This window comes from Dipodomys merriami, unplaced genomic scaffold (genome assembly GCF_024711535.1).
Source record: "Dipodomys merriami isolate MVZ:Mamm:240054 unplaced genomic scaffold, mDipMer1.0.p SCAF_1520, whole genome shotgun sequence".
Taxonomy (NCBI): domain Eukaryota; kingdom Metazoa; phylum Chordata; class Mammalia; order Rodentia; family Heteromyidae; genus Dipodomys; species Dipodomys merriami.
In genome coordinates this window covers 1-71,227 of record NW_027202850.1, presented here as the reverse complement: position 1 = coordinate 71,227, position 71,227 = coordinate 1, and the positions used below count along the sequence as shown (strand labels likewise).

At 42.4% G+C, this 71,227-nt stretch overlaps 1 protein-coding gene across 1 annotated transcript; it reads right to left on the bottom strand.

Annotated features, from left to right (window-relative positions):
• Positions 1-41,141: 41,141 nt before the first annotated feature.
• LOC138827228 (anaphase-promoting complex subunit 4-like) lies at positions 41,142-69,900 on the bottom strand. The gene is given in 25 exon segments (XM_070022722.1): positions 41,142-41,299; positions 41,302-41,368; positions 42,179-42,302; positions 43,752-43,927; positions 44,369-44,441; positions 46,845-46,949; positions 47,031-47,069; positions 47,155-47,216; positions 48,042-48,139; positions 52,044-52,137; positions 54,062-54,118; positions 54,377-54,460; positions 56,164-56,210; positions 57,974-58,029; positions 58,414-58,438; positions 59,968-60,101; positions 62,288-62,389; positions 63,498-63,562; positions 64,321-64,407; positions 66,179-66,262; positions 67,795-67,926; positions 68,568-68,652; positions 69,519-69,563; positions 69,662-69,689; positions 69,804-69,900. Coding segments are annotated over 25 exon segments (2,124 nt in total).
• Between the last annotated feature and the right edge of the window lie 1,327 nt (positions 69,901-71,227).

Sequence of the window (71,227 nt, the reverse complement as noted above, 5' to 3'; positions counted from 1 at the left end):
GTGAGGGTGAGGGTGAGGGTGAGCTTTAGGGTTAGGGTGAGGGTTAGATTTATTGTTAGAATTAGGGTTAGGGGGAGAGTTAGGGTGAAGGTTAGGGTTAGGTTTAGTTTTAGGGTTAGGGTTTTTGTTAGCATTAGGGTTAGAGTTATGGTGAGGGTGAGGGTGAGTTTGAGGTTTAGGTTGAGGGTGAGGGTAAGGTTTAGGTTTAGAATTAGGGTTAGGGAGATAGTGTGAGGGTTAGGGTTAGGTTTTGTGTTAGGGTTAGGGTTAGGGTGAGGGTTAGGTTGAGGTTTAGGGTTAGGGTTAGGGTTAAGTTTAGGATTAGGGTTATGGTGAGGGTGAGTGTGAGGGTTAGGGTTAGGGTTAGGCTTAGACTTAGAGTTAGGCTGTGGGTGAGAGTGGGGATGAGGATTATGTTTTGGGTGATGGTTAGTGTTAGTGTTAGGTTTAGGGTTATGATTAAGTTTAGGGTTAGGATTAGGGTTAGGGTGAGGCCTAGGTTGAGGGTGAGGGTTAGTGTTAGGGATAGGCTCAGGCTTTAGGGTTACGCTGATGGTGAGGTTGAGGGTCAGGGTTAGTGTTAGGGTGATGCTTAGGATTATGGTCAGGGTGAAGGTTAGGATGAGTGTTATGGTTAGGGTGAGGGATTTGGGTGAGGGTGATGGTAAGGGTAAAGCTGAGGGTTAGGCTGAGAGTGAGGATTAAGGTAAGGTCTAGGGTTAGGGTGAGGGTTAGGGTTAGGGTGAGGGTGAGGTTAAGATTGATGATTAATTTTAGGGTTAGTGTGAGGTTTAGAGTGAGGATGAGGGTTAGGGTTAGGGTGAGGGTAGGTTGAGGGTGAGGGTTAGGGTTAGGCTTAGGGTGAGGTTTAATGTTAGGGTGATGGTTAGGGTTAGTGTGAGTTTTAGTGTTAGGGTTAGGGTTAGTGTTAGGGTGAGGGTAAGAGTTAGTTTGAGGGTTAGGTTTAGGGTGAGGGTTATGGTTAGAATAAGGGTTAGGGTTAGGGTTATGGTTATTGTTAGGTCAGGGTTAGTGTTACATTTACGGTGAGGGTGAGAGTTAGGGCTTGGGTCAGGGTGTGGTTTATGTTTAGGGTTAGGGTTAGAGTTAGGTTTAGGGTGAGGGTTAAGTTTAGAGTTAGAGTTAGCGTTAGTGATAGTGTTAGGGTTAGGGTGAGTGTCAGTGTGAGGGTTAGGGTTATGCTTAAGCTTAGGGTTAGGCTTAGGCTTAGACTGAGCGTGAGTGTGAGGGTTAGGGTTAGGGTTAGGGTGAGGTTTAGGTTTATGGTTACGGTGAGGATTGGGTTAGGGTTAGTGACAGTGTTAGGGGTAGGGTTAAGGTGAGGGTGACAGTAAGGGTAAAGGTGAGGGTGTGGGTTAGGATCAGGTTTAGATTGAAGGTGAGTGTGAGGGTTATGGTTAGGGGCAGGGTTAGGCTTAGGGTTAGGGTGAGAGTTAGGGTTAGGTTTAGGGCTGGTGTTGGTGCTAGGGGTAGGGTTAGGGTGAGGGTTAGGGTGAAGATGAAGATTACGGTTAGGATTAGGATTAGGATTAAGTTGAGGGTGAGTGTGAGGGTTCGTGTTAGGGTTAGGGTTAGGGTGAGCTTGAGGGTTAGGGTTAGGGTTAGGGTGAGGTTTAGGGTTAGGGTCAGTGTTAGTGTTAGGGTTAGGGTGAGGGTTAGGGTAAGGGTTAGTGTTAGGGTTAGGGTGAGTGTTAGGATGAGGGTGAGGGTTAGTGTTAGGGTTAGGATTATGATTAGGGGTAATGTTAGGGTGAGTGCTTGGGTTAGGCTTAGGGTTAGGATTAGGCTTAGCATTAAGCTGAGGGTGAGGGTGAGGGTTAGGTTTAGGGTTCAGGTTAGGGTTAGCATTTGGGTGACAGTGTTCGGGTTAAGTTTAGGGTTAGGGTGATGGTTTTGAATTAGGTTTTCGGTTAAGAATTAGGGGGAGTGTTAGGATGAGGATTAGGTTTAGGATTAGGGTTAGGGCGATGGCTAGGTTGAGGATGAGGATTAGGGTTATTTTTAGGGAGAGGTTAAGGGTTAGGGTTAGGGTTAGGGTGAGGGTTAGGATGAGGGTTAGGGTTATGGTGAGGGAGAGGGTTAAGGTTAGGGTGAGAGTTAGGTTGAGGATGAGGGTTAGGGTGAGGGTGAGGGTTAGGATTAGGGTTATGGTTAGGATTATTGTTAGTGTTATGTTTCTGGTTACCTTGGCAGTGATGGTGAGGCTGAGGGTGAGGGTTAGGGATAGGATTAGGGTTAGGTTTAGGTTTCGAGTTAGGATTAGTGTTATTGTTAGGGTTAGGGTTAGAGTTCCGGTGAAGGTGAGGGTGAGGGTAAACATGAGGGTTAGGGTTTGGGTTAGGGTGAGATTTAGTGTCAGGGTTAGGATTAGGGTTAGGGTGAGGGTGAGTATGAGGGTTAGGGTTATGATTAGGGTTTGGCTTAGGTTTAGGCTGAGGGCGAGGGTGAGTGTGAGGGTTGGTGTTAGTTTGAGGTTTAGGGTTAGGATTACAGTGAGTGTCAGGGTTAGCATTAGTTTGAGGGTTACAATTAGGTTTAGGATTAGGGTGAGGTTTAAGGTTAGGGTTAGGGTTTGGGTTAGAATGAGGTTTAGGGTTACAATTAGGGTTAGGGTGAGGGCTAGGGTGAGGGTGAGGTTTAGTGTTAGGGTTAGGATGAGGTTTAGGTTTAGGGGGAGGGTTAGGGGAGGGTTAAGTTTCGGGTTACATTGAGGGTGTGGGTTAGGTTTGAGGTGAGGGTTATGTTGAGTACTAAAGTGAGGGTGAGGGTTAGGATTAGGGTTAGGGTGAGGGTTAGGTTGAGGTTTAGGTTTAGGTTTAGGGTTAGGGTTAGGAATACGGTTGGGCTGAGGGTGATGTTGGGGATGAGGATTAGGTTTAGAGTGATGCTTCCGTTAATGGTTAGGTTGAGAGTTAGGATGAGGGTTAGGGTTAGGCTTAGGCTTAGGGTTAGGCTGAGGCTGAAGTCGAGGGTGAGGGTTAGGGTTAGGGTGATGGTTAGGGTTACGGTTAGTGTGAGGGTTAGGATGAGGGTTAGCTTTGGGGTGAGGGTTAGGATGAGGGTGACAGAGTAAAGGTGAGGGTTAGGCTGAGGGTGAGGGTTATTGTAATTGTGAGGGTTCTGCTTAGGGTTAGGGTGAGGGTGAGGGTTAGATTGAGGATTAGTGTTAGGGTTAGTGTGAGGTTTAGGGTGAGGATGAGAGTTAGGATTAGGGTGAGGCCTAGGGTGAGGGTGAGGTTTAGGGTTAGGGTTAGGGTGAGGTTTAGGTTTAGGGTGATTGTTAGCGTTAGTATGAGTGTTAGTGTTAAGGTTAGTGTAAGTGTTAGGGTGAGGGTAAGTGTTAGGGTAAAGTTTAGGTTTAGGGTGAGGTTTAGGATTAGGGTTAGGGTTAGGTTTAGGGTGAGGGTGAGGTTTAGGGTTAGAGTTAGGGTTGGGGTGAGGCTGAGGTTTAAGGTTAGGGTTAGGGTTAGTGTTAGGGTTAGAGTTAGGGTGAGGTTTAGTGTGGGTGTGAGGGTTAGTGTTAGGGTTAGTATTAGGGTTAGGGTTAAAGTGAGGATGAGTGTGAGGGTTAGGGTTAAGGTTAGGGTTAGGTTTAGAATTAGGGTGAGTGTGAGGGTGAGGGTTAGGGTTAGGGTGAGTGTTGGGTTTAGGGTTAGAATGAGGGTTAGGCTTAGGCTTAGGGTTTGGGTATGGGCTAGGTTGAGGGTGAGGGTTAGGCTTAGGGTTAGTGTGAGGGGTATGGTGAGGGTTAGGGTTAGTGTTAGGGTTAGGGTTGGGGATAGGGTGAGTTTTAGTGTGGGGTTGAGGGTTAGTGTTAGTTTGGATTAGGGTTAGGGTTAAGGTGAGGGTGAGTGTGAGGGTTAGGGTTAGGGTTAAGGTTAGGTTTAGAGTTAGGGTGAGGGTGAGGGTTAAGGTTAGGGTGAGTGTTGGGGTTAGGGTTAGAGTGAGGGTTAGGGTGAGTGTTAGGCTTAGGCTTATGGTTTGGGTATGGGCTAGGTTGAGGGTGAGGGTTAGGGTTTGGGTGAGGGGTAGGTTAAGTGGTAGGGTTAGTGTTAGGGTTAGGGTTGGGGTTAGGGTTAGGCTTAATGTTAGGTGGATGGGGAAGGTGTGGGTGAGGGTTAGGGTTAGGGTGAGGGTGAGGTTTAGGGTTAGAGTTAGCGTTAGGGTAAGGGTTAGTGTGAGGGTTAGGGTTAGCGTTAGTGTTACTGTTAGGGTTAGGATGAGGGTGAGTGTGAGGGTCAAGGTTAGTCTTAGACTGAGGCGGAGGCTTAGGCAGAGCGTGAGGGTGAGGGTGAGGGTTAGGGTTAGGGTTTTAGGGTTAGGGTGAGTGTTAGGATGAGGTTTAGGGTTAGCATTAGGGTTAGGGTGAGGGCTAGATTTAGGGTGAGGGTTAGGGTTAGCGTTAGGGTGAGATTTAGGGTTAGGGTTAGGGTAAAGGTTAAGTTGATGCTGAGGGTAAGGATTAGGTTTAGAGTTACAGTGAGGGTCAGGGTTTGGGTTAGGTTTAGGGTTAGTGTTATAGTTAAGGTTAGGATTAGAATTACAATAAGGTGAGGGTGAGCGTGAGGGTTAGGATCAGAGTTAGGGTGAGGTTTAGGGTTAGGATTATTGTTAGGGTGAGGGTGAGGATTAGGTTTAGAGTTATGGTTAAGGGGAGGGTTAGGTTGAGGTTTAGGTTTAGGGTTAATGTTAGGCTTAGGCTTAGGGTTAGGATGAAGCTGAGGGTGATGTGAGGGTTAGGGTTAGGGTGATGGTTGGGTTTGCCTTTACGGTGAGGGTTAGGATGAGGATTTAGGTTATGGTGAGGATTAGGGTGAGGGTGACTGTAAGGGTAAAGGTGAAGGTTAGGGTGAGGGTGAGGGTTACGGTAAGGGTGAGGGTTAGGGTTAGGGTGAGGGTGAGGGTTAGATTCAGTATTAGTGTTAGGGTTAGTGTGAGGTTCAGGGTGGGAATCAGGGTTAGGGTTAGGTTGAGGGCTACGTTGAGGGTGAGAGTTAGTGTTAGGGTGAGGTTTAGGGTTAGGGTGATGGTTAGGGTTAGTGTTATGGTTAGGGTTAGTGTTAGGGTGAGGGTAAGTGTTAGGGTGAGGGTTAGGTTTAGGGTGAAGGTTATGGTTAGGATGAGGGTTAGGGATAGGTTTAGGTTTATTGTTAGGGTTAAGGTTAGGGTTATGTTGAGGGTGAGTGTGAAGGTGAGGGTTATATTAGGGTTAGGGTTAGGGTTATTGTTAGTGTTATGGTTAGGGTTAAGTTTACAGTGAGAGTGAGGCTGAGGGTGAGGATTAAGGTTAGGGTTAGGGTGAGGTTTAGGATTAGGGTTAGGGTTAGGGTTATGGTGAGGGTTTGGTTTAGGGTTAGGGTTAGGCTGATGGTGAGGGTGAGGGTAGGGGTTAAGGTTAGTGTGAGGTTTAAGTTTAGGGTTAGGTTAGGGTTAGGGTGAGGGTGAGGTTTAGGGTTAGATTTAGGGTTAGGGTGATGGTTAGGGTGAGGGTTAGTGTTAGGGTTAGGGTGAGGGTTAGGATGAGGGTGAGGGTTAGGGTTTGGGTTAGGATTAGGATTAGGGTTAGGGTTAGTATGAGGGTGAGTGATTGTGTTAGGCTTAGGGTTAGGTTTAGTCTAATGGTTAAGCTGAGGGTGAGGTTAAGGTTGAGGTTTAGGGATAGGGTTTGGGTTAGGGTTAGCGTTAGGGTGAGAGTTAGGGTTTGTGTTTAGTTTAGGGTTGGATGAGGTTTAGGGTTCGGGTTACAGTGAGGTTGAGGGTTAGGGTTAGGTTGAGGGTTAGGGTTAGGATTAGGGTTAGGGTGAGGGTTAGGGTTAGGGTTAGGGTGAGTGTTAGAATGAGGATTAGGGTTAGGATTAGGTTTAGGGTGAGGGCTAGGGTGAGGGTGAGGGCTAGGGTGAGGGTGAGGGTTAGGGTTATTGTTAGGGTGAGGTTTAGGTTTAGAGTTAGGGTTAGGGTGGGGGTTAGAATGAGGTTTAGGGTTATGGTGAGGGTGAGGTTTAGGGTTAGGGTGAGGGTTAGTGTGAGGATGAGGGTTAGGGTGAGTGTGAGGTTTATGGTGAGGTTTAGGGTTAGGGTTAGAGTGAGGAATAGGGTTAGGATTAGGGTTAGGGTGAAGGCTAGGGTGAGGGTGAGGGTTAGGGTTATTGTTAGAGTAAGGGTTAGGATGAAGGTTAGGGTTATGGTGAGGTTAGGATTAGGGTTAGAGTGAGGGTTAGGGTTAGGATTATGGTTAGGGTGAGAGTGATTGTTAGGATTAGTGTTAGGGTTAGGATTATTGTTAGTGTTATGGTTCTGGTGACTTTTGCAGTGATGGTGAGGCTGAGGGTGATGGTTATGGATAGGATTAGGGTTAGGTTTAGGTTTCGAGTTAGGATTAGTGTTATTGTTATGGTTAGGGTTAGAGTTACGGTGAGGGTGAGGGTGAGGGTAAGGGTGAGGGTTAGTGTTAGGGTTAGTGTGAGATTTAGGGTCAGGTTTAGGATTAGGATTAGGGTGAGTGTGAGGTTTAGGGTTAGAGTTAGGGTTAGGGGGAGTGTTAGTGTGAAGGTTAGGGTTAGGGTTAGTGTTATGGTTAGGGTTAGGGTGAGGATGAGTGTGAGGGTCAGGGTTAGTCTTAGGCTGAGGCGGAGGCTTAGGCGGAGCGTGAGGCTGAGGGTGAGTGCTTGTGTTAGGGTTTTAGCGTTAGGGTGAGTGTTAGGATGATGTATAGAATTAGGGTTAGGGGGAGGGCTAGAGTTAGCGTGAGTGTTAGGGTTAGCGTTAGGGTGATGTTTAGGGTTAGGGTTAGGGTTATGTTGAGAATGAGGGTTAGGGTTAGGGTTAGGGTTAGGGTTAAGGTGAGGCTGACGGTTAGGATTAGGATTAGGGTGAGGGTTTGTGTTAGGGTTAGAGTTACGGTGAGGTTTAGGGTTTGGGTTAGGTTTAGGGTTAGTGTTATAGTTAAGGTTAGGGTTAGAGTTACAGTAAGGGTGAGGGTGAGGGTGAGTGTTAGGATCAGGGTTAGGGTGAGGTTTAGTTTTAGGATTATGGTTAGGGTGAGAGTGAGGTTTAGGGTTAGAGTTAGGGTTAGGGGGAGGGTTAGGTTGAGTTTTAGGGTTAGGGTTAGTGTTAGGGTTAGGGTGAGGGGTAGGTTGAGGTTTAATGTTAGGGTTAGGATTAGGTTTATGATTAGGTTGACGGTAGGGTGAGTCTGAGGGTTAGGGTTAGGGTTTGGCTTAGGCTTACGGTTAGGCTGAGGGTATGGGTGAGGATGAGGATTAGGTTTAGAATGATGGTTAGGGTTATGGTAGTTTAAGGGTTATGATGAGTGTTAGGGTTAGGATTAGGGTTAGAGTTAGGGCTAGGGTGAGGGTTATGGTTAGGGTTAGGCTTAGGCTTAGGGTTAGGCTGAGGCTGAGGGTAAAGGTGAGGGTTAGGCTGAGGGTGAGGGTTATGGTAAGGTGAGGGTTAGGTTTAGGGTGAGGTTGAGGGTTAGATTCAGGATTAGTGTTATGGTTAGTGTGAGGTTAAGGGTGAGGATGAGGGTTAGGGTTAGGTTGAGGGATAGGTTGAGGGTGAGAGTTAGGGTTAGGGTGAGGTTTAGGGTTAGGGTGATGGTTAGGGTTAGTGTAAGGGTTAGTGTAATGGTTAGGGTTAGTGTTACGGTGAGGGTAAGTATTAGAGTGAGGGTTAGGGTTAGGGTGAAGGCTATGGTTAGGATGAGGGTTAGTGTTAGGGTTAGGGTTATTGTTAGGGTTAGGGTTAGGGTTATGTTGAGGGTGAGGGTGAGGGTGAGGGTTAGGATGAGTTTTAGGTTTCAGGTTAGGGTTAGAGTTAGGGTTAGGGTGAGGGTGAGTTTTAGGGTTAGAGTTAGGGTTAGTGTTAGTGTTCCGGTTAGGGTGAGGGTAAGTGTGGGGGTTAGGGTTAGGTTTAGGTTTAGTGTTAGGGTTAGGGTTAGGGTTAGGGTTAGGGTGAGGGTTAGGCTTAGGCTTAGGCTTAGGCTTAGGCTTAGGCTTAGGGTTATGTTTAGGGTTATTGTTAGTGTTATGGTTAGTGTTACATTTGCGGTGAGGGTGAGGCACAGGGTGAAGTTTATGGTTATTGTTAGGGTTAGGGTTAGGGTTACTATTATTGTTAGGGTTAGGGTTATAGTTACGGGCATGGTGAGAGTGAGGGTGAGGATGAGGATTAGGGTGAGTTTTACGGTGAGGTTTAGGGTTAGGGTTAGGGTTAGTGTTAGGGTGCTGTTGAGGTTTAGGGTTACACTTCGGGTTAGGGGGATGGTAAGGGTGAGGGTGAGGGTTAGGTTTAGTGTTAGCATTAGGGTAAGGGTGAGGGTTAGGTTGAGGTTTAGGGATAGGGTTAGGGTTAGGATTAGGGTTAGGGTGAGAATGAGGGTGAGGTTTAGTGTTAGGGTTAGCCTTAGGCTGAGGGTTAGGCTGAGGTTGAGGGTGGGGGTGAGGGTTAGGGTTAGTGTGATCGTTAGGGTTAGGGTTAGTGTTATTGTTAGGGTTAGGGTTGGAGTTACATTGAGGCTGAGGGTGGGGATGAGGGTTAGGATTAGGGTCAGGGTGAGGTTTAGGGTTAGGTTTAGAGATAGGGTTAGGGTAAGGGTGAGGTTTAGGGTTAGCGTTAGGGTTAGTGTTAGGGACAGGCTTAGGGTTAGGCTGAGGGTGAGGGTGGGGTTGAGGATTAGGGTTAGGGTTAGGGTTCGGGTTAGGGTTAGAGTTAGGGTTAGGGTAAGGGTTAGGGTTAGGATTAGGATTAAGGTTAAGGAGAGGGTGGGTGTGAGGGTTAGAGTTAGGGTTAATGTTAGGATTAGGGTTAGGGTATGTGCTAGCATGAGGGTTAGGGTTAGGGTTAGGGTTAGGGTGAAGTTTAGCGTTAATTTTAGTGTCTGAGTTAGGGTTAGGGTGAGGGTTTGGGTTAGGGTTAGAGTTAGGGTGAGGGTGAGGTTTAGGGTTAGGTTTAGGGTTAGGGTTATTTTTAGGGTTAGGGTTAGGGTTAAAGTTAAGCTAAGAGTGAGGTTGAGGGTGATGTTGAGGGTTAGGGTTAGGGTTAGGATGAGATTTAGAGTTATGGTTAGGGTTAGGGTTAGGGTCAGGGTGAGGTTTAGGGTTAGAGGTAGGGTTAGGGTTAGGGTTAGTGTGAGTGTTAGGGTTAGGGTTACTGTTACAGTTAGGGTTATGGTGAGGGCTAGTGTGAGGGTGAGGGTTAAGGTTAGGGTTAGGCTATGGCTTTGGGTTTAGCTGAGGGTCAGGGTGAGGGTGAGGGTTAGGGTGAGGATGAGGGTGAGATTTAGGGTTAGAGTTAGTGTTAGGGTGAGAGTTAGTGTTAGGGTTAGGGTGAGGGTTATGGTTATGGTAAGGGTGAGGCTTAGGGTTAGGGTGAGGGTTAGGGTTCGGATGAGGGTTAGGGTGAGGGTGAGGGTTAGGATTAGGGTTAGGGTTCGGATTTTTGTAAGTGTTATTGTTCTGGCTACCTTTGCAGCGAGGGTGAGGCTGAGGGTGAGGGTTAGGGATAGGATTATTGTTAGGGTTTGGTTTAGGGTTAGGATTAGTGTTATTGTTAGGTTTATGGTTAGAGTTACGGTGAGGGTGAGGGTGAGGGTAAGGGTGAGGGTTAGGGTTAGGGTTAGGGTGAGGTTTAGGGTCAGGGTTAGGATTTGGGTTAGGGTGAGTATGAGGTTTAGGGTTAGAGTTAGGGTTAGGGGGAGGGTTAGTGTGAGGGTTAGTGTTAGTGTTAGGGTTAGGGTGAGGGTTAGGATGAGGGTAAGGGTTAGGTTTAGGGTTAGGATTAGGATTAGGGTTAGTGTTAGGGTGAGTGCTTGTGTTAGGCTTAGGGTTAGGGTTAGGCTTAGCATTAAGCTGAGGATGAGGGTGAGGGTTAGGGTAAGTGTTCCGCTTAGGGTTAGCGTTTGGGTGAGAATTATGGTTCGGGTTAAGTTTAGCGTTAGGGTGAGGTTAAGGGTTAGGGTTACAGTGAAGTTGAGGGGTAGGGTTAGGTTGAAGGTTTGGGTTACTATTAGGGTTAGGGTGAGGGTTAGGATTAGGGTTAGGGTGAGATTTAGGATGAGGATTAGGTTTAGGGTGGTGGTTAGGGTGAGGGCTAGGTTGAGGGTGAGGATTTGGGTTAGTGTTAGGGTGAGGTTTAGGGTTAGGGTGAGGGTTAGGATGAGGGTTAGGGTTACGATGAGGGTTAGGGTTAGGGTTAGAGTGACGGTTAGGTTTAGGATTAGGGTTAGGGTGAGGGTGATTGTTAGGATTAGGTTTAGGGTTAGGATTATTGTTAGTGATATGGGCATGGTTACATTTGCAGTGAGGGTGAGGCTGAGGGTGAGGATTACGAATAGCATTAGGGTTAGGGTTAGGTTTAGGGTTAGGATTAGTGTTATTGTTAGGTTTAGGGTTAGTGTTACCGTGAGGGTGAGGGTTATGGTTAGGGTAAGGGTTAGGAATAGGGTTAGGGTGAGGGCTAGGGTGAGGGTGAGGGTTAGGGTTAGTGTTAGGGTGAGGTTTAAGTTTAGGGTTTGGGTGAGGTTTAGGGTTATGGTGAGGGTGAGGGTGAGGGTAAGGGTGAGGGTGAGGGTTAGGGTTAGGATTAGGGTTAGGGTGAGGGTGAGTGTTAGGATGAGGATTAGGGTTAGGATTAGGGTTAGAGTGAGGGCTAGGGTGAGGGTGAGGGTTAGAATTAGTGGTAGGGTGAGGTTTAGTGCTAGGGTTAGGGTGAGGGTTAGGGTTATGGTGAGGGTGAGGGTGAGGGTAAGGGTGAGGGTTAGGGTTAGGGTGAGATTTAGGGTCAAGGTTAGGATTTGGATTAGGGTGAGTGTGAGGTTTAGGGTTAGAATTATGTTTAGGGAGAGGGTTAGGTTGTGGGTTAGGGTTAGGGTTAGTGTTAGGGTTAGGGTTAGGTTGAGGGTTAGGTTGAGGTTTAGGGTTAGGGTTAGGGTTAGTGGTAGGATTAGGGTTAGGGTGAGGGTGAGTGTGAGGGTTAGGGTTAGGGTTTGGGTTAGGCTTAGTGTTAGGCTGAGGGTGAGGTTGAGGTAAGGGTTATGGTTAGGGTGCGGGTCCGGGTAGGTTTAGGGTGAGGGTTAGAATTAGGTTTAGGGTTAGCGTGAGGGTTAGTGTTAGGGTGAGGGTGAGGTTTCAGATGAGGTTTAGGGTTACTATTAGGGTTAGGGTGAGGGCTAAGGTGAGGGTGAGGGTTACTGTTAGGATTAGGGTCAGGTTTAGGGTTAGGGTTAGGGGTAGGTTTAGGGTCAGGGTTAGCGTTTGGGTTATGGTGAAGGTGTGGGTTAGTTTTGAGGTGATGGTTAGGGTGAGGACTAAAGTGACGGTGAGGGTTAGGGTTAAGGTTAGGGTTAGGGTGAGGGTTAGGTTGAGGCTTAGGTTTAAGGTTAGTGTTATGGTTAGGATTAGGGTTAGGCTGAGGGTGAATGTGAGGGTTAGGGTTAGGGTTAGACTTAGGGTTAGGGCTACGCTGAAGGTGAGGGTGGGGATGAGGATTAGGTTTAGAATCATGGTTCTGGTTCTGGTTAGGTTGAGGGTTAGGATGAGAGTTAGAGTTAGGATTAGGGTTAGGGTGAGGGCTACGGTGAGTGTGAGGTTTAGGGTTAGGTTTAGGCTTAGGCTTAGGGTTAGGGTGAGGCTAAAAGTGAGGGTGAGGGTTAGGGTTAGGGTGATGTTTAGGGTTACGGTTAGGGTGAGGGTTAGGATGAGGTTTAGGTTTAGGGTTAGGGTTAGGGTTAGGGTGACGTTAGGTTTAGGGTGATGTTTAGCGTTAGTGTGAGGGTTAGTGTTAGTATTAGTGTTACTGTTAGGTTGAGGGTAAGTGTTAGGGTAAGGTTTAGGTTTAGGGTGAGGATTAGTATTAGGGTTAGGGTTAGGGTCAGCATGAGGTTTAGGGTTAGTGTTAGTGTTAGGGTGAGGTTTTGGGTTAGGTTTAGGGTTAGGTTTAGTGTTAGGGTTAGGGTTACGGTGAGGTTTAGTAGGGGGTGAGGGTTAGTGTTAGGTTTAGGATGAGGGTTAGGGTTAGTGTGAGGGTTAGGGTGAGGGTGAGAGTAAGGGAAAAGTTGAGGGTTAGGCTGAGAGTGAGGATTACGGTAAGGGTGAGTGTTAGCGTTAGGGTGAGGGTTAAGGTTAGGTTTAGGGTGAGGGTGTGGTTTAGATTGAGGATTACTTTTAGTGTTAGTGTGAGGTTTAGGATCAGGGTGAAGGTGGGGGTTAGGATTAGATTTAGGTTTAGGGTTATTCTTAGGGTAGGGTTATTTTTAGTGTTATGGTTAGCGTTAATTTTGTGGTGAGGGTGAGGCTTAGGGTGAGGGTTAGAGTTAGGGTTAGGGTTAGTGTTATTTTTAGTGTTAGGGCTAGTATTACGGTGAGGTTGAGGGTGAGGATGAAGTTTAGTGTTAGGGTGAGTTTTAGGGTTAGGGTTAGGGTAAGGGTGAGGGTGAGGTTTAGGGTTAGAGTTAGGGTTAGGGATAGGGTTAGGTTGAGGGTTAGGGTTAGGGTTAGGGTTAGGGTGAGGATTAGATTGAGGATTAGGGTTAGGGTTAGGGTTAATGTGAGGTTTAGGGTGAGGATGAGGGTTAGGGTTAGGGTGAGGGTGAGGTTAGGACTTAGGGTTAGGGTGAGGGCTAGTTTGAGGGTTAGGGTTAGAGTTAGGTTTAGGATTAGGATTAGGTTTAGAATTAGGGTGAGGTTTAGGGTTAGTGTGAGGGTTAGTGTTAGGGTTAGTGTTAGTGTTAGTGTGAGGGTAAGTGTTAGGTTGATGTTTAGGGTTAGGGTGAGGGTTATGGTTAGGGTGAGGGTTAGGGTTAGGGTCATGATTATTGTTAGGTTTATTGTTAGGGTTACGGTTACATTGAGGGTGAGGGTGAGGGTTAGGGTTCGTGTTAGAGTGAGGTTGGTTTAGTGTTAGTGTTAGTGTTAGAGTTAGGGTTAGGGTGAGCGTGAGGTTTAGGTGTAGAATTAGGGTTAGGGTGAGCGTTAGGGTTAGGGTGGGGGTGACGGTAAGGGTAAAGATGAGAGTTAGGCTGAGGGTGAGCGTTACAGTAAAGATGAGGGTTAGGGTTAGGGTGAGGGTTAGGTTTAGGGTTAGGGTGAGGGTGAGGGTTAGATTGAGGATTAGTGTTAGAGTTAGTGAGAGGTTTAGGGTTAGGATGAGGCTTAGGGTTAGGGTGAGTGATAGGGCGAGGTTGAGGTTTAGGGTTAGTGTTAGGGTGAGGTTTAGGGTAAGGGTGATTTTTAGGGTTAGTGTGAGCGGTAGTGTTAGCATTAGGGTTAGTGTTAGGGTGAGGCTAAATATTAGGGTTAGGGTTAGGGTTAGGGTGAGGGTTATGGTTAGGGTGAGTGTTAGGGTTAGGGTTAGGGTTATTGTTAGTGTTAGGGTTATACGGTTACGGTGAGGGTGAGGGTGTGGTTTAGTGTTAGGTTTAGGATGAGGTTTAGCTTCCCGGTTAGTGTTAGAGTTAGGGTGAGGGTGAGGGTGAGTTTTAGGGTTAGAGTTAGGGTTAGTGTTAGAGTTAGGGATAGGGAGAGGGTTAGGGTTAGGATTAGGCTTAAGCTAAGGCTTAGGCCGAGCATGAGGGGGAGGTTTAGGGTTCAGGTTAGGGTGAGGTTTAGGGTTAGGGTTAGCGTGAGTGTTAGGGTGAGGTTTAGGGTTAGGATTAGGTTTAGGGTGAGGGTTAGGGTGAGGGTGCGGGTGAGGGTTAGTGTTAGGACAGGGTTAGGTTTAGGATTTGAGTTAGGGTAAGGGTGAGTGTGAGGGTTAGGGTTATGGTGAGGGTTAGGGTTAGGGTTAGGGTTAAGTTAGGATTAGGCTGAGGGTGAGGATTAGGGTTATGGTTATGTTTAGGATTAAGGTTATTGTTAGTGTTTTGGTTAGGGTTAAGTTTGCAGTGAGGGTGAGGCTGCGGGACAGGGTTATGGTTAGGGTTAGGGTTAGGGTGAGGGTGAGGGAGAAGGTTAGGTTGAGGTTTAGGGATAGATTTACATTTAGGAATAGGGTTAGTGTAAGGGTGAGTGTGAGGGTTAGGTTGAGGGTTAGGCTGAGGCTTAGGTTTAGGCTGAGGGTCACGGTTGGGGTGAGGATTAGGGTTAGGGTGTTGGTTAGGGTTAGGGGTAGGGTTATTGTTAGGGTCAGGGTTAGGGTGAGGGTTAGGATGAGGGTTAGGTTTAGGGTTAAGATTAGGTTTAGTATGAGGGCTAGGGTGAGGATGAGGGTTAGCGTTAGTGTTTGGGTGAGGTTTACTTTTAGCATTAGGGTTAGGATGAGGGTTAGAGTTATGGTGAGCATGAGGGTTAGGGTTAAGGTGAGGTTTAGGGTTACATTTAGGTTTAGGGGGAGGGTTAGGTCGAGGGTTAGGGTTAGTGTTAGGGTTAAGGTTAGGGTGAGGGTTAGCTTGGGGTTTAGGGTTAGGTTTAGGATTAAGATTAGGGTGAGGGTGAGTGTGAGGGTTAGGGTTAGGTTTAAGGTTAGGATTAGGGTTAGGCTGAGGGTGTGGGTGGGGGTGAGGATTAGGGTGAGCTTGATGGTTAGGTTTAGGGTGAGGGTTAGGATGAGGGTTAGGTTTAGGATTAGGGTTAGGGACAGTGCTAGGGTGAGGGTGAGTTTGTGTGTTAGGGTTAGGTTTAGTGTTAGGCTTTGGGTTAGGCTGAGGGTGAGGTTGAGGGTGAGGGTTAAGGTTAGGTGTAGGGTTAGGATGAGGGTTAGCGTTAGGATTAGGTTTAGGGTAAAGTCTAGGGTGAGGGTGAGGTTTAGGGTTAGCATTAGGGTGAAGTTTAGGGTTAGCGTTAGGGTTAGGGTTAGGGTGAGTGTGAGGTTTAGGGTTAGAGTTAGGGTTAGGGTGAGGCTGAGGGTGAGGTTTTGGGTTAGGGTTAGTGTTAGGTTTAGGCTTGGGTGAGGGTGAGGGTTAGGCTGAGGGTCAGGTTTAGGTTTAGGATTAGGATTAGGGTTAGGGTTAGGGTGAGTATGAGGGTTAGGGTTAGGGTTAGGCTGAGTGTTTAAGTGAGGGTGAGAATTAGGGTTAGGGTGTGGGTTGGGGTTAGGATTATGGGGAGGGTTAGGATGAGGGTTAGTGTTGGGATTAGGGTTACGGTGAGGGCTATGGTGAGGGTGAGGTTTAGGCTTAGGGTTAGGGTGCGGTTTAGAGTTAGGGTTAAGTTTAGGGTTAGGGTGAGGGTGAGGTTTACGGTTAGAGTTAGGGTTAAGTTGAGGCTGTGGGTGAGGGTTAGGGTTAGGGTTAGAATTAGGATTAGGTTACGGGTTAGAGTGAATGTCAGTGTTAGGGTTAGGGTTCGGGTTTGTCTTAGGGTTACACTGACGGTGAGGGTGAGGGTGAGGTTTAGGGTTAGCATTAGGGATAGGGTGAGGGTGAATGTGTTTGTTAGGGTTAGGTTTAGCCTTAGACTTAGGGTTAGGCTGATGGTGAGGTTGAGGGTGAGGGTTAGGGTTAGTGTGAGGGTTAGGTTAAGGGTTACAGGGAGGGATAGGATGAGGATTAGGGTTAGGTTGAGGTTTAGGGTTAAGATTAGGGTTAGGGTGAGGGTGAGGGTTAGGGTTAGGTAAGGGTTACTGTGAGGGTGAGGGTTAGGGTTAGGTTGATGGTTAGGGTTAGGATTTGTGTTAGGCTGAAGGCTAGGATGAGGTTGAGGGTTGGGGTAAGGGTTTGGCTTAGGCTAAGGGTTAAGCTGAGAGTGAGTTTGAGGGTGAGGGTTAGGGTTAGTGTTAGTGTGAGTTTTAGGGTTAGGGTTAGGGTTAGGGTTAGGGTTAGGGTTAGGGTTAGGTTTAGGATTAGGGTTAGGGTGAGGGTGAGTGTGAGGCTTAGGGTTAGGGTTAGGGTTAGGCTTAGAGTTAGGGTGAGTGTTAGCATTAGGGTTTGGGATATGTTGCAGATGAGGCTGAGGATTAGGTTTAGGTTTAGGTTTAGATTTAGGGTTATGATTAGGGTTAGGGTTAGTGTTAGGGTTAGGGTTAGGTTTAGGGTTATGGTGAGGGTTAGGTTTAGGTTTAGGGTTAAGATGAGGGTGACTGTGTGGGTGAGGATTAGAATTAGTGTTAGGGTTAGGCTTAGGGTTAGGGTTATTGATAGTGTTATGATTAGGGTAAAGTTTGCTGTGAGGGTGAGGCTGAGGGTGAGGGTTAGGGTTGGGGTTAGGGTTAGGGTTATTGTTAGGGTTAGAGCTAGAATTACGGTGAGGTTGAGGGTGAGGGTGAAGGTTAGTGTTAGGGTGAGTTTTAGGGTTAGGGTTAGGGTTAGGGTGAGGGTTAGGGTTAGGGTTAGGTTTAGGGTGAGTTTAGGGTTAGGGTTAGTTTGAAGGTTCGTGTTGGGGTTAGGTTAGTGTTAGGGTGAGGGTAAGTGTTAGGGTCAGGTTTTGGGTTAGGGTGAGGTTTATGGTTAGGTTGAGGTTAGGATTAGGTTTAGGATTATTGTTAGGGTTAGGTTTAGGGTTAAGGTTACGGTGAGGGTGAGGGTGAGGGTTAGGTATAGGGTTAGGGTTATGGTGAGGTTTAGCGTTTGCGTTAGGGTTAGAGTTAGGTTTTGGGTGAGGGTGACGTTTAGGGTTAGAGTTAGGGTTAGGTTGAGGGTTAGGTTAGGGTTATGTTTAGGGTTAGTGTTAGGGTTAGGGTTAGGGTGAGAGTAGTACGGTTAGGGTTAGGGTTAGGTTTAGGATTAGGGTTAGGGTGAGGGTGAGTGTGTGTGTTAGGGTTAGGTTTAGGGTTAGGCTTAGAGTTAGGCTGTGGGTGAGGTTTTACGTGAGGGTTAGGGTTAGGGTTAGGGTTAGGGAAAGGTTTAGGGGGAGGGGTAGGATGAGTGTTAGGTTTCGGATTAAGGTTAGGGTGAGAGCTAGGCTAAGGGTGAGTTTTAGGGTTAGGTTTAGGGTGAGGGTTAGGGTTTGGGTGAGGGTGAGAGTTAGGGTTCAGGTTAAGTTTAGTGTTAGGTTGAAGGTTAGGGTAAGGGTTATGTTGAGGGTGAGGGTTAGGTTTAGGTTGAGGGTTAGGGTTAAGTTTAGGGTTAGGCTGATGGTGAGGGTGATATTTAGGGTTAGTGTTAGGGTGAGGATTAGGATGAGGGTTAGGATTAGGTTTAGGGTTAGGGTGAGGGCTAGGGTGAGGTTGAGGTTTAGGGTTAGGGTTAGGGGTAGGATTAGGGTTAGGGTTAGGGTTATGGTGAGTGCGAGGGTTAGGGTTAGGGTTAGGATTAGGATTAGGGTTAGGGTTAGGGTGATGGACAGGGTTAGGGTGAGGTTTAGGGATAGTGTGAAGGTTAGGATGAGGGTTAGGTTTAGGATTAGGGTAAGCGAGAGGGCTCTCCTGAGGGTTAGGGTAAGGGTTAGGCTTAGGCTTAGGGTTAGGCTCAGCATGAGGTTGAGGGTGAGGGTTAGGGTTAGGGTGATTGTTAGGTTTATGGTTAGGGTGGGGGTTAGGATGAGGTTTATGGTTAGGGTGAGGATGATGGTAAGGGTAAAGTTGAGATTTAGGCTGAGGGTGAGGGTTAAGATAAAGGTGAGGGTTAGGGTTAGGTTTAGGGTAAGTGTTAGGGTTAGACTGAGGGCTAGATTGAGGATTAGGGTTAGGGTTAGGGTTAGTGTGAGGTTTAGGGTGAGGATGAGGGTTAGGGTTAGGGTGAGGGTGGGGGTAGGTCTTAGGTTTAAGGTGAGGGCTAGGGTGAGGTTTAGGGTTAGAGTTAGGGTTATTATTAGGGTTAGGTTTAGGATTAGGGTGAGGGTTAGGGTTAGTGTGAGGGTTAGTGTTAGGGTTAGGGTTAGTGTTTGAGGGAGAGTAAGTGTTAGGGTGAGGGTTAGGGTTAGGGTAAGAGTTATGGTTAGGCTGAGGTGAGGGTTAGGTTTAGAGTTATGGTTATTGTTAGGTTTAGGGTTAGTTTTACGGTTACAGTGAGGTTGAGGTTGAGGGTTAGGGTTAGGGTGAGGGTGAGGTTTAGGGGTAGAATTAGGGTTAGGTGAGGGTTAGGGTGAGGGTTAGGGTTACGGTGAGGGTTAGGGTGGGGGTGACGGTAAGGGTAAAGATGAGGGTTAGGCTGAGGTTGAGCGTTACGATAAAGATGAAGGTGAGCGTTAGGTTTAGTGTTAGGGTGAGGATGAGGATTAGATTGAGGATTAGTGTTAGGGTTAGTGTGAGGTTTAGGGTGAGGATGATAGGGTTAGGGTGAGTGCTAGGGTGATTTTGAGGGTTAGGGTTAGTGTTAGGGTGAGGTTTAGGCTTAGACTGATTGTTAGGGTAAGTGTGAGCGGTAGTTTTAGCGTTAGGGTTAGTGTTAGAGTGAGGGTAAATATTAGGGTGAGGGTTAGGGTTAGGGTGAGGGTTATGGTTAGGGTGAGGGTTAGGGTTATGGTTAGGGTTAGGGTTAGGGTTAGGGTTAGAGTTATGGTGAGGTTGAGGGTGCGGGTTAGGGTTAGGGTTAGGGTTAGGTTAGGGTTAGGGTTATTGTTAGGGTTAGGGTTAGAATTATGGTGAGGGTGAGGGTGTGGGTGAGGGTTAGGTTTAGGGTTAGGGTGGGGTTTAGGGTTAGGGTTAGGGTGAAGATGAGGGTGAGGTTTAGGGTTAGATATAGTGTTAGGGGGAGGGTTAGGGTGACGGTTAGTTTTAGGGTTATTGTTAGGGTTAGGGTGAGGCTGAGGGTTAGGGTGAGGGTTATGGTTAGGGTGAGGGTTAGGGTTACGGTTAGGGTTAGGGTTAGGGTTAGGGTTAGAGTTACTGTGAGGGTGAGGGTGCGGGTGAGTGTGCGGGTTAGGGTTAGGTTTAGGGTTAGACTTAGGTTTAGGCTTAGGATTAGGCTGAGGGTGAGGGTGGGGATGAGGGTTAGGGATAGGGTGAGGTTTTGGGTTAGGGTTATAGGGAGGGTTAGGATGAGGGTTAGGGTTAGGATTAGAGTTAGGGTGAGAGCTAGGGTGAGGGTGAGTTTTAGGGTTAGGGTGATGTTTAGGGTTCGGGTTTGGGTTAGCGTTAGCGTTACTGTGAGGGTGAGGGTGCGGGTGAGTGTGAGGGTGAGGGTGAGGCTTAGGATTAGTGTTAGGGTTAGTGTTAGGGTGAGAGTTAGGGTTCAGGTTAAGTTTAGGGTTAGGGTGAGGGTTAGCGTTAGGCTTAAGTTGAGCGTGAGGGTTAGGGTTAAGTTGAGGGTAAGGGTTAGGCTTAGGGTTAGGGTGAGTTTTTGAGTTAGAGTTAGGGTGAGGGTTAGGATGAGGATTAGGTTGATTTTTAGGGTTAGTGAGAGCGGTAGTGTTAGCGTTATGGTTAGTGTAAGCGTGAGGGTAAATATTACGGTGAGGGTTAGGGTTACGGTGAGGGTTAGGGTTAGGGTTAGGGTTATTGTTATGGTTAGGGTTATATGGTTACGGTGAGGGTGAGGGTGTGGGTTAGGTTTAGGGTTAGGATGAGGTTTAGGTTTCGGGTTCGTGTTAGAGTTAGGGTTAGGGTAAGGGTGAGGTTTAGGGTTAGAGTTAGGGTTAGTGTTAGGGTTCGGGATAGGGTGAGGGTTAGGGTTAGGCTTAGGCTTAGGCCGAGCATGAGGGGGAGGGTTAGGGTTCGGGTTAGGCTGAGGTTTAGGGTTAGGGTTAGGGTTAGGGTTAGGGTTTGTGTTAGGTTTAGGGTTAGGGTTAGGGTTACGGTGAGGGTTAGGGTTAGGTTTAGGGTTTGTGATAGGGTTAGGGTTAGGGTTACGGTGAGGGTTAGGGTTGGGTTAGGCTTATGGTTAGGGTGAGGGTTAGGGTTATGTTTTGGGTTAGGGTGAGGGTGAGGCTGAGTATTAGGTTTAGGTTTAGGGTTTGGTTTAGGGATAGGGTTTGTGTTTGGGTTAGGGTTACGTTTAGGGTTAGGGTGAGGGTTAGGGTTTTTTTAGGGTTAGGGTTAGGGTTCCGGAGAAGGTTAGGTTTAGGGTTAGGGTTAGGGTTAAGTTAGGGTTAGGCTGAGGGTGAGGGTGGGGGTGAGGATTAGGTTTATGGTTAGGGTTAGGGTTAGGGTTAGGGTGAGGGTGAGTTGAGGGTTAGGTTGAGGGTTAGGCTGAGGCTTAGGGTTAGGCTGAGGGTGAAGTTGGGGTTGAGTATTAGGGTTAGAGTGATGGTTACGGTTAGGGTTAGGGTTATTGTTAGGGTTAGGGTTAGAGTTATGGTGAGCCTGAGGGTATGGGTGAGGGTTAGGGTTAGAGTTAGGGTGGGGTTTAGGGTTAGGGTTAGGGTGAGGGTGAGGGTGAGGTTTAGGGTTAGATATAGGTTTAGGAGAGGGTTAGGTTGAGGGTTAGGTTTAGGGTTATTGTTAGGGTTAGGGTGAGCGTGAGGATTAGGGTTAGGCTTAGGGTTAGGGATAGAGTAAGGTTTAGGGTTTGGCTTCGGGTTAGAGTTACTGTGAGGGTGAGGGTGTGGGTGAGAGTGAGGGTTAGATTGAGGATTAGTTTTAGGGTTAGAGTGAGGTTTATTTTGAGTATGAGGGTGAGGGCTAAGGTGAGGGTGAGGGTTAGGGATAGTGTTAGGTTGAGGTTTAGGGTTAAGGTGGTGGTTAGGGTTAGTGTGAGGGTTACTGTTAGGATTAGGGTTAGTTTTAGTGTGAGGTTAAGGGCTAGAGTTAGCGTTAGGGTGAGGGTGAGGTTTAGGTTTATAGTTAGGTTTGGGGGAGGGTTAGGGTGAGGGTTAGGGTTAGTGTTAGTTTTAGGGTTAGGGTTAGAGTGAGTTTGAGTGTCAGGGTTAGGGTTAGGGTTAGGCTTAGGCTTAGGGTTAGGCTGAGGGTGAGGGTGAGGGTTAGGGTTAGGGTGAGGTTTAAGTTTAGGATTAGGGTGAGGGATAGAATGAGGTTTAGGGTTAGTATTAGGGTTAGGATGAGGGCAAGTGTGAGTGTGAGGGCTAGGGTTAGCATTATGGCAAGGTTTAGGATTAGGGTTAGGTTTAGGGTTAGGGTGAGTGTTAGGGTTAGGGTTATGGTGAGGTTGAGGTTTTGGGTTAGGGTGAGGGTTAGGGTTAGGGTTAGGGTTAGGGTGAGGGTGAGGGTTAGGATTCGCGTTATGGTTAGGGTTATTGTTAATGTTATGGTTAAGTTTTCGGTGAGGGTGAGGCTGAGGGTGAGGGTTAGGGTTAGGGTTAGGGTTAGGGTGAGGTTAGGGTTAGGTTTAGGGTTATGGTGATGGTGAGGATTAGGGTTAGTGTTAGGGTTAGTGTTATTGTTAGGGTTAGGGTTAGAGTTATCATGAGGGTGAGGGTGAGTGTGAGGTTTAGGGTTAGTGTGAGCATGAGGTTTAGGCTTAGTGTAAGGGTTAGGGGGAGTGTTAGGGTGAGGGTTAGGGTTAGGTTTAGTGTTAGGGTTAGGGTTATTGTTAGGGTTAGGGTTAGAGTTATTGTGAGGGTGAGGGTGAGGGTGACTTTTAGTGTTAGGGTGATGGTGAGGTGTAGGGTTAGAGTTAGTGTTAGGGAGACAGTTAGGTGAGGGTTATGGTTAGGTTTAGTGTTAGGGTTAGGGTTAGGGTGAGGGTTAGTTTGAGCTTTAGGGTTAGGGTTAGGGTTAGGTTTAGGATTAGGGTTATGGTGAGGGTGAGGGTGAGGGTTAGGGTTAGGTTTAGGCTTATGCTTAGTTTTAGGCTGTGGGTGAGAGTGGGGATGAGGATTAGTTTTTGGGTGATGGTTAGGGTTAATGTTAGGTTTAGTGTTATGATTAAGGTTAAGGTTAGGATTAGGCTTAGGGTGAGGGCTAGGGTAAGGGTGAGGGTTAGTGTGAGGGTTTGGCTTAGGCTGTAGGGTTAGGCTGATGGTTAGGTTGAGGGTGAGGGTTAGGGTTAGGGTGATGCTTAGGATTATGGTCAGGGTGAAGGTTAGGATGAGGGTTAGGGTTAGGGTGAGGGTTAGGGTGAGGGTGACGGTAAGAGTAAAGCTGAGGGTTAGGCTGAGAGTGAGGATTAAGGTAAGGTCTAGGGTTAGGGTTAGGGTTAGGGTTAGGGTGAGGGTGAGGTTAAAATTGATGCTTAGGTTTAGGGTTAGTGTGAGGTTTAGAATGAAGATGAGGGTTAGGGTTAGAGTGAGGGCTAGGTTGAGGGTGAAGGTTAGGGTTAGGCTTAGGGTGAGGTTTAATGTTAGGGTGATGGTTAGGGTTAGTGTGAGTGTTAGTGTTAGGGTTAGGGTTAGTGTTAGGGTGAGGGTAAGTGTTAGTTTCAGGGTTAGGTATAGGGTGAGGGTTATGGTTAGAATGAGGGTAAGGGTTAGGGTTAGGGTTATTGTTAGGTTAGAGTTAGGGTTACATTCATGTTGAGGGTGAGGTTTAGGGTTAGGGTGTGGTTTATGTTTAGGGTTACGATTAGAGTTAGGATTAGGGTGAGGGTGAAGTTTAGGGTTAGAGTTAGCGTTAGTGATAGGGTTAGGGTGAGGGTGAGGGTCAGTGTGAGGGTTATGGTTAAGCTTAAGCTTAGGGTTAAGCTTAGGCTTAGACTGAGAGTGAGTGTGAGGGTTATGTTTAGGGTTAGGGTGAGGGTTAGGTTTAGGGATAGGGTGAGAGTTAGGGTTAGGGTTAATGATAATGTTAGGGGTAGGGTTAGGGTGAGGGTGACAGTAAGGGTAAAGGTGATGGTTAGGGTTAGGATCAGGTTTAGATTGAAGGTGAGTGTTAGCTTTATGGTTAGGGGTAGGGTTACGCTTAGGGTTAGGGGGAGAGTTAGGTTTAGGGTTAGGGTTAGGGTTAGTGTTAGCGGTAGTGTTAGGGTGAGGGTTAGGGTGAAGGTGAGGGTTAGTGTTAGGATCAGATTTAGATTGAAGGTGAGTGTGAGGGTTATGGTTAGGGGTAGGGTTACGCTTAGGGTTAGGGGGAGAGTTAGGTTTAGGGTTAGGGTTAGTGTTAGTGTTAGGGGTAGGGTTAGGGTGAGGGTTAGGGTGAAGGTGAGGATTAGGGTTAGGATTAGGATTAGGATTAAGTTGAGGGTGAGTGTTAGGGTTAGTGTTAGGGTTAGGGTTAGGGTGAGTGTGAGGGCTAGGGTTCGGGTTAGGGTGAGGTTTAGGGTTAGGGTTAGTGTTAGGGGTAGGGTTAGGTTGAGGGTTAGGATGAGGGTGAGGGTTAGGGTTAGGGTTAGGATTACGATTAGGGGTAGTGTTAGGTTGAGTGCTTCGGTTAGGCTTAGGTTTAGGATTAGGCTTAGCATTAAGCTGAGGGTGATGGTGAGGTTTAGGGTTAGGGTGAGATTCAGTGTGAGGGTGAGGGTTAGGCTTAGGGTTACGATTAAGATTAGGGTAAGGGTTAGGGTGAGTGTGAGGGTTAGGGTTAGGGTTAGGGTGACAGTATGTATTAGGGTGATGGTTAGATTTAGAGTGAAGAATATGGTTAGGATGAGGGTTAGGGTTAGGGTTATTGTTAGTGTTAGGATTGGGGTTATGGTTACGGTGAGGATCAGGGTTGAGGTTTAGGTTTAGGGTTAGGGTTAGAGTTTGGGTTAGGGTTAGGGTTAATGTTAGGTTTATGATTAGGTTGTGATTTAGGGTGAGGTTGAGGGTTAGGATTAAGGTTAGGTTTAGGACTAGGGTTAAGGTGAGGGTGAGTGTGAGGGTTAGGATTAGGGTTTGGGTTAGCATTAGAGTTAGGGTGAGGGTGAGGATGAGAGTTAGGGTTAGGGTGAGGGTTGGGGTTAGGGTTAGAGTAACGGTTAGGGTGAGGGTTAGGCTTAGGCTTAGGTTTAGGGTGTGGGTTAGGGTGAGGGTGAGAGTTAGGGTGAGGGTTAGGCTGAGGGTTACGGTTAGGGTTAGGGTTGGGGTTAGGCTTAGGCTTAGTATTAGGCGGAGGGTGAGGGTGAGGGTGAGCTTTAGGGTTAGCTGAGGGCAAGTTTTAGGGTTAGATTTAGCATTAGATTGAGGGCTAGTTTAAGGGTTAGGGTTAGGGTTAATGGTAGGTTTAGGGTGATGGTGAGTGTAAGGGTTAGGGTTAGTCTTAGGCTTAGGCTTAGGCTTAAGGCCAAGCATGAGGTTGAGTGTGAGGTTTAGGTGTAGTGTCAGGGTTAGGGTTTTAGGGTTAGGGTGAGGGCTATGATGAGGTTTAGGGTTAGGAATAGGGTTAGAGTGAGGGCTAGAGTGAGGGTGAGGCTTATGGTTAGCGTTAGGGTGAGGTTTAGGGTTTGGATTATTGTTAGTGTTAGGGTTAGAGTTAAGTTCAGAGTTAGGGTGAGGGTGAGGATTAGGTTTAGGGTTAGGGTGAGATTTAGGGTTACGGTTAGGGTGAGGGTGAGTGTTAGGGTTAGGGTTAGGGTGAGTTTTAGGATGAGGTTTAGGGTTAGGATTAGGGTTAGGGTGAGGGCTAGGGTGAGGTTTAGTGTTAAAGTTAGGGTTAGGGGGAGGGTTAGGGTGAGGTTTAGGCTTAGGTTTATCAACTCCACCGCACAGACTGTCTTGATTCCAGAGGGATATTGTTTTAGTACAGCATCTACATAATGGCATCAGGAAGAAGAGGACCATGTTGCTAAAAATCCTGTCATTTGTAACATCTCCACAGATAAAGCATGGAGCCTAAAAGACAAGACTGGGCAGGCCGAGCAGCTCAGTAGTGGGATAGACAAACTGGTTCTTTAAGAGAAAATCTAAACAATTCCAACTTTTCAATCTGTCCAGAGACCAAGAAAACCTTTCAATTTTTGAAATATTACTTAAAAATCAGGAGAGGAATATAGAGAATTCTACAACCAAATGCCAAAACCGATTTTGGTCAGAGCAGCAAGATAAGGCCTCCTGCCTATCTCTACACCAAGTTTGAAGACTCTTCTGTGCTAGCCACTGCTGCCTTCAACAATTGACAAACAAATCAGAGTTGATCATGAAAACTGTGCTCCCTGCTACTCTCTTCAGCCTATAGAGACCTCTATGCCATCTAGAAATCAAAGGGGACCAAGTCACTCATCCACCACAGGCTAGACCCAGACCCAATCAGGTGCCCTTTCTGTGCTGAGATTTGTGTTTATTGTCTCTCTTCCCCAACTGGAGGCAGACAGGTACTGACCAAGGCATTTTTTTGTTAGTCATAGGGCTTATACTGCCCCTGAGCTCTTTTTGCTCAAAACTTGCACTCTAACACTGAGCCACAGTGCCACTTCCAACCATGGCTTCTTTAAGGGCGATTCAAATTCTAAGCTTCAGTAGACCAGGGTACTTCTGCAGTCTTCACAATGCTCCACTGTAATTGGAAAATCATTCTCTTTCATGCAAGGTAACATCAAATGCAATACTGGGTCTTGCTACATTGATGTAAGGAGAGATCTTTTATGCCTCTCTATAGCTGCCATCCTGCAAATCCTATAGATGTGCTGGACGGCACAGATGAAATGGCCTCAATCGGCCAACTTCAATGGCCAACATTGGTCCAAAATTACAAAGTCAGGTGACAATATCCTCCTCATTCTGATAAGGTTCAAACCATTTTATGCCAAGCTGAACTGAATGGGCCACCTCCAGAAGCTGCAATTGTCTCCTACCATGCACTAAATCATAACCCTTTGAATAGCAGTGGGAACAGATCAATATGGAAGACACTAAATATCCCATGTACTCACTAGAAGCTGTCTTTAGCAACAACCTCAAGCCTGACCAAGTCTTCCCTTTCCTTGATGTAGATGATCAGGTCCTAGAAACACCCAGAACTAAAGGCTCCTCAGTTTCTAACCTCAGCAGTCCTCCATCCTTCAAAATGGCTGTTGCCATTTTGTGTTTTATTCTCTCAATACCATTACAACATCTCGTGTGCCCGAAGTACCAACCAAGCTAAAAGTCTGGAGCAGCATCCACACCATGCGAAGTCTGACTTTGGAGGGTCACAGCTGAGGTGACAACACCCAAGCAGAGACCATAGATCCCCCTGGCTAATTGTGTTGGTAGAAGTAGCTGGCCTGATAATCGATCTGGCTATACTAGTCCCTGTTTCAAATAAAGCCTGCATCTAGAGGGCTGGAGTGAGATCAATGGAGCCTGAACTGGCCATGTGCTCAAAAATCAGCCACATCCTAAAAGGGAGAATACTGAGTTCCAAGTTTTCATCAAACCTGGAACCAGATCTGTCATACTGAATGGAAAAGGAGGACTCCAAAAGATGTCCTTAATACAAAGCTGGGTTTTCAGCACCAAGAATGAGTCATGTTCTGTTTGGGTACAGTGGAGCACATGAGAATGGTTTCACAAAGCAACACAACCTGATGAGCACGTGAAGCCCTAATCCTGTGATAGGAAAGTCAAGAGACACCTAGCAGCATTAATATAAAAACATCACAAGTTGTGGAGGTGGGAGGGAAAGGATGGTAGGGGAAAAAACAAAGGAGGAGGCAAAAATCCTTGATAAGAAATGTACTCATTACCTTCTAATGTAACTGTAAACCTTCTGTACAGTATTTTCCCGATAAAAAACCTTATTTAAGAAATGTACTTATATAAGAAATGTACTCATTACCTTCTAATGTAACTGTAAACCTTCTGTACAGTATTTTCCCAATAAAAAAACTTATTTAAAAAATCATCACATGCCTGACAAAAGACATTCTCTTTCAAAATAGCACAGCACATATAGTAAGCCTAGCACAGGAAGACATTTCAGCTCCATAGCAATCAACCAAGGCGGCAGCAGAAAAAGGAGCATGGAATCCCAAACCTTCTCACAGGGCAGCCCTCACCTGGGCCATGTTCTGGAAGTTACAGGGCAGGGAAAAATCCTACCCTAGAGAGATGTGTCATTTCAGTCAAGGAGTCTGACAAATGCATCCAAGCTCACATCTACACACAACCAGTTTGTTACATATTTCTGTTATCACCGGCCACGGTAGCCTGTCCTGGTGAGAGACAGGATGGAATTCTTCCAACCAGAATGTTCAGGGAACACTTACAGGCATACAACAAACCAAGAATGTATGCTCGACCTTCTCACAATGAGGCACAGGTCCAAAGACATCTGTCTCTACCTGAAGGGAACTCTTAGTAACACTAGAACTTCATGGTTCATTCTCATTCTCTGAGGTCCAAATAAATCGACTCAGGCCACAGATATCTTGTAAGGGGGCTGGGGAAGCTACTGTAATAATTAAGCCCTTTCCAGCAAGGAATGCCCCCCAGTCCCAGTATATCAAACATGTGCTAAGAAGCCCCCACAACTATCAAACAGCTCCCTGAAGCAAGTTGCCTGATGTTTGCTCCTCTGGCACAATACAGATGTAGCACCACAACTCGAGAGGAGTGAAAAACTGTGAAGCTGGCTTGGGCAAGTTAGTTAAGAAGCAGTTCTCATGTCACTCAGGCAGAGAAAAACATCAATAAGGCCCAGCACCTCTTATCTAGATCCTGTAGGCAGATGATATGAGCAAAAGTAGCCCACACAAGGCTATGAAGTTCATGGCCATTCAGATCCCTTAGTAGGTATATTTGTGCATAGCCCAGTCCAGAAAACATGACATGAGTAACAAGTTCCACAAGAATTAGCAGTGAATGGGAAACTGGAAGAGGAAATAACTCTCAGGCCCAACTAGAGAAAGTATTTCCAAGGGGGTCTAAATTATTTTCAGTGGAGAAACTGACACATCCTCTCTAGAATATTAGACTTTCCTTCCTAATTTATAGAGGAAATGCTTACATTCTAGTACCTCATCTAGCACCATACCAGAGCTGTGCAGCATGTCTTACCACAGAGGTGCTCCAGAAGTATCTCACCCAGTTCTCTGCAAACACTCACCCCTCCACCAGTTAGATGTCTATAGACATTTTGTCACAATGGAATATACCTCCATTATCCAGAAGATGTGAATTAAACTAATGCTTAGGACAGGTCCCAATGGTAAAGGGTAGCCCAGCACTAATGAGGTAGAAGGGTCCTGACATAGCTGTCAGTTTTCACACAGAAAGGCCAAATACTCTGAGGTCTTTGCTGCATAGGACCACAGGCAGCGCCTTCAAACTCTGATTACCAGTATTGTGAGCAGAGTTCTCTGGGGAAAAAGCCAGAGATCTTCTACTGAAGAACATCCAACTTAGGTAAAAGATTTCTTCACCCTGTAAAGACAAAATCTGTTAAGTCCTATAGATTTTCTGGCCTTGTAAAGGCAATTATCAGAATCCCTCTTTGGAGTGCCCACCTACTTTTTTATGACTTCAAAAGCTCAAGTACCCTTTGCCAAGGAAGACTATCATTCCTAACTTGAATCTGTTCCTAAGCCATGGTCGTTCAGAGCAACAGCTTTTGTTATTTCCTTGAAGCCGTGCTACTTTGCATGAATAGGAGGCATTAAGGGAGTTCACAAAGGTAACACAGCCACACTCAGTTTGCTGAGGCTTATGCTTCTGGGGTTGAGAGATTAAGCAACTTTTGCTCATTTTCCTTGAACTGTTATTCAACAGTTCCCTCAGCTATAGACTGCTGTCCTCTGGACACTGCACATAATTGTGAGCTTAGTGTTCTGTGTTCTTCTAGGAATGTGTACAATGCAGTGACCAAACAATGATGTCTTTACAAGTTATGATGAGGGACTATTTCCCATCATGCTTTCCATCTGGGCTACTCCTTAGTGTTAGGACAAGTCTTAGACCCCAGGAATGCAAGCTCTGCAGTCTTAACCAACGGCCTTTTCTCTGCAAACCTGTTTTATCCAACAATCAGTATCAGTAGGACATCTTAGTTCAAGAGCTTCTGAACAGTAAGGTCACTTCTGCCTTTCATAGTTCAAGCATTCAGGAAATTAAGGAATACTTCAATGGCACTTTGCAAGTGAAACGATTCTTTCCCTTCACACAGAATTCAAGATGCTGACATGGTTACAAGATTGACAATGCAGCACATTACAGAATACATGCTTGATAATGTCCTGAAAATGCAACAGCCAGGCTGCTGCCAGCTAACATGAGCTGAGGTCATTAGACCCTGAAGAGCAGGTTCACCACCTGCATGGAATCAGGAAGCTGAAAAGATACTTCTGTTACCTTTCTTAAAATCCAAACAAAACAGACTGTCAACAGCCGCATCTTTGACTATAGAGAAATAGCAAGTTCTTTATGGAAACTGGATGTCTTCCCCCATGTAAGCATTTCACAGTGGTTATAGGGCCCTCAGAGTGCAGAAGGCACTTGTAATGCAGCTCATCATCATGAGGATTTGCTCACTGTAAGAGCATGAACAACTCTAGGGGACACTTCTCTGAAGAGACTCAGTTCCACCAACACGATACTCTTCATGAACCCAAGAAACCCATAAGCTGTTCACAATACTCCCTTTGTGCAACATCAGACAGAGATGCACAGTTTGTTCATTACAAGCAAAGGAAAAATGTGGTTAATTCTGTCCAGCACATGAATACTAGTCTGACCTTATTGCTAGTGAGAACCTGCTTGACCTTCCCATGGAAATCATCATAGGTAATTCAGCCCAAGTACATGAGGAAATTTCCAGATACTCAGCCTTACTGAAGTAACTGAAAAGGAACAACGACCTTTACAAAGCACCACATCCCAAAGTTCTCCTACCAGTCACTCAAGATCAGAGACATATCACAGAAAAGATTTCCTGTCCAAAACCACAGCATTGGGCAGACCCAAGAGCCAGTACTTGAACTCCCATCGCCACAGAGCCATGGCAATCAGCATGTCCATCTTTCCAATGGACAACTCCTAGACAGGACACAAAGCAGACATAAGCCCTCCTTCCAGCCAGCTTCAGGATGACAGGGACATCCTGTGACACCAAAGAATAGAGGTCAGGCCATGTGTGAGAGCCACTGGGGCTGCACATAGGGATGTCATCATGAGACAAGAGCCTATATGATTATTTCTTAACAGCAAGTGAAGCCCACAGATCTCTTTGGTGCTTGTGTAGACTGAGCTTTGATCATTTTAGGTGTGATAATGCTCCAATAATACCAGCAGTACCCCCAAAACATCCATATTTTTCTAGATCAAATGAGGGTCTAGATACTAAGACAATGTTATAGACATCTAGCCAGGCTGGCCTCTCCTGTTATTCCCAATGGTACTCATTGACCCATTCATAATCAGAACCTAGGATGGACATATAAAACCTGCACATCAGCTCAACATAAGGGGAATACCATATGACAGCTATCAAGAAAACAGATTTTTAAGGACAATGTCTGGAGTCATCTGTATCTACATAGAATCTACTTGATCCAATCTGAGATGAGTCTCGGGGTTCAGTCTCAACTCAAAGCCACTGAGCCTATCATAGAACAAGACATGCCACTTGCTCTAACACAAGGCAGATAGTTCCTGATAACCAGCTGCTATGGGTTTACTAGCTCTTTCAAGGCAAGTCAACACAGATTCATATTCTATGGCTAAAATAGGCAATTTATAGGCATTTTCTATAGAAATAAATGCAATTGACCCGTTATCCAATCACCTGCCTCTTTCTCTATCACATGAAGACAGTCCTTACAACAAATGTCCTGACATCCCTGGTCCTCTGGTAATATCCTAATGAAGAATTCCACCTATGTCTTCTCATACTTCAAGGAAATGATCAAACCATTTGGGCTGAAGAAAAATGTCTTGCTCCGAGTACTAGCTATTCAGGTGTGGCCTTTATAACTCCCACAGCTTCAGTATGCTTCAGGTAGACAACACTACTGAAGCTTAGATTCTGAACCCGCCAGTGCTTAGCCTTTGAGTGAGCTAGTCTGCTAGTTACTGGTGGAAGGACTAGTGAGTACACATTGTCTCTGTATGCAAAAAGTCCCCAGTAAGGACCACTAGCTTAGAGGATGAACCAAACTAAACTAACTCTCCAAGGAAGATCAGCAGCTCTGAGGAGGGAACCATCTTGCATGTGCTATTTGCCTCGAACTCAATCGTCATGAGTAAAAGAATCCAAAGTGCCAGTCATAAAATCCCAAAGGATAATGACTGAGACAAACAGGCCTCTGAAACACCACTCAAGTCCTGCAACTTCTGAAGCTCATTTTGCCATACCAGGGAGGTATAAACTGCTAGTCCTTAGGAAGTTTAGTCAATAGCTGCTGATAAATGCCCTACAGTGTGCACAGAGGACACCTACCATGATAAAGATCCAGCCCCAAAATGTCAGCATTAAAAAGGCTGAAGAATCCTACCAAATTGGTAGTTTGACCTTGTAGTTCAAACACTTTGCAATGTTAGAAGTATGGACACGGTTCAGTGTTGCCAGCTCATCCTCAGTGCCAACTTGGTGGATGATGTGGACTTTCCAAAAATTCTGGAGGTGGGTTCCACTTCCCTGCCCTCACCCCTGGGTGATTGGCACCTGAATTCCTCGAGGCAGATGGGGTGGGGGACTTGGACAATAGGTCCCGGAACCTGCCAGACCTGTGCCATGAACTTGCAAGACTCTGAACTCTCAACCTCCCTGGGAACCTGCCCCCTAACCGTGACCCTAGCTAAGCCTCTCTACCTCTGCTTCAACACTCCATTAGAGTTCATCTGGTCTGTGGAGATTGTTTTCTGCTCTTTCTTTAGTACCTTCATAGCTCAGTACCCTCATATCTCAGTTTCCCAAGAGTATTAAATGTACTGGAGGCTGCAAGTTCTTTGGAGGACACAGGTCCATTTGCATTACTGGCTTTCTAATAAAAACGCACAATTCAACCTCTCAAAACATGGGTTCTGTGTATCTCACAATCAGTTTCCCATATAACAGAAGGATGCATAGGAATACAGCTTAGGATTTCTAAGTTTCTTGATGTGGAAGAATCACAGCCCCCCTCCAAAAAAAGTATCTATGGAGAGAACAGCATACAACTGCAGAAGCAAGTTTCTTTCCCACTATTTGCTCTGAGCACTTTTTTCTTAGAATTATCACAAAGTGTCTCCTTTTTTCCCCAATATCACAGGTGTCTAGGACTACTGGATCTTAGATTCTGAACCCAGAAGTGCTTTGACTTTGGCCAAGATGATCTGCTACATATTGCTAAGAGGAATACAGAAGGGACATATGCACTTGTATCGAAAGCCTCTAGTCAGGATCACAAATATTTAGGAGAGATTCAATGACCCACCACATCTGGTCACTGACAGTGTCATGTCAACAACCTATACCCAGGAAGGTGTTCCTAAAAACGTTGTGACCCAGAATCATTCAACAACTCCTGGTGCCCAAGTGAAACTTCACTGATCAACGTGGGCCACCTAAGCAGAATCAGGTGGTAATGTTCCCTTCGCAATTAAAATTCAGGGATAATGTCTGCTATCAAGCCAAAAGGACAAGAGAGTTCAGAAAGGTCAACAGTTTGACCTAACCACAAAACTTCCTTCTAGACAAACAAGGAACTAGATCAAGACAGCCAGAGAATCTCTGCCCACTTCCTGTCTGCTTTTCCTTTAGATGCAATACAAGGCATTTCCCTGTGCAAATCAGGAAGACAGGTTAAAACAAGGATACAGACACACTCTGAAAATCCTGGAAAGAAGTGTGCTCAGTCCTCAAAGCAGTGGCATGCCTACACTTCTCACCAAATACTGGAAGACACAGCCAGAGAACTATCAAGCTTTCATCCATGGACACTGCACATTGTTTCCTCTGGAAAAAAAGATCCTTCTTTCCTGGTATCTGGATGAGTACTGCGATGATAGGCAGCTCTTCCAAGGATGGCCCATATTCTAATAGACCCCAAGCCAAGATGAGGCACCTTTTCAGTAGAAAATACGTGTAATCTCAATAGAATAAAAAGGCTTTGTCAATGACCTGCAATTCATTTGCTGTTGAAGCTATACCTAGCCCCATAAGGAACTGTGAGTTGTCCTTCAAGGCTACCTTAGTCTTCTGTTCTTATCCATAATGACAAGAAAATCTTTACCCCAATGCATAGTCAAGCACCCACTTGGAATGATATTTCAAGATCACTCAGGCAGTTTGTCTGGTATATTCCCAGAGTCTTGAGTGACAGAGAAACTAAGGATCTATGAAGTAATCCAGAAATCCACAGGAGAAAAGTCGACATCCTAGAATTCAAGACCCCAGCAGCATACCACTATGGAGCAACTAGTCCATATTCTGTTATGAGTGAAGCCCAGGTCAGTTTATTATACAGGTAGGAACCAGAGTCTAAGTCACTGACACAGCAGCTAATGTGCAATCTCCAACTCAATGTACTATACATCTGTTCTTAATAAAGTAGCTTTGGAAAGTACCAGCCCAGAAACCCACAAGGACACAGACAAGCCTAATTCTCTCACCTGTCTTTGTCTGGGGTGATTTTTACCATCTGGAGATGCTAGATGTGGGCAAATTCATGCAGCCATATGAGCAGAGGACTTCATAATGGTGGCTGAGAATTTGGTAGCTGCCCAAATGGTAGATAAGGGACCTGTCATTTCCACCATGTAGCTGCAGCTGACCAAACAAGGTCAGCTACCTTGAGGGGGTCCTCTTACCATTTATGGTTGTGACTGACCAAATGGCATGTCACTCCAAAGTGAGGAGGAGGGACCTGATTATTGGCTGTCTGTATCCGAAGTGCTCTTTGCCAGCTTCTCAGAAAGGAGCACCTCAGGCTGACAGCTCTGGTTTCCTACAGAATGACTTGTGTTATCAAAAACACTCACTTGTTATACAGAAGTCGGGTTGCAGTGTGTTTAATGTTACCAGGATTACTCAGAATTAAAATCTCCATAGCCATAGATACCAGATTCTGCCCCAGCTTAATACCAACCAGACTATTCAGAGAAAAGAAATTCCTCAAGTCTGCAAATGGCAGCATCAATAGCAGGTTATCGGTAGATCCTGCCAATTTGCCTCCCAGGCAATTTCTACAGCCTGCAAAAGATTAAAAATTTCCTGAAGAAAATGGAAGGCAGCTACCATGAAAACAGCATTGTAATCTACCGTTGACCTGGAGCTTCCAATGTCTGAAATTAGGTATAGGACATACCTGAAGAGGCACCAGTGTTCTGACTTGCTGCAGTTTGGTTTAGCCTCATCCCATGTGGCACTTTAGGTAATATCCACTCTGATTCTTGATAACATAGGAGTCAAAACTCCTGTGGAGATTGTGAGAACATCAGTGGAGATTGTGAGAACATCAGTAAAGTTAAAGGACTCAACCAAGTGTGGTACTTCCTGAACAAAACCAATGCTACACACAGGCATTCTTTCAATAGCACAGAAAGGAGTGGGAGGGAGAGATGGAGGAGAGTGATGAAGGGGACTAATTGTCCAAGAAGCATTTTACTCAAACTTACAAGTGGAATTGAAACCCCTTTGTACAACTACTTCAAGATAATTCTGTTCAAGTCTCAGGTAGTTCAAAATAGGCACAGGAAAATTAGAGCAGGGGCAATTTGACCCATGGTGAAGAAAGTTGCCCACCCAGAAGGGCATTCAAGATTCCTTCCTAAGGGGACACAGTTTATCTTCGTCAATTGAGAGATGCCTTTCTCACCTTGAGTCTGCCCTTCACCCAAACTAGTCATGAGCCACGGGATGACTGCAGGAAGTACCCAGTCTGCTTCGGGAAGTTTAAGAAGCTGATGTTAACTATAAGGTCACTCCTTCCATTGTGAGTGTAGGGACTGTAGTTGAAGAATTTCTCTCACATTCACAGTATGTGTCAGCTTGTACAATGCAAAATCCCCTCAGGAACAGGCTTAGTATATTCCATATATTTCAAGCCCAATTTAGTCCAGGAAACGCTTTGCACCAGATGAAATGTAGATCAAGCTTTCATTCTGAGGAGGTACAAGGTAATAAGCACAAGTGCAGTCAAGGGTGTCAGTGGCAATCTATATAAAGATATATAAATATACACACATATTTTCTTGATCCTTTTGCACCTGGGCTGCTTCTATAACTTGGCTATTGCGAGTACTGCAACGAACGTGTGGGCAGGTGCCTTTACTCTATCCTGATTTGCAATGGTTCTGTTCTTAATTTGGGGAATCTCATACTGTCTTCTATAGTGGTCATACTAATTTACATTCCCACTATTACCAAATTCCTCCCTACACACACACCCCAAATCATATTCAATTCTTGTCATTCTGACTGAAGCGAAAGGGAATTTTAATATTGTCTTGACTTGCATTTCCTTTATGGCCATCTAGAACGAGGAAGTTCATTCAAAAGGTGGTTCAAGGTAACTATTGGAAGAGATGCACAAAAAGAAGCTAAGTGCAGAAGGGAAGTCCCCCTTGGCATTTTACCAGGTTTTTTCCAGTTCAGAATTTGGAGTCTCTTGCTGAAAGGCAGATACTAGCCCATATTAAGCTTTCATAGCTGTCATGCCCAAGAAACCTTGAGCACTACCATCCTCCCTGCCTTTTACTACATATCAATAAATATGGACAATACCTTCTCTTATTCCTCAGTGACTGTTACTTTGGTGTTTTTATGGGAAGGCCAATAGGCCTTAGGTGAGGCCTCAGTTTCACCCAGCTCTCTTGTTCCCTGTCCCAACATGGTCAATAGAAAAATCACTGATCATTAGTATACCACAGAACATGTTACTGACACTGCAGCAGTTAGATTTTAGGATGAGGAAGTAGCAAGTGCTCTGAAAAGCACCTAGATGCTACATTATGGGAGATAGAGCTACAAGGAAAGCCTTGGAGCCCTATTATCTTTAGTGATGGTTTTAGATGCCTAAAGTACACAGAAATATCACTTCTGACTTCCACCTAAGTAACAAGGATGCATTTTCTTCCTTTACCACAAAGTCAAAGGACCCTCCAGTTTTGAAGATATTTATAGCACACATGACATTTTGGAATACTGCTCGAAGACATCTTCGAGTGAGCTCAGAAACTAGGGGTCAGTCTGAAGGAGCAAAAGATAACTGGTCTTTTACCTTTACTTTCTGCCCTAACTCTCATGGGGTTTGACAGAGTAAAGGGGACAATACTGGAAGGAGGTCCATGCAGGAATCAGTAGGAAAGGTATACCTGACAAACCATTCTCTCTTTTCCTGACTATTGGGAGCTCCAATGAATACAACTACTATAAGTAGCAAATCTGTCATTTAAATTTCAAGAACAGGCAGCTCAGATTCCCAATGACCCGGATATCAGATCTCAGTCTTCACCTTTGGACTCATGATGATATTTCTATGACAAGGAGGAAGAGTCCTGTTAAATAGATTGGCTCAGTGTAAAATAAAACCAAAAATGAGCTGCTATGATATTGTGGCTTCTTAGAAGGCACCCAAAACAGTTATTCAAAGTCCACCCAATGAGCAAAGATATACTTCATCTTTTGTTAAGAGAAACAGTCTAACATAAGGATAGTCAATCATGTATACTAATAGCCATTGGATTGGCTGGCTTGTCAGAGCCCAGAAGATGAAACACAAGTAAGTCTGAAGAGACAGAGGGAATTACGGGATTATCGTAACTTAAAGTAGGGTCTGCCAAGGCCAGAACCTGGGATGTACTTACTGTCAAGTAGACAGGGTGACTTGCCTAGCACTCAGACAGCTTTGCATTTGGGCACCCAATGAGTCCATACTCAGACTTCCCACTCTGGTTCTGTCAGCAAATGACACAGACTCCAAACTCTCCATAAGGTACCACACTGAGATCATTCAACTGCCTCTCACTGGAATGGCAATTGCATCTGACCTTTAAACCAGGAGAAGTGTTTTACAATGCTGTGGTAGATATTTATTCTTAGTAGACATCTCCTCCCTCATAGCTTATGGTGTACACTGTTTATGTATAATCTAGGCATTTAGAAGACTAAACCACCATACAAGTCACCCATTCCAGGGACAGAGTAGAGTATACCAACCATCCTGAGACACAAGAGATCTTCATTCTTTCAGAGAGATCTACAAGCACTTAAGACACAGATCCCACCCAGGCTATGTCACCCTAGCAGGCACTGGGCCTCCCCAGCCCTACCACTGAAAAGAAATGTATCAAATGGCCCACATTTTAACATCTACATGACCTATCCCTAGAAGCTGACATCACAGCCAGCTTAGGCATGCATCTACCCCCCCCCCCACGCACACACTTCCTCCAGCTACAGTGGTCTATTCTTCAGTCATAGGATAAGAATTTCATCTAGAAGGTATTTTTAGACAGAGAGAAGGTTCTATGATGCCGATAACAGCAAGACCACACCTTAAGTAAAATCAGATATGAGACCATCTATAGACACCACATATGTCTACAGACTGCCTGAATACAGACCGGCCTCTCTGGGCCTACTCCTGTCTTTTGATACCGAAGAGAAGGTCACTAGTCCATTCTTGGATAGTTCAAGTTGTTTCCTCTGCCTACTGGGAGCACAACAAATTGAACAGTATGCCCTAATAATCAGCAACATCAATCAGTACTTATCAAAGCTAGCCTGCAATTACTGCTTCATATTTTGCCAGGAAACTGCAATTCACCTTATAGACCTTCCTAAAAGGATAGGAAATAGATCCAGCAAGCCTCACTCTGTTTCTATCTCAGGAGTGGAACCAGCAGGACACAGAATGGCCATGGGTAAGATTACAAAAATACTTTTCAAGCCAACATTTCCTGGAGACACACAGAAGAATAGGATTCGCCCAGAAAGAAGTCCATGTCACCAAGGCCTAACACAGCTCACTTAGGTTTTGCACTGAGAATGACTAGCAGTATCTCCCAGAGGGAAATGACTAGAGAACTTCCCACTCTGGCAAGAGGTCAGGCACAGGTACAGGAGACCAGCAAGAAACCCCACATTAGTTGAGCAGAATGTTTAAACCCATTGCATTTCACCAGTACTCCAAAAATAATTGCAATGGGAAGGAAAGATTCATCCCTGGGCCAAGCTGGTGCTTGGATCTATCTTCACACATTCCAAGGGCTCACCCCTGGTCAGTCTTCATCTTTGAAGTGATGATTCCAGAACTCTTAATGGTCTGCCTACAGTCAACAGCTAACTTCTGTAGACCAGAGACATGTGCAAGGTACAGAAGACTGACTGAAGTATACAAACCAGATATGATCACTAGGGAGGCACAGAACTTACTTCCTTGGTTCTGAAATTACTCACATGGTAATTACCAAGGCCATATAACATTAACCACCTAAGAGCTAGACAACTACTAATCATATAAAAAAATAAAGATGCCCAACCGTATGCTAGATAAGTTAAATATCTACCACTGAAACTTTACTGTATCATCTATAGGTCTAGATCCATAGATGCCTCTAGAAATGGCATTGGCTATAGCAATACGGGATAATTCACAGGACAACTGGAAATACACTGTACACACACCTAGATACCAGAAGCTAGTTCATTCTGTGCAAGTATTCTGAGATGCTGCTCGAGAGGTCGGAGACCTACTGGGATTTTTAACTTCTGCTCTGGTCACAGTGTCCTGGTAACTAAGTAACTGGAGAGTTCGAAATGCAGCTATACAGAAGAGTCACACCGTAAAACAGATCTGTCTTCTCTTCAGAGACTAGGTTCTCCAGAAAACAGATCACTGTATTTCCATGATGACCAATTTTATTTGTTGGTTGTGGATACAGTTCCCAAACTCTAACCAAACACTGGTCTAAGGTGGATTAGTACCTGGAGAAGTGATCAGTGTCATCAATCAGTTGATTTTTTGGAAAGATCATTTTAGCATTGAGGGGCCCAATTCAATCAGTTGAGGGGCCTGAAAAGCAGAGACAAGTCTTCCTGAAGACCTGCCTGTAATGCTGGTGGAGAGATTCCACATTTACCTCCAAAGAGTCCCAGCCCATGCCTTCCCAAGTACCCCTGAAACCCCATCAAGAAATTTTGAATGAGCTCCCAGCCCAAATCCCCATGAGGATACTAGGGCCTATAATTTGGCCATGTGAGGCCTGTAGCAAGTCAATTTCCTTTGGTCACCCACCAAAGATTCAGACATAGATTCAGACATAGCAAGGTATCATGGGGATACACTTGTCTCACTCAGCATGCACCTGACAATACAAGCAGAATGAGAATTACCTAGATCATTTCCTGTGGGATACCATCTTTCCCCTTGCTGTAAGACATCCAGAATGTGTGACACATACAGTGGAGACATGAGTACATTTTCATCACATCAGCCATGAGCAATATTGGTCTGAAGGGGAACACAAAGTAAACTCCCAGTGCCCAAATTTAGGGGACATTTCCAAAAGTTACAGATCATGGGGGGAAAGTTGCACACGTTTCAAGCACCCATTTATTGAAGGCTCCATGAGATAAAAATACCAAACAGGTATTCCTTGGAAAAACTATAGGTAGTATTATCTGCCTGGCTATAATTTGCAAGCCAGTAAAAATGTAACCACGTGAGAAGAAAATTTCCCTCTTCATGCTGGGGAGGCGGGGGATTCCGACAAACACAGTGCCGTAGTGAAGGGGGACTTTGGAACTTCCCATCATGCCAGGGACATCTGTAACAATGAAGAATCTTCCAGCTCAAAGTCATTCAAGAACTTAAATACTTGTGAGCTAGTTTGCAGTTTTGACACAGATAAGCATGCTCACTTCAAGACTCTGGCATCATACAGGGGCAAAAGTTAGTGCTTGAATATTTCTAACAACTCTGCACAGTAAAGCAATTCACAAGAGAGCCCCTGTAGAAGCCTTCGTCTAGAGAGAAGCACCTGCTATTCACTGTTTCCTCTCTGCCATGGCCTATAACCTGGAGAATCTGGGTACAGACTGAGGTATACTAAACATGTTGTGTTTTCCATTTCCCGCTAGGCATGCTGATGATGGTGACCACAGAGTGGTATCTTATCTATGTCCATCATGCTCTCTTTCCCCCCAAGTTCAGGCCTGCAATGTTTTTATGCTAGATGAGGTCCCCAGGACCTCACTATGGGAACTGAGATACATATCTCCTGCAAGTATCTTCTACTCTGAAGGGCAGTCTCAATGCCTCCTTGGAGTTATATATAACTGATCTTTGTCCTGGGGTTCAGAATCACCTGCGTACACCTCAAGTCTACCCTACACACAAGCCCACCAAGAGCCACATAGCTGTTGGAAATAGAGCTCAAGCTATACTGGCCATGAAGATATAGAAAAGGAACCAGTGTCTGAAGCGCAAAACCAGTCATGATGCACATGTAAAAGCACAGAGGTCTCTCCTGGGGAGTACAGAGTCCAAGTCCATCACCCCTCACATTCAACAGGCCATTGTCTGGTTCACAAGACAAATCCCATCATAAACATGTGATCGCTAACTCACTGCAGAGCTCAGGTAAGGATTATTTGAATCCAGACTGCAGTCAGATGTACTTCAAGTGCATTAATACCCTACCTTCCCAAAGCCCAGGCATACTAACAAGGGGTCTGCCCAAAATATGCACTTACAGACACCACTACCACCTTCTGAAAGCTCCTGTCTTGAAAGCTCATGGTAGAAGTTACCTTTAAATGTCAGAATAAGTAATCCAAGTCCCCCACGGATCAGGGAAGATAAGAAGATCAGGTTTGAAGTCCTGACACCCCACTGCTTGCCCTAAAGCAAGCATTTTGAGCTGAAAATCTCCAGTCACATACCTGCCCCCTCCACTGTCAGAGTAAGCTGATTGCTTTCTATACCAGCTGCTTGGTGATAGGGGCCACTCCCGTGCTCTGCCATCATCACAGAATGATTCCATATCTCTGAATCCTTTGGTTCTAGATCCAGCTAAGTCTCTTAACAGAGGTCAAAACCTATGAGATGTCACCTAGGATTTTTAAAATAAAGTTAGTAGTCCTATATTCATGGAGGGACATGGTGTGAGGGAATAAAGGAAAACGCAGAGAGATGGCTGGATATTTGAATCCCAAGTATTCCACAAGCTGAAAACTATTCTCCATTTGTCAGGGAGTAGACATTGATCAACTGCAACAATCACAGAATTCATGTTTTGATCATGGTTCCTATTAGGTGTGAGAAACAAGTAGGCCCTTATTTTAACTGTGTGGCGGTTATCTACCTGAACATTATGCAATCTAGCACTAGAGTACTCTCAGATGGAGTGGTGACTGGTGACACTTGAGAGACAGAGAGAAAAGGGATGGGAAAGCAGAACATTTGTCACAGTTCCATTTAGAGCATTCTAGGACCACACCTGTGCTATGATCACCAACTTCTTTCCAACAATTTTATCTTATCATGAACTTGCCAACAATCATTCACGTTGCACTGAGCAATGATTCATCGGCTCATGTCAGGTCCAAGTGATCCAAAGGCTGCCACAGTAACATGTAATAAACAATGGCAAGTTGGATTATGAGTCCAGTTCAGGGTCAAGCTTCTCCACTTTGACGACTATCTCTGGGGCTGGAGCATCAGCAGAGGCGTGGTGGGCCTCTGTCTCTGACTCGGACAGCACTTCCTCCTTGATCTTCACAGGCTTACCACTGGCTTCCTTCTCTTCATCTGAGACTCATCCAGCTCCCATTCATCATCGATGTCCATTTCAAATACTCTTACATGATGGAGACTTGAACTTAACTAAAGAAAAGGCACATTAATGTGTGTGTGTGTGTGTGTGTGTGTGTGTGTGTGTGTGTGTGTGTGTGTGTGTGTGTGAAAGCGCACATGCACCTGGAACTGGGACTTGAACATGGGGCCTGAGCATCTTTTGCTCATAGCGTTCTAGTGGAGCCACAGCTCCTGAGCAGCTAGAATTATAGGTATGAGCCACTGGTGTCAGGAGTTACATTAACAATTTTCTAACTAATGGCTTTGCAAACAAATTTTATAAAACGAAGCAGAAATCAGAAGCTTTAAGCAAAGTATAGATTTATAGGAAAGTTATATTTTTAACAATTTACTATAAAATCACCCAATTCCACCTTCATTTTACATAAAAGGATCTCCACACAGCACATGGTGAATTTATGTAACTTAGAAGCCAAACTATTTTTGCCAGTCCTGGGGCTTGAATTCTGGGCCTGGGTGCTATCCTTTTGTTCAAGGTGAGCACTCTACCACTTGAGCCACAGAGCCACTTCTGGCTTTTTCTGTAATTCATTGGAGATAAGAGCCTCTTGAACTTTCCTGCCTGGGCTGGCTTCAAACTAAGATCCTCAGATCTCAACCTCCTCAGTAACTACGATTACAGGCGTGAGCCACCAGCACCTCGCTCTGAAATTGCTCTTAATTACTCAAAGTTTCTCCAAACAAGAAAACAAAATAACTAGCCTGCTGCTTGCTCAGTTAACTGAAACCAAGGGACAGAATGACAAGCAGAGAATGAGCCTTGGAGATGACATGCTTGAGTACTCATAGGATGCTGCATAGAAACAAAGCCATACTCACCACACAGGACACTTTGTGAAAAACATTCCCAGCAACGTACTGAGCTTTCATGCTCTCCAGTAACCGCCAGTGCTTCTCAAAGTGCAGGGTGCATGTGGGAATAACACTGCTTTGTTCATCTAGCCTGGAGGAAAAACCAGCCCAGGAATCAAACAGGACCTCCACCTCCCACATTCACTAGAGGAGGGGTTTGGGGCAACTGGGGTCCTACTCCCACCCACACTCCATTCCCAGGTGACAAGACAGTCTGTAAAAATACTACATTCCACAGAGCCTTGGCTTCATTTTAGTAAGGTCTTGGTGCCCTTTGTTTTTTGGGTGATGGGGAGGGAGGATACAGTACTAGAGATTAAATTCAAGCCTTGCACAACTGAGCTATGCACCCAGTCCTCAATTCCCTTTCAAGGAGAGCAGATGCTCATGTTTTTAAATTAGAGAAGGAATCTCATTACTTTAAATCCTCAAGCAACTAAAACTATCTCCTAGAACTGACTATAGACTCTGCAATGGAACTGGGGTCCCAATTCTGGAAAACACTAAAGGCAAGTTTATAATTATTAGTGACAACAAACTAAAGTTAATGCTATCCTTTAAAACATAACTCAAATGAAGTCCTCTTCTCCATTCCAAATAATTCCTCATCTTATTCTAGCAAAAAATCCTAGTTTAATATTAAAGCAAGGGACAAGACAATGATTAAAGTCGGCACATTTTTTCCCGTTTTTTAATTTTTGAGGTAACATACAATTGTAACATTAGGAAATTTGTAACATTTGGGAAGACTTTGTAGCATGAAGGAAGACTTACCTTCTGATTTTTTTCAGTTGTGGGGTAGATGATCCTCCTAAATTTAATAGCAATTAGTCTCCTCCTCATCTTTCCTAACAGTGTTTGGTGGGTTTCAGTGTGTTGTATGAAGTTCGGATTTTAAAAATACAAAGTAGGAAGCCAGGCAGGCACTGGTGGCTCATTCCTGTAATCCTAGCTACTCAGGAGGATCATGGTTCAAAGCCAGTCCATGCCGGAAAGACTGTGAAACTCTTCTCTCCAATAAACCACCACAAAACCCAAAGTGGCACTGTGGCTCAAGTGGCAGAGTGCTAGGCTTGACCTGAAGAACTGAGGGACAGCACTCAGGCCCAGAGTTCAAACCCCATGATGGACAAAGAAAAAAAAAACAAAGCAGGAGGTTTTCTGCTCAGCTGTCTGTATGGGTAGACCAGTAACTAAAAAAACATTGCCTAGCATATGTAAGAAACTGGAATTCTTGGCATATGGTAAATATAGCTAAATATAAGCTAAGCCTGGTACCATATGACTGACAACTCAACACCTTGGAGACCATGCAAGAACTTCATGAATTTGAGACAAGCCTGGTTATTTCAAGGCGAGGCAACCTGAGATACACAATGGGACACTTCTTTTTTAAATTTTTGGTGGTTCTGGGTTTTGAATTCAGCACCTGGTACTGTACCACTTGAGCCACACTTCAGCTCTTTTTGAGATCCTACCTTTAAAAAACTAAAGCTAACTTTAACCACACAGACCCTATACCACTAAGGTAGTTAGTTACCTTGTGGCATAAGTTCTAGTGAATTGATACTCTGCAGCATCTTCACTGTTATACACAAACGACAATGGCAACTGGACCAAGAGTCTGTCTCTTCCTTCACGTCCCATGGTGTCTTTAAGAATGACTGTTACAGTTTCATCATCATAAAACTGGGCATCTAAACAGCTGTAGTTGCTGGAAGTGAGATGCATTTTGTTATATCAGAAATGATCATAACCACATAACATGCTGACACTAAGCAAAAACAAAATAAAACCATAGGTGATATTCCCTGCAATGACAAAACACCTTATCAGTTTATACTTTTATATCAATTTTCACAAATATAACTAGTTATAACAAAATAAGTAATCATCAGATCAAACAAAATGATCTGTGACATTTTATCACTGTTCTAGAAAACTCTGAACATAAATGGCTAGGCCTTAAGCCTGTGAAAATTTCATGAGTTATACCTTATATATAACTGAGTGAACAGAGCTAACAAGAATCAAAGTAAAAGAAAATCTGCCCCCCTACAAATGACAGAGCCCCTTTATTGACAGCACATCTGACATAGCACTGACTACACATACATCACACATGCTTCTGTCCCAAATCAGGCTTGGGCGTTATTTTCTTCTGACTTTTTCAGTTGTAGCATAGGTGAAGCTCCCAAATTTCACAGCAATTAGTCCATTACTTACAGATCTTGAAGAAAGAAAGGAGAGAGGGGAATGAGACCCTATGGAACAACTACATAGCCAATAAATCTAAATGCCTGAACAAACATGACTGGCAATGTTAGCACACATATCTACTTCCCAAATCCCAGACCAACACTACCACTTCCACTCCAGAATACTATAATTTAAACACTTAGTCAGGCAAACCAGCTTGGTTTAAAATCTTAATCACTAAGCAGCTAAAGGCCATAACTAAGGAAAACTAACATCTTGAATTCAAAAATTCCCTTTAGTGAAGGTTCTCAAAAGGCACATAGAGCTCCCCTATGACCCAGCAATCACCTGCTGGGCATTTACCCTAATGACCACAAACAAGGCCATACTAAAGCTACCAGCACAACTAGGTTTATTGCCGCATTATTCACCATAGCTAACATATGGAACCAACCCACACGCCCTTCAGTAGATCAATAGATCAAGAAAATGTGGTAAAGCTGGGGGCCAGTGGCTCACACGTGTAACCCAAGCTACTCACGAGGTTGAGATCTGAGGAATGCAGTTCAAAGCCAGTCCAGACAGGAAAGTCTGTGAGACTCTTATCCTCAATAAACCACCAGAAAACTGGAAGTGGCACTGTGGCTCAAGTGGTAGAGCACTTGCCTTGAGCTGAAGAGCTGAGGGACAGTGCCCAGGCACAGAGTTCAAGTCCCATGACCAACAAAAAAGAAAATGTGATACACATATGTATACATACATACACACATATGTATACATACATACACACATGTGTGTGTGTGTGTATATATATATATATATATATATATATATATATATATACATATATGGAATTCTATTCTTCCATCAGAAAGAATGACACTGCCCCATTTGTAAGGAAATGGAAAGACTGGGAAAAAATCCTATCAAGTGAAGCCAGACACCCCCCCAAAATAGGTCCCATTGTTTCCCTTATTTTCAATAATTAGTATACTTCTAGGATAATTTTAACAGATGAGAAAAATAGCTCAAGAGCTATGTACATATGACCATATAAGATGATGCTAAGTGAAATGAACTCCAAGACATGGAAACATGAGGTTTTTCTTTGTTATTGTTGTTTTTGTTTTGTTTTGTTTTTTGGTTCCGTTCATGGGGCCTGAACTCTAGGCTTGGGCGCTGTCCCTCACCTCTTCAGCTCAAGGCTAGTGCTCTACCACTTGAGGCACAACGCCACTTCTGGCTTTTTTCTTTTTGCTTATGTGGTGCTGAGGAATCGAACCCAGGGCCTCAGGCATGAAACGCAAGCACTCTACCACTGAGCCACCTTCCCAGCCCTGTTGTTTTTAATGTACTATGTACTTTTTGTTTCTTTGGTGTGTTCTTCCCCCTGCGGTTTATCCCCTATTGTCACTGTATTTGATTTTGGTACCCTGGTATTATACATACATTTATCTGAATTAGGGAAGGGAAAGGAGAACAGAATCGTGAGACAAAGGACAAGGGGGATCCAATACAATAGCCATATTCACAAGTCAATATGTTGGAAATGATCTGTACAATTTGGCAAGTGGGAGGATTAGGGAGGGGAGGGAAAGGACAAAAATGAGGCAGGGGGTAACAAGTTAGACAAGAAATGTACCTATTATCTTACTTATTAACTGTAACCCCTCTTGACAATGAAAAAAGAAATCCCTTTAGCTATGTGCTGGTGGCTCATGTCAGTAATCCCAGCTACTCAGCGCTGAGATCTGAAGATCATCATTTGAAGCTAGCCTGGGCAGGGATCCAGGAGACTCCTATCTTCAATTAACCACCAAAAAGTCAAAAGTGGAATTGTGGTTCAAGTGGGAAAACAATAGCCTTGAGCACAAAAGCTGAGGGACAATGCCCAGAGCCTAAATTCATACCCCAGAGTGGCACACAAAAATAAACTAGTACCTTCATAGTGAGACTTAAAACGATTTAAAATGCTAATGGAACCCTGAATATCATTTGATTTTCAGAATGTTTACTTTGGAATCTCAAAAAGTCTCTGTGGGCAAGAGCTCTTATTTGATGAAAGATAATTAACCTAAAATTTAAAAAAGCCTTTCTATAAAGTACTTACTAACACAGTTTTGAATCACTAAGTGTTCTTAGATATAACACAGGTCTGCTGTCATTTTCCTAAACCTATTTTTAAAAAAAAACTTATATACGAGGCTATATACTAATATAAAAGTTAAAACTCTAGAACAAGAAGGGATCAAATAGCTTCTCAATTCAGCATTACCATCTCCCAGATGTGAGAACTGAGAATACTGAATGCAAACCTAAAGTCATGAGGCAGCTTCGCTGAAACCCGAAATGCTGGAGGGAAGCTGAATGGCTTATTATTATTACAAATATTAAGCTCTCATCTCTTCGGTTCAAACTTCAAAGGAATACTCACTGGGAAATATCAGTATGCCTTAATCTTAAGATACACATTTTATACAGTGAGTCTTCTAAAATAGTAAAAAGAAGGTACTGTAGATTTGAACTTTTATTATTCCACCTAAGGAAAGAAAAGTAATGTATTTAGCTATTTAAGTTTAGAACAAAAACTACTGTTTACACAAGACGAGGAGACACACACAGAAAAGGAAATGTGAACAATCTGCGCGCAGAGTCCTCACTAAAACAAAAGCAAAAAAAAAAAAAAAAGAGAAAAATTCAAACTTGCTGCTAAATTATACTACCTAACAGGTAAAGAAGATAACCTTCTAGCATCTCTATATAATGGAATACAGATGGCTTGATTCATTGATTTTCCAATTTCATCCTACAGAAAAGCAAGATTTGGAAACATCATTAGAGAGAAGGGGAGCAGCTAGTGGTGAGGAGCCTGCTTGGCCTGTGCTAAAAGACCACTCCCTCCCTCTGGTCTCATGACATCAGTCACTGACAAGACACACCAGCTCTGGGACTAAGACTGTATTGAGATTGATCTGGGGGGGCAAATAAAACACTAAAGATACTTTACTAAGACGATAATTTTTAAATTTATGTGAGCAGAAAATGAGGGAGGGGGTTACATTGTTGAAAAAGAAATGTACAGTATTCAGTACCTGACCTATGTAATTGTAACCTCTCTGTACATCACCTTTACAATAATTTTTTTTTTTTTTTTGTCGGTGGAGGGGCTTGAACTCTGGGCCTGGGCACTCTGTCCCTCAGCTCTTCAGCTCAAGACTGGGCACTCTGTCCCTCAACTCTTCAGCTCAAGACTAGTGCTCTACCACTTGAGCCACAGTGCCACTTCTGGTTTTCTAAGTGGTTTATTGGAGATAAGCCTCATGGCCTTTCCTGCCCTAGCTGGCTTTGAACTCGATCCTCAGATCTCAGTCTCCTGAGAAGCTAGGATTACAGGCATGAGCCATAAGTGCCTACCTTATAATAATTTTAAAAATACATAAAGTAAAATAAATTTATATAAGGAATTAACTATGGATATAACCAAGCCATAAGAAACTGCCAATTTTGACAATCAAAACGAGTTGAATATCAGCATTTTTACAATTTATCCTAATATATATGTTCATTTACATAGACGAGACATACTATACTCTTGTTCCCACACGAAGACATGCATTTCTTCCCAACTTACTGCTGTCATTTGCAAACACTGATCAATAATGGTTTCCATTTGCCTTTTCACAAAATGCAATGATTTTCGAGCATAATAAGGAAACAGCAAAGGGCTTTCTGGTTTCAGACAAAAACAGAAACAAAACAAAAACTATAGCAAACCAATGATTAGGAGAAAATAATCCATTGTCAGAGGCAGTCCATACTTTTTCTTTTTTTATTTTTTTTTATTTTTTATTTTTAAATTTAAAATTTTATTTTATTTTATTTGAGAACATACTGTACAGAAGGTTTACAATTACATGGGCAGGATAATGCATACATTTCTTACCAAGCATTGCAGCCTCCTCCTTTGTTTACCCTTCACCTCCCTTCCCAGCCACCCCCTCCCCCCGACCCAATCATACCCCCTCCCCCCCCACACCGACATTGTAAAGCTGGTTTTGACATGACATTTTGTACTTCTCATTGTTGCAACAGGTCCACCTGAATCCTTAAACGACTTGTTTGTCCCCATCTCCTCCACATGTTATACTGACATCAAATATAGTGAAAGCGGGGGTTACACTGTGGGGGAGGAACATACAAAGCAACAAAGAAATAATCTTATAAATGCATTAGAAACACATGCATGAAAGAAACGAAAACATTAAAATACATATTTAAGGGTTCATTTTCCTAACATCATATTATCTGACCTTTTCCGCTTGACTCATACCTATACTAGATATTGCAAATAAGGGAAACCATGGGACCTATGTTTCTTTGGGCCTGGCTTACTTCACTTAATATAATTTTTTCCAAACCTTTCCATTTCCTAACAAATGGGGAAATGTCATTCTTTCTGATGGAGGCATAGAATTCCATTGTGTATATATACCACATTTTCTTGATCCATTCATCTACTGAGGGGCATCTGGGTTGGTTCCATATCTTAGCTATGGTAAATAATGCTGCAATAAACATAGTTGTGCTGGTAGCTTTAGTGTGGTCTTGTTTGTAAACATTTGGGTAAATGCCCAAAAGTGGGATTGCTGGATCATAGGGGAGATCTATGTGAAGTCTTTTGAGGAACCTCCATACTGCTTTCCAAAGTGGTTGAACAAGTTTACATTCCCACCAACAATGAAGTAAGGTTCCTTTCTGTCCCCATCCCCTCCAGCATCTGTTGTTGTTAGAGTTCTTGATTTTTGCTGTTCTAACTGGAGTGAGGTGATATCTCAATGTTGTTTTGATTTGCATTTCTTTTATGGCTAGGGATGTTGAACATTTCTTCATGTGTCTATTGGCCATCCTTCTTTCTTCTTCAGAGAAGCTTCTCTTTAAGTCTTTCGCCCACTTATTTATTGGGCAGTTGTTTCTTTGAGGAATTTGTTGTTGGGTGGTTTAATTTTTTGAGTTCCAAGTATATTTTAGATATGAGACCCTTGTCCATTGTATGGCTAGTAAAGATCTTCTCCCAATCCGTGGGCTTTCTATTGATCTTGCTAGCTATGTCATTTGCCCTGCAGAAGCTCTGCAACCTTATGCAATCCCATTTGTCCAACCTTTCTTTGATTTGTTGTGCTTCCGGGTCTCTATTCAGAAAATTTCGGCCTGAGCCAAGGAGACCTAGGGTTTCTCCTATTCCATCCTGTAATGTTTTCAGAGTGTCTGCTTTGAGTTCAAGGTCTTTGATCCATTTGGAGTTGATTCTGGTGCAGGGTGATATATAAGGATCTAGCTTTAGTTTTCTGCATGTAGTTAACCAATTTTGCCAGCACCATTTACTGAAGAGGCTGTCTTTCTTCCATTCTATTGTTTTAGCTCCCTTATTGAAGATTAGATGGCTATAGGTCTGTAGGTTCATTTCTGGGTTTTCAATTCTATTCCATTGGTCCTGAGGTCTGTTCTTATGCCAATACCAAGCTGTTTTGATTACTATAGTCCATACTTTTTCATGGTGGAATTCTCATTATACTTTCGACATACCTTGTTAAAATAAATGACCAGAATCTCCCTTCAATCCAGTCCACTTAATACAACTACATTCGCTTGGTCCTTCTCATGCTTAGTCCTACACCAAAGCCCAACAGTAAAATGCTATTGGCTATTAGAAAAATGGAAGGCATTGGAAACCATAAGCTATGTACTGAAACCTGTTCTTTCTTCTCAACTCTGCCACAATGTGATAGCAGCAGCAGTCCAGGATACTCTGCCACTGCTAGCTTTGTTTCTTTTTTGCTGTTGTATTCAGTATGCTTTTTATTTTAAAATGGCTTTTTTATACAGTATTACAATATCCATAAGAACTCATCTTATTCTCCAACTTAAAAGGAAAAAAAACAAAGAGGCCTACTGGGCCTCTGGAACTGCCTGGGATGAAAAGAGCTGTGAATCAAGCTGTGACTCAGGCCCACCAGCTCAAATGGCTCTGAGACTGTCTCTCCCACACTCAGCACTTCCCTTACCAGCTGTGTTAGGTAAAAAAAAATAATCATTTCAGCACTTTAAGGTTCAAGAGGTGACATACTAGGTAATTACAGAAAAACATGTTGCCTTTGTCGCCAGTTCCCAAAACTCAGCTCCTGAAACCCAGATATCCTGAGTAGTAAATGTGATGGCCAATTTTAATTTTTTTGGGGGGGGTCCGGTTGTGGGGCCTGAACTCTGGGCCTGAGCGCTGTCCCTCAGCTCTTCAGCTCAAGGCTAGAGCTCTACCACTTGAGTCACAGCTCCACTTCCGGCTTTTTTCATTTTGCTTATGTGGTACTGAGGAATCGAACCCAGGGCCTCAGGCATGCAAGGCAAGCGCTCTACCACTGAGCCATCTTCCCAGCCCATGATGGCCAATTTTAATGTGGCCACTCTGGCAGGTTCCTGCAAAGCCTCAGGGTTGGGTGGCGTGGAAAGTCTATGCCTTAACCAGAAGCTTATAAGTTTCAGCTCCATCTGCCAGACTGCAGGAAAGGAATCGGGGCTTGGGGTTGAATTCTACCCCAGTGACTAAATCATTATAATGAAGCCTCCATCAAAAACCCAAGACAAACTGGGAGAGAGCAAGGGAAAGGGTGACATTGTCAAAAAAAGAAATGTAATCTTTACCTGCCTTACGTAACCATAACTTTTCTTTTCTTTTTCTTTTTCTTTTTTTCTGGTCCTGGGGCCTGAACTCTGTGCCTAGGAGCTGTCCCTCAGCTCTTCAGCTCAAGGCTAGCACCCTACCACTTGAGCCACAGAGCCACTTCCAGCTTTTTCTGCTTATGTGGTCCTGAGGAATGAAACCCAGGACTTGATGCATGCAAGGCAAGCCCTCTACCACTGAGCCAACTTCCCAGCCCACCATAACCCTTCTTTACTAACCTTCTTAATAATTAAAAAAAAAGACACTGGGGAGGTTTGGATGGCTCCCTGGTTGATGAACATGTTGAGTGCTGGGAGGATCTAAAAGCTGTGGCCTCTTCCTCCATATCAAACCCTGAATGATGTTTTCCACTGGGCTATGCCCAAGTTAAATTTTTATTACAAACAGTCTGGAAAGGAAAGCTGAATGTGTTCCTGAGCATTGTACACCAGTCTGGAAGCTATGCCAACTTAAGGGAGAAAGTTGGGACATATGTCCCATAGTCAAGTCCCACAGAGGTGTGGGTAAGGGAACCTAGCTCTTGGGACTGATGTGATGTGAGGAGTCTAGCAGACTGAGCCTTCCTCCCTCTGGAGGCTAATGATCATTGTGGGTGCTCAGTGTCATAATTGCAATGAATTGCATTGCAGGACCTTCAGCTGGTATCATAACTGGCTGGTGTCAGGAGGGAAAAAATAATTTTAGTGTCAGCATAGTTAATGTACCACAGCACAGTTAATTTCAGGGTGTTTTCTATCTATCATGGTGACATCATACTCTACTTGTTAAAATGCTGTTCTCTAATCAAATAAAATGGACATGCCAAGTAAGCCTGAAGAAATTAGACAAATTTTGAGGTTACTCTTTAATCTCAAATATGTATAAACATGGCCAACATCTGCTTGGTTCATAAAGTACCTTTAAGATGGCTGCTGTTTTGGAGGAAGTCATACCACTGGTTTCCTTCCGTGTTAGGGGGTGACACAAGGCCATCATCTTCATCTTTCAAATACTAAAAATAGTTTAAATTTTTTTCAGTTAAGCAATGATTCAGGCTCTAATATGTATTTAACATTATTCTAGTTACTAAGTTATCTTGTTGTACTGCCAGGTTCTCTGAAGGTACATTATTTTTCTAAGTGAGGTGACAAATTCTAGACAACATGAAAATGACTTAAATGGTCAGAGTATAGTAAATGTAGAAACCAGAGTTTACATTTTGTGGTTCATTTTCAAGATATATTTTAACCTTACCTATCAGGGCTATATTTTAGTTTTACAAGTACCAACTGACAGTATGCTCCACAAGGGCAGTTCTCACAGTGTAGCCCCATCCCTGAGAGTGCTCAGCATGCTTCCATTGACTACAAGGTTAATGCCAGCTTTAGTGCCAAGGTGTCACTTGCCCTTTCACGGTGTCAACATTTGCACTGAAGGTGTGGAAGAAAGAACAGCCAGTACCTGCACCCCTCACCTAGTAGACCAAATTCTTGTGTTCTTTGTCACATATTCAGTTTCATTTATCCTGATAGAACTATTAAATTGTTAATTCTCAAGTCTTGATGGCAGATCTTTTAACGTTTTTTGAGTCAGAGTTAGGAGGCACACGGGTGATTTTACAACACATCAAAGCATGCAAAGTTGTCTTGAAGAAAAACTGAAACTGTCTTGTTTCAGTTGTAAAGGCAGACATTTTATAAAAAATGACATTCCAAGGGGGAGGATGGGAAGGGATGGGAAGGGGAAACTAAGGAGGAGGCTACAATGCTTGATAAGAAACGTACTCATTATCTTGCCCATGTAATTGTAACCCCTCTGTACAGTATTTTCACAATAATAAATAAATAAATATTTTAAAAATGACATTCCATTTTTACTTAGAAACAAAAGACTAGGGGACAAACTGGTTCTTCATACTTAGATGTTTGTGAGGTATTTTTTAATTTTAAAATTTTTATTTATTTTATTAAATAGATGTACAAGGAGTTGCCATGGTTCAGCTTATGGACAAATATGTCTTGGTCAATGTTACCCCTTTGAACATGCATACTCATCCATCCCTCTACCCCCTCAAACTCTTACTTTTGGCAGGTATTTTTTTGAAAATAAAGTGACTTTGAACAAAACAACCTAAAATATTTATTGCAAATAACATTTCAGCTAAACTTGGTTCTAAAGGCCTGTAATTCCAGCACTTAGAAGAGGATGAGGCAGGAATATCACAAGTTTAAGGCCTATAGAGCAAGACCCTGTCTCAAAAAAAAAAAGCAACTTTTAAGCAAAACTCAAAATGTTGGCACCTGCATCTGTTACTGAGTGCCTGACAGCTTCACAGTAACTAAAGACTGATTAGAGTAGACTGAAGTCACATATTTATAATGTATAATGGAAGGCGTCAGTACTTAAAAAGATCTGTAAAAGCCACAGAACCAATATTTCTAAAAAGACCAAGTTATGATGCTATGAAAACAAGCATGAGTAAAAGTGCCTTTCAAAGTGCAAGGAAGATGGAGAGATTTTTAATGAAACTGAGTATGAAGTGTCTACTAAACACAATTTTAGATTCCACATTAAAAACTTCCAAGAGACCAACACTTGGAAGGATTTTGTATAATATTAAAGAATATCCTCAGTTAAAGGACAAAACTAGTTCAGTACTTTCTCCTTTCCAAGGACACACACCTGCTTGAAGTTAGATTTTCCTTATATACATTAAGCAAATTAGCATATTAAAACAGAATAAACACATAGGTAGACATTAAAATTAGCTGTCTTCTATTAAGCTGTACATCAAAGACAGCTGAGAAAATAAACAACAATGCCAGTTATACTGGCATTGTATTATTTTCCATAAAATTTAGATAATATGAATTAACAGTACAAAGTCTTAAAATTCGTTCTTAAAAATCAAACCAAGTTCAATAGAAAGCCCATACCTGACCAACTTTTTCAACATTAAAGTATTTTCTTTTTCGATTAGAAAAGTCTGGAGCCTAGAAAGAACAAACATAGTTTATTTCTAAAAGCTCAAAATATTAAGAAAATAATCTTAAAATTAACAAACTCAATATGTATTTTATAAAACAGCTATCCATTGCATTTAGTTTTTTGCAGATTGTAAGATACATACAGACAGAAGTCTACTTATAGACTTTATGTTTAGTCTTTTTAAAATTAGTCTTTTTATAAAAGTAATTGCTCATTACTTTTTAACCATGAACCATCTTTGCTGTGATTATTTTCAAAGTGACTTAATTGTAAAAATAGCTATTTCTTTCCTCATTGAAATGTTCAGTAAGAAATTCAGTAACAAATGTGATATCTTTCTGAGTTATCTATTAACAAAAAGGGGCAAAAAGAAAACAAATCACGGTAAAAAGAAAGCTTCCCAATAATTTGCCTGAATCCACAGTTTGGGCCTGGGTGCAGGTGAGTGGGCTGTGGAGAGCAAGGAGGAGGCTGGCTGTTCTCTAAGCTCGCTTTCAGGGAATGCTTCTTTCCACATCCTCACAGAAAGAAACTGCTCATTTCCAGGCTTCAACTTAGGTACAACATTTAAGTACTTATATTTCAAGGAAAATAAAAATGCATTTAAGACTTAAGGCATAAGATATAGAACCAACCCAAATGCCCCTTAGTAGATGGAGTGGATCAAGAAAATGTGGTATATATACACAATGGAATTCTATGCCTCCATCAGAAAGAATGACATTTCCCCATTTGTTAGGAAATGGAAAGGTTTGGAAAAAATTATATTAAGTGAAGGAAGCCAGGCCCAAAGAAACATAGGTCCCATGGTTTCCCTTGTTTTCAATACTTAGTATATGTCTGAGTCAAGCCAAAAAGGTCAGATAAGTTGATGTTAGGGAAATGAACCCTAAGATATGTATTCAAATGTTTTTTTTTTCTTTCATGCGATTGTTCCTATCACATTTATAAGATTATTTCTTTGTTCATTTGTATGTCCCCCCCCCCCACGGAATAACCCCTGCTATCACTGTATTTGATGTTGTTATAATTTGTGGAGGGGAAGGGAAAAAAACAAATCATTTAAGTAGGGATACAGGTGGACCCATTGCTACAATGAGATGTACAAGGGCTGGGAAAGTGGCTCAGTGGTAGAGCGCTTGCCTTGCATGCATGAGGCCCTGGGTTCGATTCCTCAGCACCACATAAGCAAAAAAAAAAGCTGGAAGTGGCGCTGTGGCTCAAGTGGTAGAGCGCTAGCCGTGAGCTGAAGAGCTGAGTGACAGCGCCCAGGCCCAGAGTTCAGGCCCCACGACTGGACTAAAAAAAATGAGATGTACAAGTCATATGTCGAAAACGAACTTTACAACTTTGGTGGGGGGGGGAGGAGGGTTAAGTGGGGGAGCGGGGATGGGAAGGGGAAACAAAGGAGGAGGCTACAATGCTTGATAAGAAGTGTACTCATTATCTTGCCCATGTAATTGTAACCCCCTCTGTACAATATTTTCACAATAATAAAAAGACTTAAGGCAGTTAAAGAGTATAAGGATGCTATGTTGTAAGAATTATACAACCTCATTCAAACATGAAAATTGTAAATTCAAATATCCGTAACAGTATTCCGCGAGATGAAAATATTATGCAACCACTCAAATTTATTTAGATAACAAGACCAACGTCCTGTTATCTAACTCTGTAAGAGTACCAAAACCATGAGCAAGGCTGAGCTCAATCAGGACAATAGGTAAGGAAATTACACAGGTGTCCCCTGTTATCTGAGAGATTGGTTCTAAGACCCCCACAGATAACACAATCCTCAGGTGCTCAAGATCTTTATATAAGAAAACACATCCTCCTGTACACTTTAAATCCCATTTAGAGTGCTTGTAACACCTAATACGATGTAAATAACTATTGTTGTATTGTGTAAGGAATAGTAAAGAGAAAAACAAGTACATATGTTTGGAACAGATGCATTATTTTCAGAATATTTTTCATTGGTGGTTGGTTGAATCTACTGAGATGGAACCTGCTGACACACAGGGCTGGCCATAAGTACTTCTGTGCATACCTTATTCAGCTCAGGAAGCACATGGTCTTCGGTCATTCTCAACATGGCTGGAAATACAAAGTTAAAAATTATCTTGAAATGTAATTTTTATTACAGATATACCTCAAAGACCAAATGAGGTTTACTGAACTAAATTTTCCATTTGAACAGTTTCTTTTTACTACAAAAAACTTTCTCTTTGAACAATTTAGTATGAACTAAAATCTGACTTAATCAGGATCTAAAATATATTCAGGATTGTTGGTCCTCACCCCAAACAAAACCTTATTGATTATGCTGCTGGGGACAGAGCAGTAAAAATGCCTTCATGGAAATTACATTTTACAAAAAAAAAGACAACAAAGTTATAACCTTGTGTCAGTGACAAAGCCAGGGTGACAACAGTGTCACATTCTGGAGATAAGAACTGAGCCGTTACTCACTGCTCTTCTACTGCTGATGCTTAGTTAGAGCACGCAATAATTATAAGTAAAACTAAACCACTAATCCCATCAGAGAAAGGATTTCTAAAGTCCTACTTTTAATATTGCAATTTATTCTAATTAAAACTCAGATCTGCAACAAGCTAGCCTGAAAAAACTCCAGTTCCCTATTCCAACTATCAATCATATAGTTGAAAAAAAGGAAACAAACAAAAATATCCAACCAAGAATTCAAGTAACTTAAGATCACATTCAGGTTTTAAACAAAAGTAACTATAGTAGAGTGATAAGCATAAAGTCTGCTTTTGTAATATTAAAACTGAACATTTGGACACTTTGCAGTATTAGCATATCAAAAGGAATTTATCTTGTATTTCACTCTAAATTTTAACAAATATGAGACATAAAACTAAATGTTGCATATGTTGGAGAGAAATGTTTGTTTCATTATTTAAAGAATATACTTCACAAAAATAGCAGTATAAATGGGCCTAAAAAAATGCAAGTACCTCAGAGTGGTGATCAAACCATCTCATGTGAAGTCAACAGGTATTTGTTAATTAAACTGCCTACCCAATGGCAAAGACGTAGTGGCATTACAAAGAAAGTCCTAAAGAAGTCTGTGTACCACTTAGCAAGGGCACCACTGCCCATGAAAATGTAATAGCAAGATCCCAGTTCTGTGCTGTCAGTGATCATCTGTGAGTCCTAGGAACTTCAAAGAGGCTAGCCTGACTACATAACTAAATGTGTAATTTTAGATGATTTCCATCAATTCAACAGCCACAGGCTAGTTAGTGGTTACCACCATGGACCACACAGCTCTAGAGACTGAAGAACAGAGTGTAAAATGTAACACAAGCTACTGAAGGGCTTTTTGAAAATCTTATACCCGTGCCCAATATATAGCAAGGGCTCAAACATTAAATTTTAACCTAAGGAAATGCAGTTGTCCCTCGCTGTATTGTAGCTTCATTGCATCCCAGGGTTAAAAAACAAAACGAAACAAACCAGAAATAGTGATCCCTCACCTATCAGGTAGTTACTTTCCAGAGCAATAAATGAACCACAATAGAGCATGGGATTTTCACTTATCACGGGGTTGTCTGGAACTTAACTCCCAAGATAGGTAAGGGATCACTGTACTAGTGAGTGTAAGGGGCACAGGTGTTACAAATTAGCTTTAATACTTCTATGGGGGAATCATGGAGTAGGTGAAATAGGACTGCCATAGATGGACAACAGTTGAAGCTGGGTGAAAGAAGGAAACAAGGAGGCTCATTATACTATTTTATAAGTATTTGAAATTTTAACAGACTAATTCAAATCTAAGATGTATTTCCACAGTTTTCAAAAGTGTTAAAACAACAATGTTAAAGTTAACTTACCCACAGAAAGCCACTGGAAAAATGCCTTGAAATTCTTTATACTAATGTCTATAACTCTGAAAAGATAAACAAATCAGAAAAAAAAAGTCATGTGCAGTTCATGTAGTACTGTTCAACTGTCACAGAGTAAAATAAACCTTACTGTTCTTCTTTGTCTTGTCAGGATTTAAGCCCTTAGAAGAGCAGATTTTACAAGCCAAACATTATTACATTCCTAAAATTAAGGCAATCAAAAACAAAACACATCTCGATTCTTTCAAAAATTAAGCAAATAAATGATACTATCTGGTTGTAACTGTGTTTCCAAAAAACTGAATCTTTCCCAGCATTCTGTGACATATGAATTCTTTTCCTAACTCTGCAAGTAAGTGAGGAAAAAATTTTCCCACATTTTTTGTTAAAAAATTACTAATCAGTAAAAAAAAAAAAAAAAAACTGACTCCAAGAGGAAGTTACTACTATAAACTTATGTTATGTCACAATGTCTGATACCACTGGACATCATTTTATGAAACTAATCTTTTAGTCCAACAAATAAATGAGGTCTCAAAAATTGAACTCTCTTGGATTTGACACAAATGAAAAAACGTTAAGTATTATAAATCAAACTCATTTTCATTTTGGTGAACTTTCTGAATACAGAGATGAGTTCAATTTTTATAAACTCTTTAAGTTTACTTCTATGTGATAATTACAGTAAGCAAATAATACCTGTACTGATTTTCCTTGAGGTCCTAAGACCTGAACCGGGAGCCTGTGCATACTAGACAACAGTGTGCCAGTGAGCTACATTCCCAGCAGTACAAGTATTTTTTTTTATGTTTCATAATATCACTGAGAGGTGGATCAGTATCAATCACCCTACTAGGAAATCAAAGATTGCAGCACTCCTATGTTATCAAGTAAGGTAACTAACATTCTCTTGCAGCACCAGTGAAAAACAAAGTTTTCTGTGTTCTACCTAACTAATACCTTCACCCCTACCTAACACAACCAGACCACACTAAAGCCCTCCCCCACTGCTCTGTTCCTCCATCTGTAACCCTTCGTAGTGACATTTTTTCTACTTAAGAGGATCAAGAAGTTAAATACTTTCTATTCATCGTGAGAGGTAATCCTAGAAAACTTAGTATATCATATTTGCTCTCAGCAAATGTAAATTCCAAAAATATTCCAAAACACAGGAAAAGCAATGTCATTTCTCCTCTCACTTTGTCTTCTGAGCAAGTGCTGGGGTTTTCACTTTCTAGAGCCCAATCATAATGACAGTGAACAGGAGGAAGCATATGTATTATAAACTTAGAAAAATAAAGAGTAAAGAACAACTTAAAACTAGTTTCAGAAGTACTGAATACTGGTGAGTGACAAAGTTCTCCAGGAGAAGCCAAGTGCAGAAAGCTCAAAGAGCCAACAGCCAGGAATGACAAGAGAGTCTGAGAAGCTTGGTGCTGTGGCGGTTCACGCCTCATCCTAGACACTCAGGTGGCTGAGATCTGAGGCCTGCAGTTCAAAGACAGCCCACACAGGAAAATCCAGGAGATTCATAAACTCCAACTAATCACCAAAAGCCAGAAATGGAGCAAATGGTAGAATGCTAGCCTTGAGAAAAAAAGCTCAGGGACAGCACTCAGGAATTGAGTTTAAGTTCTGAGACTGGCACCAAAAAAAAAAAAGAAAGAAAGAAAAGAAAAGAAAAACAGCTCAACAGAAAGAGAAAGTAAAATGTATTCCTAAACTGTATCTTACTGTACTGGACATACTAGCCAAATATAAATAGATTAAAAACTGAATCAAAGTTAAATTTCATAGACTTGAAACTCTTTGTATGATTAAATAAACTTACAATCCTTTTGCCTTAGCATACCAAGCACTGGGATTACAGGTATGTGTGTAAGGTTCTTATTAATTTCAAATGTAAATATTCACAATCAATAGCATCTAAAAGGAAATAAAAAATATAAAGAAATAGTCCTTGTTAAATAAGTAAACTATACCTAATATATTCTGTTGAGAAATTAAATCACTACCTTCAATTCCCATAGCATCCAGTCCAAGGGGTTTGTATTTTTGCTTCCATGAAGCCATTCCTTTCAGTTCACTCAAATAATACAATAAAGACTCTGAGCCACTAGCACAACAGGAGACATAGTATCATTACTTAGTCACAGGAGACATAGTATCATTACTTAGTCAGGGTGGTAGGCAGTGGTAGACAGTTCCAATTTTTCAGAAATAAAAATTTAAGGTAACTATTTAATTTTCTTGCCATTAAAAAAATTGTATCTCTAGTTCTATAAACATAAGCACAATCATCTGGCTATCATCTACTGAAATGAATATACATGACAATACGATTAAATTTTATATGAACAAATTGTGTTTCACAGTCCTGGCACTATCTGAGGGGAGGCGCAATGCTAGGGATGAAGCTAGGGCCTTGCATAAGCTAGCAAGTGCTCAACCACTAAGCTACCCCTTAGCCCCAATCTTGGCACTTTAAAGAGAGCCAGTAGGCAATCTTGTTCACCCATATCTATCCGATACTAAACAAATAGTTTTTGAGATCCAACTTTGTGTCAGACATTGTGCTAGATGCTAGGGACAGAAAGCTGACAAGAATCAGGTCCTTGTGACCACAGAAATTACAGCATAACAGGGGAGACAGGTCTCAACCACACAATCATACAGTGTAATCTTCCCAATGGCCATAAATACCTTGAGGGGAATGCATAGGACAAGGGTATAAGTGTAATATGAGTTAATATGGGGACTGGTGAAAAAATATGGGGACTGATCAAAAAGAAGGGAACAGGAGCATCTGTGAGAGGTATTCTATTGGATTTACTGAGGAATACACATTCTACAGGGATGAGGATATAGCTCACTAGTAGAATCCTTGCCCAGCATATACAAGACCCTGGTTTTGACCCAGAGCATTGCAAGAAAAGGAAAAAGAAGAGTAAAAAGACCAGACATTTGTGGAACAAAGTATAGAAAGACCAGTGCAGAAGGCATTACATAACGGGCTGTATACAAATTTAAACTGAACATTCAGCATCCGCTTGTAAAACTGTCACTCAAGCAGCTACGGATAGGAACAACACGAGACCTGGAACACTAAAAGGAATTGTGGCTCTGCCATGTACTATCTTTGGGCCATCCATATAACTAATTCAGTTTCATCCTGGTAAAATGAGACTCAGAACAAAATTCTAGGGTGTTGAATGAAAAATACACAATATGTTTTACAAGATAAAATATACAACATACTCAATTTTCTCTGTGGAACAAAAAAAGGAATATATGCCCTATTTCAAAATATACCTTATAGTATAGTGGGGGGATCCAGATGGGAGACTTGCTTGGTGAAAAGATAGTGAAAAATTATTTCATGAAGCAGAAATAATCTTTACCCTTGAGTGTGCCAAGATTCCCCTTCAAATGCCAATGCAAAAATTTCAGCTAGGCACTATTCACAATCAATAGCCAAGATATAGAAACAACCCAGATGCAGAGAAATGGATGGAACTAAAATGAATCAGTGTGAGTGAGGTAAGACAAGAGCAGAAAGACAAATAGCACATGTTCTTCCTGATATGAGGATGTTAAAATCCAAAACGCAAGGAAATACGACAAAGTAAACAGGACTCAAGAAACAAAGGACATCTACTTAATCTGCCATATAATTTCTAAATGACTCCATGTTCTTGACCTCATATGGGGTATATATGTGCACACATCTAAGGGAAGCTAGGAGGAGGGCATGGAATCAGAGGGAAACAGGTGAAAAAATACAACAGAGGAACCCATCAGCTACACTGGGCATTGATGAAAATGAACTAAAGAACTCAAGGGAGGGAGGGATGAGAGGGAAAGAGGGAACAGCTAACACTAAGCAAAAGGAAAGAAATATATTTATCACCCAAAGCAGAAGAAATATTGTCAAAGCTCATAGAATTCACAAACTTTATAGACCAAGATAATGACAATTTGCCTTGCAAAGGTTAAAATGTGTTTGTGATTTTAACAAAATATCACTATCCTACAGTACTATGAAATTTGTGACATTTATATAATCACTTAATCTCACTAAAAATTATTATTAAAAAATTTTCAGGGTAGTGGCACTGTAGCTCAAGTGGTAGAAAACTCTCCTTGAGCTGAAGAGCTGAGGGACAGTGCCCAGGCCCAAAGTTCAAGCCCCATGACTGACAAAAAAAAAAAAAATTCAGCTAGGAAAGATTCCAGAAGAAAATGCCAGACAATAAAGGTAAATTTTCAGAAAGACCAAAGCAATGTCCATCATCTTTATACCTCTGCAAATGACTTATAACCAACTTCTGAATACTGGAATATGATGACTTTAACAGCACCTTTACAGTTAGCTGGTTCACCAAAAGGGGCTGAAGTTCAGCACTACAATGTAAAAGGATGTTTTAGTCATTTCTCCATCTAAAATCTGTACACATTGCTTAAAATCATAGATTTCAAAGAAAAAAACAAGATTTTGGAACAAAGTAAAACTACTCCCAACAAAAATAAAACTTTCTTAAAAAAATACAACTTTCTTTTGTATACAAAAAGAAACAAAAAAATAACCCTAACACACTTAAGTACACATGAGGATACACTGCATATTAAAAAGGACTTGGCTTAGTAAGGCAAAGGGCAATGCTCACTAAGCCATATTGTACCAATGTAAGCATTTAGGAAAAGGATGGCAGAGGTTTCCACAAAGCACCATGGAAATCACATCTGAAACACGGGAGGGAATAAATGAAAACCATAAAAAATAATTCCAGAAGTAAATACAGATTAACCTTTTCATGCGCTTAAGATGGGGAAAGTTCTAAGATACCAAAAAGAAAAAGTTTAGTTTGGCAACATAAAAACTAAAATTTCTGTACAAAATGATCACATTAACCCAAAAGGGTGTATCAAAAAACCTGGAGATCTATACTCCTAATACTCTTTTTATACCAGAATTTTCTATTTCATTTGGACAAATGAATTATTCATTTTTATTTACTTTTAAAATCAATTGATTTAAAAAGGGGAGAGAGAGGTGAAACAGGGCATCAGTGGCTCATGCCTATAATCCTAGCTACTCAGGAGGTTGATATCTAAGGATTGTGATTCAAAGACAGCCCAGACAGGGCTGGGCTCAGTGGTAGAGTGCTTGCCTTGCATGCATGAGGCCCTGGGTTGGATTCCTCAGCATTACATAAGCAGAAAAGGCCTGAAGTGTCGCTGTGGCTCAAGTGGTAGAGTGCTAGCCTTGAGCTGAAGAGCTCAGGGACAGAGCCTAGGCCCAGAGTTCAGGCTCCAGTACAGAAAAAAAAAGACAGCCCAAACAGAGAAGTCTCTGTGAGAGTCTTATTTCCAGTTAACCACTCAAAAAACTGGAAGCAGGGATGTGGCTCAAAGTGGTAGAGCGAAAAGATCTTAAGGACAGCACATAGGCCCTGAGTTCAAGCCCTACAACCAATCGGGGGAGAAGGGAGGAAAAGGAAGAGTTTATTACCTTGCCTTCCCCCACAACAGCAAGTGCATAAATTCATCCTGTACTGATGTGGTTATGTTCTTTTCCTAGATAAAATAAAAAGAAATATGTGGTACATGTTTTGCAGCTTATAAAGTACATCTACTCACTGTTCTTTCCTCTGTCTTCTCTCAAGCCCTTATATACAGGAAATATCTGAGGTTCAGTGACTGGAGACAACCAGTCAGCTGTTTCAATAGCTTCCTCATTCCCAAAGCACACCCACTGCATTAAGTTGTTCCAATGGTGGAAGAGTCAGCTATGGATCTGATATGGTTTGTCCCCCAACGGTTCATGTATTATGATGCTGCTGAGGTAGTGGAATCTTTAAGAGGTAAGGCATACTGGGAGGTGGTTAGGTCACTGAGGGTGCTGCTATGTGAAGAAAATGTAGTTCTCATAGGAACCTGGTTAGATCCTGCAGAGTGAGTTATTCTAAAAGAGCAAGACCACCCTTCTCCACTTTCTGGTTCCTGCGTCACAAAGTGATCCCTCTGCCAAGATGCCATCTCCCAGAGGAAGAAAATAACAGAGCCACACAATCTGGGACTTCTAGTCTACAAAACTGGAAGATACATAAACCTCTTTTCTGTATACATTACCCAAGTTCAGGTACTTTGTTATAGTAACAAAACCTAATATAGACTCCTTTTTGCAAATATTTTCTGTGAAAATAGTCATTAGGCCAAGCTGTCTGAAGAAATTATGGTCTTAATATTTCATAAATTAAACTGACCTTTCTCATATAGCATATAAAGCAAATAGACTTTTAAACTCTTTCCACAGGAAATATCAGTTACATTACCTGCACAAACTTAGTGAGACGAGAATCCATCTGCATCAGTATTTCTTCCCATACTTCACACATACATGTCAGTGACAAATTTATATACTATTAGCAAAAAGAAAAAAATATTTTAAACCCACATTCTACCTAATATGTGCTATTTAAGGTCACAAAAAATCCAGAACTTACTTTCAACCACCCTAATTAACTTAGTTAAGCCAAAGGAAAAGAGAAGACCATAGCTAACCTTTGGTAACTTCTTTTTTTTTTTTTTCCAATTGTGGGGCTTGAACTTGTGGTCTGGGGACTGTCCCTGAGCTCTTTTGCTCAAGGCTAGCTCCTTACCACCTTGAACCACAGTGCTACCTCCTATTTTCTGGTGGTTAAATGGAGCTAAAAGTCTCATAGACTTTACTGCCTGGGCTGGCCTTGAACCATGATCCTAAGATCTGAGCCTCTTAAGTAGCTAGGATTACAGGTGTAAGCCACCAGGGTCTAACTGTTTGGTAACAACTATTTTTACCAAAGAATCAATGATTCTTAGAACTTTAGAAAGGAACTTTTTTTATACTTAAATTTTATTGTAAAGGTAATATACAGAGGGGTTACAGTTACATAAGAAAGGTAATGAGTACATTTCTTTTTTGCACAGTGTTACCCCTTCCTTCATTTCAAAAGAACATTTCTATACCTAGTAAAACAAACATCTTTTACATTTTATTATTTAAGCTGTGTTTTATTACACTGTCAAAATGTTAATTTGTTCAACTATTAAACTGTCAGAGGACCCTTAAAAGATTTCGACACCTAGTTACATTTGCCATCAAGTAAATTAATGGCTGTGGTAGAACAATAATGAAAAAAATGGCCTGAATTCTTTACAGTTCTTCTATCCTGACTTATTCTCCTCACCTTGCACCTGGCTGCCCTATAACTTGCTCTAACTGAACATAGCAGAAAAAACACTGCTGAGGCCAGGGCTTTCAAGTTGTTTATACATCTTGACTTGCACTTTTTTTTGAGGGGACGGAGAGGGAGACAGGATCTTGTTATATAGCCCAAGCTTGCTATATAACTCAAGTTGATATTATAATACTCTTGCCTGAGCCTCCCAATTGCTGGATTATAGAAGTGTCCCACCAACCACAGTTCAACTTACACTCTTATTTATTTAATTTTTTGCTAGTCCTGAGCTTGAACTTGGCCTGGGCAACTGTCCCTGAGCTTCTTTTGTTCAAGACTATCACTCTGCCACTTAAGCCACTGCTCCAGTTCTAGCCTTTTTTGTGTACATGGTACTGAGGAATCGAACCCAGGGTTTCATGCATGTGAGGCAAGCATTCTACCACTGAGACACATTCCCATCCCTCAATGTGTACTCTTGAAACCTTTGCTGCCACTACCCTAGAAACAGCACAGGACTAGCTGGCTAGAAGATGAGGGATGCAGGGCAGAGGCAAAGCCACTTCAGCCAGGGACACATATCAGCTTGCATGATCAAGCTGGGTGATATGAGCCATACCAGGTACAGATCACCACAACTTTCTGGCTGAGTTTAGTCCAAACTGCTAACCTACAAAATTATCTACTAATTTGGGGTATCTTTGTTATGATCAAAACCTAAAATCATAAAAAGACTATTTTATTTGCAATAAAGTATAAGTAACATTAACAGGAACATTTAAAAGATTGACTATTTTTTCCCTTTCATTTGGAGGTGATAGGATTGGATGAGTAGATTAATTAAATTACTTTTTCTGGCTTTAATAAATATTGTAAGATTAGCAGAATAGACATCCAACTGACGTCAGTTTTAAAAAATAAAATTACAAATGTTACAGTAGATACTACTAGAAAGCAAGTGATGAATAAATACCTGCAACAGAGCTGAAATGTGAATAAACTTCCTGGCCATCTGAGTTACTTCATGTAAGAAGGAGTAGAGCAGATTGGTTTCAAGCTGAAAAACAAGAATAAATTGAGTCATAATCAGATGTATTTACTTTTTTAAAGATAAATTGTTCCTGTAAAACACACACACACACACACACACATACACACACATGTGCATGCGCACACGTGTGCATCCTCTAACTTAAAGAGGAGCAAAGATGTAACTAAGTATCAGGAAGACCAAATCATAATTCTGTCCCCTTTGAAACATAACCAAGTTGGAGGCATCAGAACCAAGGGAAGGCATCAAAAGGCATTAAAATACTACTGGTAAAAACAAAGAAAATATCCCTTACCAGTTGTATCGCACAGAAGTTGTCATTAAAAAAAAATCTATTACTAGCTGGGAATGTTGCTTAGTTGTAGAGTGCTTGCTTAGCATGCATGAAGCCCTAGATTTGATTCCTCAGTACCACATAAACAGAAAAAGCCAAAAATGGCACTGTAGCTCAAGTAGTAGAATGTCAGCCTTGAGCAAAAGAAGCTCAGGGACAGTGCCCAAGCCCTGAGTTCAAGCCCCAGGACAAAAAAAAAAAAAAAAAAAAAAAACAAAAAAAAAAACTTTTACAAATTTCACAGAAAAAAAAGAGCTGCTCTATTATAGCACAAATACAGCCTGGTGATCACAGTTGCTCAGCCTTAAGACACAAATGTGTACTACCATTGTTGTGAATTCTATGTCTAGGGTGCTCTGGAACACTGAACAGCATGCTATTGAAGACACTAAGCAGTCCTCACATCTTCTATCCTTTTGTTCTACTTTGTTTGAAAATTCACACATACTTAGGATAAACATATAGGATTTTCAGAGGAAACACTGGGGAAGTTTTCTTGGCAAAGCAAAGGTACAATCTAAATAACAGGAGCCCAAACAGTTTCCTAATCTTATTATGTATGCTACACACAATAAAAGAGCCCTCACCAATACTTAAATGTTTTACACAAAAAGCATGTTTAGAGCCTAATGGTGCACACCTGTAATCCCAACACTTGGGAGGCTAAAGCAGGAGAACCTGAAGTTCTAGGCCAGTCTGGATTACAAAGCAAGCCTTCCTCTCATTAGAAGGAGAAAAAAGGCACAGAACCTGAATGCAGACTGCCTAGTATCACTTTCCAATTATGAGCTTTTGTATGTGTCCAGTACTTTCTTCAGGTATAATAACAGTGCCTATCCATATGTTGTTGTGTTTAAGGCACTAAGGGTTTGGCATATAATAAATGATGAATATCAGCCCTTATTATTACTAATAACTGAGTCCCAAGAAAATGCTCAAAACCAAGTAATTCTGTTATAGGAACCAATTTGTAGATCATCAAAACATTGTTTTTATGTGGAAAATAATAGTACTACAACAGCATTCAATATGTACAATTTAGAAACTCCACGGAGATGTTTTATTTTGCTGCCCATTAGAATACAGTGAGATATAGATACAAACCCACAGAGGTGGGGACCCAGCTCAGTGGTGGACAGCATGCTCGTACGTCCTGTCAACTCTCAGCACCAACCACCCTAAAAAACAACTGAAAAACTAAAACATATTCTTAATCTCTACAATTACATAGCTGAAAGTATGAAACCTTTGAAGCATCACCAGTGGAAACCTCTGCGACCACTGATAATGATTTCAAATCACTTGATAGACACAATGCAAGACAAGTGCCAGCAATCTGCAAAATAATCACACACCCTCATACATGTGGTATCACTGCTAGGGTGCACTTTGTAATACTGGAAGCAACAATTTATACACAACTTTAGAAAGCTGTGACACACACTTCTGGTTTCAGCTATACTCATGTAGCAGGTAAAGGTAGGTAAAGCAGGTAAAGGGCTCCTCCTAGTCACAAAGACCTATAAACATTAAAACTTCTGATCCCAATCCCATCAACAGTTGCACATCAAAGGTTGATGAACAAATTCCCTGAAGGCTATGATATTTTCTACACCTTGGGGAATTGTGAGAGCGAGATGAAAAAGGCTCTGGAGAAGACTGATTTAGCAGTAGTAGGAGACTCAGTACTCAACAAAGAGTGGCTTCCGATAGCTTTCATTAGGCTCCAGTTAAATCACAGTCAAGTGGATCAGATCAATCTTTTCATTAAAGGAAAAAGCATGAGTAATTCCACCAAAAGTTTCTCATCTCTATAGTAATATCATTATTTTAGCTTAAAAAATCCTCTAATTATTTAAAAACAAATTGAAACTGAAAAAATAAAAATAAAACTTACTATGTTATTCTTATTCCATAAGTAAACTAGCCACTATATTTTAAGAGAAATAATACAGGAAACCTAAAAGAAAAACTCACTCCTGTGACTCGAGCAATTTTGAACATCCCATAAGCATAAAGCTCAATAAATCCAGAGCTTCCTCCAAGGACAAGAATATTTAATCTAATAAAAAAATGTAACAAGCAGAGAACCAGTGAACAACACAGATGATTGTGGGTGTTTTTTATATTTGTGGATTTTATTTCTACACTATCTTTAAAAAATAATTAGCATGAACTTATAGTACAAAAGTGTTACACTGTGATATTTACAACATGAATATAATACACTTTGATCAAATTTACTCCTAATCTATATTACTCTTTCTTAACTATCCTTCCTCCCTATCTATTCCTTCCTAAGTTTCTGTAGGGCTTCATGCTGGTATTGTCATACATATATATTCACCTTCCCTCACCATCTCTTTTTCCTTTCTCCCTCCTGCTGGTTCCTCTTCTCTCTTTTAGATGACTGTGGTTTTTTTAGCCAAAATATCAATTGTTACTGCTTTAATCTAATCTGAGTGCTAAAATTCCTCTGTGGGGAAAACTGATACACTAAGCAAACACAGCAACTCTCAATATTCAATCACAGCAGGCCATTTCTTTTGTTTCCAAAGAACAATATATATTTCTTATAGCTAACATTAAGCATTTATAGTAACATAACATACTAATAATTGTATTCACATACAGCCAATAACAAAACAGTTTTATTATGGATATGACACAATGAAGAACTTGGATAATTAAAATTGAAATTTTAAAAATTCTAGTACTATCCCCTTTTACTTATTAAAAACAAGTATACTGCATTACTGCTAACACACGAAACAAAGAACGAGCACACAGTAAAAACAGCAAGACGGTGACATCTATTATTTGAAGACACAGCGTGTCTACAATGAGATAACATAACAAAAGATTTGCTCCTGAAAATTTGGAAATGTTCCTCCAATATGAAAAGTGACTTATTTAAATTAGATTTACCTGACATCTCCCAAGCGTTTAATAATTTCATCAGAATTCTCCTCACTACAATATAAAAATAAATTGAGTCATCTTTCAACCATGTTCTTTCAACTAAAAAAAAACATTATTTTATTTGAAAACAACAAAAAAGTATATTTTACCTAAATATTTTTGAGGTGCTGCTATAATGAGAGAAAGGAGAGACAAAGGTAAAATGATACTCATGAGAGAAGTATGTACCAATATTTAAAGCAGATTAACCTGCAAGATTAAGTCCAAAGAAATACAACTCTGATACTTACTTTTTTGGTAATGTGGGCAGCTTGGGTAAGAGAATGTTTGACTCATCTTCAGCATTATAGAACGATATTAGAACACTAAAAGGAAGGGAAACAGGCATTACACAAACAGTAATAAGTTACTTCTCTTTCTATTAAAAATATATTTTTTAAAGACTCATTCCATAACTTTAAGAAGTAAAGATATACAAGACACCCTGGCTCATGGCTCATGCCTATAATCCTAGCTACTCAGGAGGCTGAAACATGAGTGTCACCGTTCAAAGCAAGCCGGGGCAGGAAACTCAGTGAGACTCTTATCTCCAATAAACCACCAGAAAATGAGAAGTGGTGCTGTGGCTCAAGTGGTAGAGGGCTATCCTTGAGCTAAAGAGCTCAGGAACAGAGCCCAGGCCCAGAGTTGAAGCCCCACAACCAACAACAACAAAAAGTAAAGATATGGCACAGATAGTTTACCTGTCTAATAATCACAAATAAGAAATGATAAAAGCAGAAATTTCTTTTGTTTGTAAAAACAAATGGACCTACTGTTATTCAACAGTTTTCTTGGGCTGGGAAGGTGGCTCAGTGGTAGAGCGCTTGCCTTGCATACATGAGGCCCTGTGTTCGCTTCCTCAGCACCACATAAGCAGAAAAAAAAAGGTCAGAAGTGGCGCAGTGGCTGGAGTGGTAGAGCACTTGCCTTGAGCTGAAGAGCTGAGGGACAGTGCCCAGGCCCAGAGTTCAGGCCCCACAACCAGACCCAAAGCAAAAACAAAAACAGCTTTCTTAGCATAAAATACCTTCGGCCAGGTGCCTGTAATCCTAGCTGCTCAAGAGGCTGAGATCTGAGGACCATGGTTCAAAGCCAGCCTCGGCAGGAAAGTCTGTGGGACTCTTATCTCCCATTAACCACAAGAAAACAGGAAGTGGAGCTGTGCCTCAAAGTAATAGAGCACTAGCCTTCAGCATGAAAGCTTAGGAACAGCACTTAGGCCCTGAGTTCAAGCTCTTATGCCAGATAAAAACAAAAACAAAAACACACACACAAAATCCACCTTTCATATATACTCAGTATTGGGATACTGAAAATATATGATTTTTTAACTCAAATCTAAGAAATTTTGCTACTAAAAGTAACTTTACAGAACAGTGCAATTAATATATCATTTAATTACTGGTTCTATGGCTTACATACATTTGCCATCTGACAAAACAGCAGGTACAAGAGACTATATCATAAACTTTGCAACAGTCTCAGTAGCTGGGATAACAGCATGTGGGTTTATAGGCATGTACTACTGCAAATTCTATTTTTTTGGCCCACTTATGTTGGAATAAATCTTTCGTTAATCATAGGTGAGGGATATTAAAAATAATCTTATGACAATTTGTGAACTTTTTCACTCATATGGGCTGGTTATCTGTAAGTTGAATGTTTGAATTATA